Raw genomic sequence first — 72,089 nt, 5'->3', positions numbered from 1 at the left:
CAGCCATGAAGACCTTTCAGCGGCACGGTCGGAAGTAAAGGTGAAGTGCAACCGCTGGTGCTCCCACAAAGGGAGAGGGGCCACCAGCTCTGCCGTTTCCCCAACCTTGCAACACTAGTGAAAGCTGCGCCAACTTTATTTACAATTATTCAAATCTAAAGTTCTTGTTCAACGTAGTCAACCACGCCGACGCTTGCGCAGGACACGTCATCATCCGACGAGCTTACTGGTCAGCCCAATGAAGAGACGGCGGGCAACTCATACTCTTCATCCAACGAAGCGTCTCTTTCGCCACCCTCCTCCACAGACATCGGCACGGAAGAAAGTGGCTCAGCAGATTCTCGCAGTCAGCTCCCGTCGTCCCACCCAGTAGACCCTGCCCCTGTTCCAGCGACAAAGCCCCGAGGTGCCCGCAACCGCGGACTCCGTGGCTCCTTCATCGACGAAGACGCCAAACCAGTCCGCCGAGAGGCGTCCAAACCTTACCGGCGTGACGCGACCACGTCAGGCCCCCCTGGTGGGCCCTCACGACACCCGGACGACATCTCACTCCCGATCAACATACCAAACTCGAACGAACCCGCTTGTCCAACGCAAGCTAAAGATCCACGTCTGGTCAACCCGATCAACCAGGTTGAGGACTTGATGGACACCTCACGTGTGGAAAGCAAGCGCGTGTTATCGTCGTCAACGGACTCGGACGACGTAGCAGACGCAAGTAAGAAGTTGTGTCTGCCTGCCCCTAGCGCTAGTCCGGATTTGTGAAATTGAGTAGCACCTATGGGCTTCTCTGTCTTCATTACCTTCTTTATTTCCCTGATGCCGCCGTTATTCTCAGTCGCTGGTGGGTACTTTCATTGGTGGGTGAGACGGCAGAAGTTCTATCGAATGCCGACGCGAAAGCCCATTGAGGCTTATAATGTTGCTTCCTCCTATGTTAGCTTTCGTACTAGCATGGCAGCCATGGTGTGCTCCTTCCTGCTCATTTTTTTTCTGTCGAGGTCACGTGACAGCGTTCCACGCTGCACACGGCTCCGGTCTGCCTCCGTTGTTGCTGCGTTTCAGATGCGCGTGCCATTTCGCAGGGGATTCCTCTATTTTTTATTGTATTTTTGGAGGGCTGCGCGTGGTCTTGGCGTTCGCCCAACCTCCGCGTTCCAGGCCCGCGTGATATTTCAGGGCGTTTGTTGAAGCTCACGTATTTTTTTGAAAATTTTCATGGCTAGTCCAGTACGTGCTAGTGTTTTATTTTTTCTATTTATGCTACGAATATTAACCCTAAATGTCCAAGGGTTTAAAAACAGTGACAAACAAAGAGAGGTGATTCACTTTGCTAGAGAAAATATTGTAGATCTAGTCTTCCTCCAAGAAGTGAACTTTTTTTCTATTGAAGACGTCAGAACGTTTCAGCAGAACTTTATTATTCCGTCTTATTTTTCTTTGGCGTCTAACCACTGCTGTGGGGTGGGCGTCCTAATCTTCAACCACACCATCCGTTGCTCCAGTTTTAGTTCGACAGATAGTGAGGGAAGATTGCTAGTCTTGAAATTTTCTCTTTCTGGTGCCCGCTTTAAAATCATTAACGTGTATGCTCCTGCACGCGTCACAGCTACAAACAACTTCTTTCGTTGCCTAGGGGTTTATCTTTTGGAGCGCGTGCCCACAATTCTTTGCGGAGATTTCAACTGCGTCCTTGATAGTATGCGTGATGTACGAGGGCCGGGTCAGGGACGACCGACGTGGAACGCACGCGAACTCGGGTTCCTAGTGCAAGACTTTCACCTGGAGGATGTATGGCTGCTCCATTGCGGGAATTATTTCTCTCCCACGTCGTGGAAGCGTGGTTCCTCAATGTCCCGACTAGACAGGTTTTATATAACTCCAGACCTAATCCCGGCTGTGTCAAACATTGAAGTAAATCAATTCCCTAGTATGGCCGGTTACATCTCCGACCATTACCCAGTGCTCCTGTGCCTATTTACAGGTCACCGTAGACTGGATGGCGCCCGGCACTGGAAGCTTGATACTAGAATACTGCAAGATGACGTAGCTTTATTGTCCTTAAAAGCCGGTCGAAGTTAGCATACAGCAGTGGGACAGTTTAAAATCCATATGGAGGCAACAAGCTCAAACAGTTGGCCAACAAAAAAAGGTTCGTGACACAGCTGAGCTTAACAATACGCTCAAGCGTATCCGGATAACACCGCCCGCTGCCCGGATAACACCGTCTCCACAGACCCATCAGCTATAAAATCAGGGTTTCTTTCTTTCTTTTCTGAGGTCTTTGCGGGAGATTCGCTCGAGGTAGATGAAAGACACATGGTAGCACAACTATGTTCTGCTTCAAATTCCCTACCTCAGGTTCCACAAAGCATACACTCCCAAATACTGAAGAACGTAACCTGTTCCGAGCTATACGACATTTTAAGAGAAATGAAAACCGGATCGGCGCCTGGTCCGGACGGTTTGCCAACGGAATTCTACAAGCGTTGCTGGGCAGAATTAGGCTCTTCCTTAGTGCAACTTATAATTCAATCCTAGCAGATCAGCGGCTTCCAAACTCGTTTAAGAGAGGCCGTCTAATCTTACTTTTGAAAGAAGGAAAAGACCCCTCTCTCCCGAGTTCTTACAGACCAATAACCGTTTTGAATTCGGACTACAAGATTTTAACTTCCCTTTTGGTATCCAGAATTAAAGCTTTTTGGCCGGACCTCCTCTCACTCCAACAGGTTGGCTCGGTCCCATACAGAAATATTTTTTCGGCACTTAGCCTAACCCGAGACGTACTTGCCTATACGCACCAAACTGGTATTGCAGGCCTGTGTGTTTCTTTAGACCAAAAACAGGCATTTGATAGGGTCAATCATTCATACTTGCTTGCGATATTTCAGGCATATGGGTTTCCCTCTGAATTTGTTCAGCTTCTCCGAGAATTGTATGATAATTTATCCAGTGACCTGGTCATTAATGGTGTGGTACAGGGGGAAATTGCAATTCATAGAGGTGTCAAACAAGGATGCCCCTTGTCGCCGCTTGTGTTTGTCTTATGTCTGGACCCCTTCATCAGAAAAATCGTTGATAACCCCCAAATTAGGGGTCTCCCCCTGCCCGGACAAGGCTCGGGTAAAGTATCTGCGTACGCAGATGACGTCACTATTTTTATCCGGGACACTGATAGCCTCACGGCTGTTTTAGGGGACTTCGAGTCTTATGCTCGACTTTCAGGTGCCGAGTTAAATTTCACAAAAAGTGCTGTCCTCCCTCTGGGAAACGCTACACTCGCCCCCATTCATAACTTAAAAATAGTTCGAGACCTGATGATTCTCGGCATCAGATTTACCGAAGAAGGTGTTTCTCCAGACATGTGGCCCGAGTTAGTTGAGGATATTCAAAAGAATGTTGCCCGGGCTAGGTCTTTCAGCTTCTCTTTTTCGGAGAAATCGTATCTGATTAAATGCGTTTTTCTTGTTAAATTCTTTTTTGCTGCCTCCCAATCCTGTTACGCACAAAGTGTCCCGCGACATTTTTTCTTTCTTTTGGGATGGAAGCACGGAGCGTTTAGCGAGAGATGCCCTGCGCCTCCCACGCCGCTCTGGGGGTTATGGTCTCGCTTGCATCGACCTCATGAGCCAGTTGTTGGCCCTTAGAGTCGTCTCTTCACTTCTCAGTGAGGTAGAAGCTCCGGGCAGACCTTTGATTCTATACTTTCTCGGTCCTTCTAGACGGGTTCTTTGTCCAACTATGGCCAGAAACCTGCACCCCAGTGCAGCTTTTCCGCCAAGACTGTTCAAGGCCGTCATTACTTTAGCTAAGGAAATTCGTGCACTGGATGCTGATCTCGATTTTGTGAATGAACAACCTGCCAGGCTGTGTGAAAAAATAGTTACTGCGGGATCGGGCAGACGTGTGGATCCACCAGATTTCCCCTGGTTACGGCTGACTTCAGGTAGGCTGCCAGAGGACGCCAAAAACATCCAGTGGCAAAAAGCGTGGCGAATTCTTCCCACAAAAGATAGATTATTTCGCTGGGGAGTAACACAGAACTCTTCCTGTCCCAACTGCGGTCAACCAGAATCCACGGCTCACACGTTCTCAAGCTCCACTGTTGCGCGTTGCGTTTGGCGCATCATACACCGTGCCGCTCCAAGTTTGGGGCTTGCACGGTATCAACTGAGAGAACAGTGCCCTGGCACCCCCCTTGGCAAACTATTCGTAGTGATTGGCGATTATATACTATGGCGTAATCGCTGCAGGGCCGTAGCACAGAATCGCAGGCTACGTATGCAGTGGCCCTTGCTTTCCTTCTTCAGACAACACCTCGTGACCTTTTTGGAAGGCGAGTTGGCCTTTTTGGGTGAGGAAGAGTTTCTGCGACATTGGTCTACCCGGTTTATTGAGGTTTCGAACAAAAGGGTTATTATTCATGCCAGTTTTCCAGACTTGTGTCCTTAGGGATTTACGTTGTAACAATTGATTTTGGTGTTAGAATTGAGTGTTAGTGAGGTACAGTACCGTTGTGACATAAAACCAACCCTGTTTTGTATATTGCTGCATTCTTGAAGCGAATGTTTTTGTATAATTGTTTTCCTCGCATGTTAATCTTTTGGTTGTAAGCAACTCTAAATTGTTTGTATGTTAATCTTTTGTCTACAATCAACTTGAAACTGTTAATGTGTTTCTGTAAGTGTCTGTAACTGGCAGCTTTTGCGCTCTATTAGTTTTGTAGCAACTGGCGCTGCACTTGTTTAATTGTTTCTGGTTGTTACGTTGTATCATTGATACCAGGATTTTTTGATAATAAATTTATCTTTTCAAGTCAACTAACACATACAGTAGTTATATCAAGGGTTGCAAAGTACTCAGGAAACTTGGAAACTTGCTCAAAAAATTTTACTCTGTTTTCTGGTCTTGGCGTCCTTCAACCGCTGAAGCTATGTCATTACCGCAGTGTAGGGGCTGTCACCCGCCTTTCCTTCAATCGTAGCAATGAACGCATTTGATGGTCACGTTAACACGAAAGACCGAGAAGCAAAGCCGAAACTAAAGCGGTATCGGCAACGACGAGCAAATCACGCAGTACCGCTCCGTGCTGGCGGCAACTAAATCTTTCGCAGTGCTTCAAACAGTGAAAGCGTTTATTGGAAGGGTTGCAGAGTCCATTTATATGGCGGCATTTTGTCCGCGTCAAACATCCTACGTAATAAAATAATTAGTGCTAAATGTATTAGTTTGGGGTGTGACAATAGACGGTGAGGTGGCCGCTGGCTACGTGCACAGAAAATACAGCACACAGATATCTATACCCGTATGCCCTAGCACACCACATAAATAGTTAGGCGTTCACACGACACTACCGTTATCATGGGAATTCCACATCGACGCAGTCTCTTGCGAAGCATAAAGACCACTGGGTTACTTCCGACGAAATCCGACATCAGCGGTCATATAAATAAAGAAACTTGATTATGTCACAATCGCACCCCAAAACTTCAATACGCTTAATCAATCTGGCATCCATCCCAATCATATTTGAACACTAAATTAACGTCGGAAAGATACAAAATCGTTCAGCTCGCTTTTCCACCTCCCAATACTCCTCCAGTGCCTGCGTACCATCTTTAACACTGTTCATTTATTCTCCGTCACTTGTAACGCGCCGTCGTATCGCCCGTTCTTGCCTCCTTCAATGGGCGTACTATCGTCCGAAATCAAGACTCGAACCATTAAAACCATCCCACCGCATGTCAGCGTGCTAAATCACACCCACCATATAGCATACATACATGGTGGAACATCAGCATTCTCAAGTTCATTTTTTTCGCGATGACATAACCCTTTGGAATTCGCCACCCGACAATATAGTACTATGCAATGACCGCGCATGTTTTCGAAAAAAAAAATTTGATACCATTATCCAAACTTCGGACATCAATGCTGATTCACGAGCCTTACTAGTTTGAACCTGTGTAATCGTTTTTGCTTGTTCTTTGTTTTTCAGTGTTTTTTGTTTTGGTCTTGTAACTGAACTTGTGTATTCGTTATTGGTTCTCTCTTATCTGCCATATTTTTGTTGTGCTGACTCATACATATCAGTCACTGTTTTTTTTTTGATGACCAGTAATATATCTTATACTTATTCAGTGTCTCCTCCGTAACTATTTGGCGCCCCCCCCACCCTATGTAATGCCTTCGGAACCTTGAAGAACTGATAAATGAAATGAAATACCCCCCCCCCCCCCCCTGCGTCTGTACAAAGGCTGTATCTCCCAGAGACAGGCACATGATGACCTCCAGACGTCCCATAACCGGAAATCGGCAGACGGGCCCCTTTGTTCCATAACGAGCTCTGCTTTCCGCTCACGCAAAGACAGAGGATATAAAAAGGCCAGTGAACAAGTCCCCATGAGCCCCTCTCCACACGCCACCAAGCGACCCTCCCGGAGGAAGAAGCGGCCGTAGGAGCAATCCGATAGCGCGCTCCCGCATCCCAACCTTGGATTGAGATGACGGAATCACCCCCTACTGCACATACCACCTACGCGGGTCACCGGGCCCGCAGCTTTTCTTTGGGATCGCCTCCATGGTCCTCCAGAGTACCCGCACCTCGGAACCAGTGTTCTTGCCCCTGGCCTAGCAGCGTACGAGCGGCTCCCCGGAAATCTCGGCTCAGGAGTCCCTGCCCGAATGGGCCAGCCGTGTGCGTGCAGCCCGTGCACCCCTGCACGAGAACAAGAGATTCCACATGGGGCAGCCCCAGCCGCAAAGCTGGCCCACTCCTACGGTATAACAGCATATCATCCGGTGAGCGCATCGGCCCCAAACCAAATTGTTGGTTAATGAGATTCTTTATCCAATTCTGGGTTGCCTCTTTGCCCTCAACTCTGTCTGGACCCGCCTTTTTTGTAGCGAGAAGGTATCCATCTTTCGTAGAGGTCGCACGGAAGGTCATCGTAATGTGGTCCCTTGAAATTGATTTGGAAGCTCTTTCACTGGTTTTAAAATCGACGTCGTGAGTACAATTAGGCGAAGGAAATTAAATGAAATCATTTCTTTCTTTTGCAAAAACAGCAAAGCTAGGATTATAGTAATGTGGCCGTAGCAGATATCAGAAGAAAAGAAACAAAGTGAGGAGGAAATTAAACAACGATTAAATTTGGCAGACGGGGTGTGTCTTCTAGCAATATGAATCAGGTGTGATGAGCTTCGGGATTTGGACCATTGAAGCCAGTGGTGTTATTTTCATGACATGGATTGTCGAACCATTACAAGACCAGGACGGGCTCAAAGCCCTTGCCTTCCCCTCGCCAGATCCTGGTAGCCATGCATATGCAACATCTTTTTGCGATCCCAGAAGGGCGCAATTTTGCACATCACGCAGCAACGCCTGAGGGTTAATTTTGTGCCTAAAATAAAGCGGTGGCGCCCCGGCCAGGCCTGGCGGGTAACGCAATAGTTCCGCGCCGGGCGGTCCCCGGGTCCGGCCATAAAACGTTTATTTCCGCTCCGGTGGGCAGGTTAATCCTAAAACGGTCTGGCGCCTTGTCCTGGACGAAAAACTTCACCTGCAAAGTGCGCTAGAGCCTTCGTTTGGCTATTTGTACCAGTTTCTAGTTAGCCCTTCAAACTGCGTACGAGAGAAGGGGACCTAGCACCTCCGAGTTGCCTGCGAAGCAATCCTGGTTAATTCTGGTTTCCTTCCAAAAGACTTACTGCCCTGCGGGTAAAAGTGTCACTTGTGTTTGCAAGCATGTTCTTAGTACGATAATCTTCTGGACTGCCGCGATGAAGGCTGCATCCTTAGTGCGTCCGAAAATACAGGGAAGTATGAAGTCCTCCACAAAGTCTGCAATGTAGGCAAAAACTATATATCTTTAAAAAAATGTTTTTCAGTGTTGGCGTGGGCGTTATACAAGACTTCACCGCTTCAAATTTTTTGCAAAACGTTGCACCACCGACAGAAATATGCTAAAGCTAACTTTGTAAGTTCAAGTATATCAGGTTAAGTCGTGATAATTGGTGATGTTCGAGATAATTACCGTAGAGTAGAACCTCAATCGTAATATACAATCATAGCTGAATGGATCGATAGGGTAGAAAACTTTGAAAGGGAATAAAGTAAAATACATAACAAAGCCTGTTTTCTGTGGAACTGGGGCACTTCATAAAGACTTCTGCAAGAAAATGAAACCAGCCACAAACTGCCACCGACTACGGTCCGTCGTGTTGAGCAGCTCCCTAGTGACATTGCGAAATATTTTCGAATTGAACTTTTCGTTCCGATTGCAGGATGGCTGGTTTTCGGGAACAGCTCCGTATTTACGAAACTAAGTAATCAATCGGCCCATGCATACGGTTCTTCGAATTTTTTTCTGGCTCTGCCGAATGGCAGTCCCGACTAGTTTTTAAAGATATACTGAAACGGGTCAACTCTACGTGCTATCTCAGCCAGCGCAAAAGATACATACACATTCACCTTTACCCGCCGTGACGTGGGGCCTAACACAGGAGGCGTGAATTTTTCTGACAGATGACAACAGAGCCGTCATAAACACATGTACCATGAATCGCAGACAACCTTTGCTACTGCTTCGAAAAATAGCGCTTGGCAAGAGGGAGCGAGTAAGCTTTCAATATTTCTAGAGTGACGTCAAGACAGCAAAAAGGACAAAGACATTTCGCTGACAAGTACATTAGGCCATAGGGCAAGCTATTATCCTAGAGAAACCAAACACGACCGAACAATTTTGTTACAGTAACAATACCTACAAAACCCACAAAAACATGTTAATTCAATATACGGGTATCTTATTGTGCTTTTGCCTAGATAATTATATTATTTTGCCACAATTTGTTATTGCAGTAAGCGTAGTAGGCCGGCGCAGAAATTAAACGGATGGCCAGCACGAAGTAGAGGAAAATTGTGAGGAGGAAACACAAACAAAGTAAGTTTTGAAAAACGATTGTGTGCCAATGCACTCATTGCGTGAAGTTCAGTGTGCCATTGGTAGTAGTCACTGTAATTTCGTTCACAGGAAATATAACTTACATCTCTTAAGTCGTTACGCCACATGTTCGGGTATTCTCTCAAGAGCAGTTCCAAGCACGTATGAAATATCGACAGAGGCCCCAGTTGTGGCAGGTACTAAAGACTGAAATTAAGCCCCAAAACTTTGCAATATGGAGCGATGACACTGTAAACGTTTTTAATAAAGAATGAACTCTCCATGAAAATCCTCAACCATAAAATCGCGCCCGGGCTACCGTTGAGATTATTAGCAACACTTTAACGACAATTGCATCACATGGATAGAACTGCGGTGCGGTTGGCCTGAAACAGTGCTTTGTCAAAAGGGTTTATAAAATACCGAGTGTGCAAATTATCTGAATAGCTGCTTTTTATTATATGTAAAATGCGACGCATATTTATATACTCCGTACTAATGAATAACCAGCGAAATGTTATCGTGCTGCCGGTGTTTACTCATGGGTAATTAAAGTGAATATACGCTACAAGATTGTGGTCCTTTCTTACATTCTCGTTCTTGCTCGCGGTGTCGCTAATCCCAAACTGCCTGCTTCTCGGAAGTATAACGCGTGGCCGTTGGAAGTGAAAAGTAATCTGTGCTTGCCATTGGCATGTTGAAACTGCTCTGCCCGAACCGATCTGCTCTTGTCCGGTGTTACCCCTTGATCTGTGGTGCTCGCAGAAGCTCTCAGCGTTCCCACTTTCGTACAAGTGATATAAACCTAGCCACACTCTCTGTCCTTATTTCTAACTTGTGCCCAGCATGATTACCGGGTAGTGAAGCGTGCTTTGTGTGCGTACACAGGATCACTTCCGCGTCTTTACTTTGGCATAAATATGACCCCACTTCGCAGTATGGTTAGAAAATATAAAATACAAACTGCACCTCCGATTCCCTTTGTTTCGAACAACCATTCACAGCTAGAGCAAAATCTTGTAAAATGGAACTGCGCTATGATACATTGCGCGCTAAGCTGGAAGATTTTTCTCTAGACAAATCATATAACTGGCCCTCGTAAGAGAACCTTTGTGTTGCTCTGGATGTCTGAAATGGAAGGTCCACCTCGTGTGCCTAAATATAGATTAAGTTCGAGTCACTCCCGCCCCAACCTGAACGAGTGGCAAAATGTTACACAGCGGCCGTTGCAGGATATGACTCGGGCTCAGTGTTTCGTATTAACACAGTTAAATACGAAAGGAACCGAACGAATTGCAGCATCTCCACTTCATGGATGATGGCGAGGGTGCGGAGTACGGGGAACAGAAATGACATTGTGATGTTATGAGGTTTCGGAGACTCAAGACGAGGTACTCAGAGGTACAGATCAAAGACTGCAACTCCAGTTTTTGTAGTTATGCATAAAAAAACATCTATGGCAGATGATGAAGAATAAGACAGGCACAAGGAAAACGGACATACGAGACAGTTGAAATGTTCGGGTTACGGCAGTGTTGTGGATAACTCCTAAATATAGCAGAGTCCAAGTTCAATTCAATGATGCGAGTGAAAGCTGGTTCAGTCATACGGGTTAGAAGCCTGGCTCAGGGCGAAGAAGCAGAGGAGGGTATGCCGTTAAAGGCGCGATGGAGGCATCAACTTAGACAGGTCAATCAGCGCAGTAACAACAGTGACACGGTAGTATCGGTAGTATTTCGTTCCGTAGTACATGATGAGGACTTGGTGCCTGAATGTTCGGTTGACAGCCGCAGGACACCTTGGCCGTCTGGCCGTCTGGTCGACAGACCGCAGAACCTAACGACTTCTCATTAACTGCGAGTGCGCTGGGCTGCCCTCTGATTCTCAACGTATTCCTCATCCTCTTCTGCTCTCCTCGTGGTCATGACGATAAAGTTCAACCATCATTGCCTCTGTTGCGCCGCACACCTCTAGTGGTCTGTCTATAGTATTTTGATTTTTAACCCCATTACATCAGAGGCATACAAGTGGCGCACCGAGCGACATCCGATTTGTGCCCCGACCGTCATTCGATTTGATCCGTAAGTTCCACCTTGATTATTACTTAAATAAAACTGCAACTCATGGCTCAAATCAAATTTCGCTTGATTTTCGCTTGATGGTGGTGTGCGCCCGGATTTTTGCGGACGGACATTGGGAGGACATAATGTACTCCGCACCGTTACAGTCGAGGGAGTAAGCCGTTTGACTCTCGGCTACTAAATCGCAGTTGTAGCCCAATGGGTGAGACAACTGACATTAACTCTGCCTGGTCTACCGGACACAGGCTCGAATCCTGCTTGTGTCTGTGTGATTTTTTGCGATTGTAAATGCTATGCGCACGGACGCAGACGGACATTGTGTGGTCCTAAGGTACTCCGCATCTGAAATTCTTTGTTGATACGTACACTAAAATGAGAGAAGTAGGTTTTTCCCCCTGTTTTCGATTAGAGAAGGAGAGCACTTTGGCAACAGAGGGGGGTAATCTGGGTATCTGTTAGTGCTAGCCTTTCTTCGGATTTATAGTTAAATGACATTGCCATCTAGTGAGTGGTCCTTTTGTCTTCCTCGAAAAGCCGCTATGCCAAGAAAAAAACTAAGGGGGCTCAAAGCACTCGTCACATCTAATGAAAATTTGCAAGACTTCGTCATCAAGCTTGGGTTTCTTCCTACAAATTCAAGTCCTGCGCTCTGTATAATTGAGAAACTATGCCAGGTTCTTACCCAACTGCTTGTTTGCAGGCAGGCCTTAGTCCATTGGGCGACGCGCCTTAGGTTCCCGCAACAGATGCAGCAAGAGAGCCACAGAATATTTTGTTGACGGGAGTGACCGCCAATAAACTGCTGATACTTCACAATTGCCGTTGCAAAGTGAAATCTGGCAGTTCACAGGAACCTTTACGATGCGCTCTAAAACTCAAGTACATGTTCTAGTCCAATAACAAACAATATCGAATTCAGGTGCGGAGCTTGAACTATCCTGTTTGAAATCCAACCCTCTATGTTCTACTTTTCTTGAAACTGTCGTCATCCACAAGCTCAGTGTAGATTGGTGAGTAATCAGAACTGACATTGTTGAAACGTAATCGTTTAAGAGTCTTCGCACTGTCTAGTTGTGAGTGGTTACTCGCTGCGCGATGGTACTTTTTGCTGTCCTTGTTTTTAGCGGAAACAATTAAACGGCAATGCCAGTTCCCAGCGCGATCAATCGAAATGAGCGCGCTGACAACTTCTAAGCAAGCGTTACGGTTATAAAACGTATAATCGAGCCTACATATATTTCATAACTATGTATTTCTGCTTCTGTGTATACATTTTCATGCATTTAAGTCTTTTAGGTAGAAATGTGTGGTTACCGTGCTGTCCTTTGCTATTATGTATATCGTTTATTATAATTCATTAGAATGTAGGAAATACAGCAAAATCTAGACTCCTAATTTCGGGGAATTTGATATTTACTTGAAACAATGGGAATAAACACAAAATATTGCCTAAACAGCACAAAAAATTACTCCCCCCCATTTTACAACATATATACTGAGACAAGACGCATCCCAAGCTACGACGTAGCCTTAACACGGAGTGCATGAACTTTTTTTCAGTTGTCAACATTTATGAAATCCGTCAAGAAGAAAGTTAGGATCTTCCTGCGCACAAACCGTATTTTCTACTCGCAGAGAAGTTGGGCCAGTAAAAGCCTGGTAATATTAAAAAATATCAGAGCGGCGTCAAGGACTCACAAAAGGCTAAAGACGTTGTTTCTAGAACTGCATATTGTCGCGCAGTATTCTATGCTAAAAATATCAGCCAACCATGACTGAACCCTTTGGCCTAGTCGCATTCGCAATAACCACTAATCGAACATAACACTTCTGAACACATCTAACGCTTTCTCGTTTGCGTACTGTGTCGTACTATTTGGAAACTATTCTTTTTTACTTTATGCAAATTGTTGACGTAGAAACAAGTACGACGACAAAACCCTGCGACTTAATTCCAATACAGGAAGTGTAAGCATAATTTTTGTGGGATTATACTAATTATGAGGTTGCGGAGATTTAAGGCAGAAATATAAGTTGTCATTATTTCTACCTACACAAAAAGAGCAGGAAAATATCAATCAAGGCCGTTGCCGTTCGTTGTGATTTCCAATGAGGGTTCCCACAATAGAATGGGTCATCCAGAAACCCTGAAACTGCACCAAGCAATGAAGTGTAACGTTAAATAATGAAACGCAGCAACTCAAACCGGCTGTAGTGATAACGCTTACATATGCCAAGGAACGTGCGCTATGTGTTATCGCTGCACAAATATTGGGCAGTCCACCATCTTCGCTCAGTTTTGACACTTGCATGTGAATCTTAGTTTCATTTTGACAAAATCGTGGCCCTATAGTGTTCAGGAAGTGGTTTACCTCAAGAGCTGAGATTTTGCTGTGTTTAAAATGTCTTTACTAAAATTATGTAGCCTTTCATCTCGTATATACAAATGCTATCACTCAAACCAACGCACTTACAGCACATTTTTTGCGTTAATCTGAAGGTCCTTTTGCATTCCACAAAATGCAGCATTTTTTAAAAACGTTGCTAGTTTGTGCAATCAACTAAATATTTTATACCAGCAGGGTGTATCTTTATGAGCCCTCGGAGCAAATTCAAAAGGCGTTTTAACGGCACCACTTTGTTTCAGCGAACGGTGTATATCATTACAATTTGGGGAATGTCCTTGAATCCAGAGACATTTTTTCAGTCCGTGCAGAACAAAGAATAGTTATATTCCAGAGGGGTTGGAAAAAAGTTCTAAAATGGCTACTAAGAAATTTATCAAGAACTTAGTTCATTGTGCGTGCAAGTGTCTTCATCAGAAGGATTCCTTCTATAATTTCGACGTGGGCTTTCACCACGACCACTATTTACAAATTGTTGATAAGAGAAATCGCGCTGTGAAATAGAAAAACACTGCTCTACAATGTAACAGAAATTATCAATATCATGGTCTTCTAGCGCTGGCGTGCACTGCGGTGCTGCCATGTCTCTGTGTACTGAGGAGTACAGCAGTATTTGGAGGCGACTACTAAGTTTGCACCTTCATCATGTCAAAACGCATACATCATTGCTTTTGGTGTCTGCAGAATAAGTTTCTTGTGATATGAAAGTCTTTATCTAGGGTACACATTTATATTTCCTAGGTATACAAGATATCAATTACAGTACATTCGCAATAATTCAAACACAAGGGTGAACCAGAATTTTCTTTGAAATATCCTAAGTTTGAATTATCAAAAGTGTATAAATATGCCTCGGGGCAAGTTGCCAACTTGTCTTCTAATGAAACATTGACATATAGTAATTAGAACATTCACACAGAATACTGAAGTGCTATTTACACAGAAAAATTAGGAATAGATGACTGCTTTTTTTTGCATTTGAGTTCGAAACAAATGAAGTTTTTGACGCCAACATCTTGTTTTTTTCGCTTTTCCTTCCTTATTCCACACGCGGTTGCTAGCACGCGGGTCCACTTTGATGCGTGTATGCAGGTACTAATCCACTGCATATGCAAGTGTTACCGATATAAGGATGCAAATGCACAGCTAGGAGCGGCAAACTGAGCAGGTATTTTGTTGCTAGAACAAGCAATAAGTAACAATTAACCGAATTTACGAAATAAAGAAGTTTGAATTAGGCGGCTTTAAAATACACTGAAAACATCACTGGCGAACGGACATTTTTAAACCTGTTTGTGATAACCGAAAGTTTGATTTACCTGACTTTGATTTGTTGCGAGTATACAGTAGATCTCGGTGAGGCGGTGCTGTTGCGATGCCACTGTCGGCGGCTATGCTAGTCGCTTTATGCTATATTATATAGATCGCACAGCGGCGTTTGTGCAAAGGTCTACCGTACGTTGCGCAATCCAGCAAGCCCTGAACATGCCTAAGAGAGGCTGAAGACAGGGAGGTTAATTCCAAAACTTTTCTGGAGCCAGATATGAATTCGTAAGAAACAGTGGGAACACCCCGTTTGTGTGGTATCCAAATCGGTAACTGGGTGCAATCTACACGGGCAAATATACCCTAGAACAAGCCGCACTCCCCTATTTGAAAAAAGAAAGCACGTCTCATCAGCAGCAGATATATCAAGAAAAAAGCAGAAAACTACACAGCCTCGAATTTTTTTAGGCTCATCGGCTGCAATGTAAGGCGGCCACTTGGTCGCTAAATAACCTGTCTTATGAGCGTCGATCTTCACACGCAAGATCTGTCCAGTCACAACTTCAGACCAGGGGAGTCACGCGCCAACCGCTGCGTTGATATGTGTTTGCTAGAGACGCTTGTAGGAACTCTCCCACCCTATTTATATTATTCAAATAATTTTTAGCCGTTATTCTTCAACTGCAGCGGTACCGAACCCAGGTTAGCCTCAATACCAAACTTTCCTTCTTTACTCAATATTAAGAATAATGGCGGGCCAACTTTGAAATACCACGAAATGTAATTTTTGTTCGTAACAGTCAAAGCTGAAAAATATAAGGCAGCATGATAAACAAAGACGGACGTTGTCGATTTTATCAGTTACTTGCTTTCGTGCTGTAAACCGGCCACACTTTATAACAAGAAATTATTTTAGAGTTTTTTACCCTGGGCTTCAGGTTAAGCTCTTGACATGGTAATCAGGTTGCAGCTGAACGCCACTCCTGATTGGACGGCAAGAAACAGGCACATATACTGATACAAAAGTAGTGCCCTTCCACTCTGTGAAGAAGGATGACCTGCAAAGCTGGACGCAGTCCACGGATTGCAGGAAACAATACACGTTTATCGTAATTTGCGATACAGCATATTTCCTAACCAATTAGCTGAATGAAGCTCGGACGGATCCAAGCTTTGTTCATGCAGACAAACATTGAACTGTTTGTGTCCCTCCCGCGTCGTAAGCCTCTTAATGTTTGTGAAAAGCCAGGTTCAGACTGTTGCCGAAACTATTGTAATAACTTTGAAGAATGACATCATTTCACGTCTCAGCAAACCGAACTGCGTGACCTGGCGTTTTTACACAAACCCAATACCCCCTACCACTACGGACTCCGGATAGGGCCGTTGGGCCATTTAACGTCCGCGTTTGAATCTCGCACCTGCACAACAGACATGCCATCCATCAGTACGTACATGAAATCTGTAGCTGCTCGTGCACGCGTCGTCTCCTCCCTCCCACAATTCTCCTACACAAACCTGCGCACGCATAAACCGGCAACCGGTCATGTGCGCGTGCTTAGAAGTGACAGACGCGTCAAAAATATCGCCTGAAAGCTGTCTGAATAAGTGATATTAGATGCGACTGCATCTCATTCACTCGCCTTGTCCATGCAGCGTCGGCGTTGTTGTCGTCCGCCCCTCCCCCATTCTCCTCGCCGCGCGAGCTACGCTCTCCGCCGCTCACCCCCTCTCCTCTCCGATGCCCCTCTCTCGTCCACACCCCTCCCCCTACACTATATAAAAAAATAATAGTTATCGCCGCCCGGTTTTGATCCCATGACCGTGTGGGCGGAACCCGAGGTACATGGTGCTCTTCCCACTGCGCCGCAAAACCGAGACAGAATCAAATGCTACGAATACGCCTTATATCCTTGACTCATTCAAACTACGTCAAGAAGCTACTGATACAACGCATGATGGGGCAATGATTAACACTTGCAATAAAAGAAAAGAAGCTTTCACTTACAGCAACAATGATGGAATAAAGGTGGTTGCGACAGCGAAGCCCCAAGCATACCACTTAGAGAGATTGACCAAGATTGGCCAATAAAACATATTAATAATCATAAGACATAATAATCATACGCGTTCCCGACACATTTCACGCGATTTCAGAATGAATCCAACGAAACACCAAGTGAACCCCAGGATGCGTCGCATCTACACAGGGTTGCCCTCGCGGGGAGGTGGGCGCAATGTTTGGCTCACGCCGGCATTCTAAGCGAGCAATTTGCTGTTCATGCGGGAGGGATTCGCCGGTACTCCACTAGCTGAACTTGAGGCGGTAATGGTGGCGCCAGCAGCTTTCCGTTGTTTTTGCACCCATTTGCACTTGTGTTCGGGCCAAGGCTTCGATTCTTGCTCTTATCCCTCCAAATGAACGGCGTGCATCAGTCCCATTACGCTTTAAAACCAGGAAGCACTTGAGCACTATTCTTGCGTACAAATATGTGGCTGTCCATTTTCCTTCCCCTCGTAAGTATCTTACAGTGTGTGTGAGATGTCTGTGTAACAACAAAACAACCCACACACGAACCACTCGTTTGAAGAGGACAGCCGACTAACCACATTGAGCCATGTGATTTTGACATATAAATACCAGCACAACCGGATTTTTTATGGGTAGCGGAATGAAGCCTTGCTGTGCGTGCACGCACCCCTTTTTCTATCCGCAAACCGAGCACGCATAAACCAGCAACCGGTGATGGCACATCCTTAGGCGTGAAAGACACCGGAGAAAATGTCGCTCGGAAGGCCTTCCCAGCTGAAAAAGAAATATGGGCTCAAGCCGGCGTTCCAACTGGGGAGTTTCCCTTCTACCTTAAGGAATTCGTAGCTACTTCGCGAAGTGAATTTGAGTGTAAATGGTGACTGCGGGTTTCGGTCGTGTTAGCGGACAGCCCTTTGGCAGCCGTTCCTGGGCTTCGCGTCTGTTTATATTGCAGGAACTAGGCATTGGGTTTGTTTGTTTTCGTTTTGTTTTTACTGCCCGGCTGCGCCCGGCTATGTTATCTGTGTCCCAAGCGAGGCGCTTGTTTTGTTCTTTATTTTGATGCCGCACGGGTTATCTCATTCTGATGCGGACAGCGTTTCGCCCTAACCTCACCAGCCTCGAATAATCTTATTTGATCTACAGCATTCTAGATGCAAATCCACGGCTCTAAAAACCCTCGCGCCGAAAGATAGAAGCCTGTGAAGCAAACGCCGCGGTATTCCGATCGCCGACGCTTGCTTGCGCACGTCACTCGCCTGACTGCTGCTTCACTGCCTGTGCATTCTTTGAGTTGTTAGGGGATTACAAGTTCGTTCCAATAAACTTGTTTTCCTTGAAGACAACTGCGCCGTCTTTGGCATCGTGGCAATATCCGCGTAACCGAGTGAGCGAACGCGGCAGCGACAAAATAAAGAAAACGGAAAGGAGCGTCTAGCGAAGGCTGAAGTGGAGTGCAGCACGTGGGGCTACGGCGTCATCTCTCTCACTTCCTTTCACTCACTCATGTTTCCGTTGTCGCCAGCAAGGAGCGCTCTCCCCCTGACACTTTCCCCAGGCGCTGTTCCATTCTCCGCTAATCAAAAGACATGATGTTTGCGCGGGAGGTTCAAACACGAAATGCAACAACAGTCTCGCTGCTCCATCGTGCAGGGCTGATGCCAACCACGTGACATTTGCGTGTGAGGTTCAAACATGATTTGCAGCAGGCTGGCCGGCGGAGGCGCCTTTTGACTGCGAGGTAGCAGCACAGTAGCGCACGCCGCCGTACGTTCTCTGATCACGCGAACACTTCCCGAGGCGCAGCAGAAATGCGCTTTGACATTTAGCGCTGCGTTTCGCACTGCGCACAAATTTCGTGTTAGAGAGTGTAGCAATCGTCAGTGCATTTTTTTACACGCATCCGTGCTTCTGTTTGTTTTTCGCAATCATCTGGTAACCGCATGCCGCCGTAGGTGCCGACTGCGCAACTTGCCAAAGGGGCATCAGTGGAAGCGAGGGGAACATAGTTGTGAAGGGGGTGTCAGCAGTGGTGAGGAGGAGCCCCAGAGCGGCGCCCAGTAAATCGATGACACCGGAATTAAAAGTCGGAGTGTTAGACATATACTGCTTTGAAGTAAACGAAATACAATAAAGAACTTGTAAGGGAATTGCATGATGCAATGATTGCGGAAGCATTAGTTTTAGTTTAACGAATGCTTCATGCTAGTGCCACCATCGTCCGTTTGCTCATGCATCAGGCTCTTCTCATAGTATTTCACAGCCCCGCTGTAAGCAGCGTAAAGCGTGAAGACCGGCGGCATGGTGTGAAGGCCGGCGGTCTGCAATCCTGAACCCATTTCACCCGGGCTGCTGAAACTCACCGCCTACGCGAATGTGAATTTAAGATACAGATAAATGTTTTCCTGCAATACACATAACAGCAAGATTGCCGAAGCCTGCAGCAGCCACCACGGTGACGCGCGGACTACGGGTACAGAGCAAGTGACTAAGGGCAATCTCAGTTACGAGGCGGGCGTCACATATCGTGCCGACTGTACCCCGAACGCACGGATGAACGCCAGCTACGTTGGCCACACAGAAGCTTCGTACTCTCGAGTGCTGAACTTCCGCTGACGTAATGTGAAGCTGGGAGTGGGCTACGTCGATCGCGCACTACAGGCAGCTTCAAACGCCTCTGCGAGCAGCTGTTGTTAGGCATATATCTGCGCTTAACGCCTCCATAACGCTTTCCCTCATGATGGGCCGAGCTAACCTAAACTAAATGAACGTCAATAAGGAAGTAGGGTTGGTTACCGTAAAGCTCAGAGCACATACGTTATAGGGGCACACACCGGCGTTCGCGAGGCCAGTGCGCACCCTGTTCCGGACGCGCCGTGTAATAGCCGCTTTCAGAGGATGCTGCTTGATGGCGCTACGGTGCTATGCAAATCAAACAAGTCATTTGAGGGCATCTTTGCTCCTCGAATGAAGGATGCTTAGAACATTCCTTCTTCATCTGATTGATCAGGACTATCTGATGTCAGCAAAAAACGCAAAGCCGTCGTCCCGTAGAAGGTGCTTTCTCGTATACCGTATCGCGTCGCGGATGATCTCAGATCGGTTGCCTCCCTAATGCAAACTTTGCAGATTTTCGTTTCTAGTCAAATATTTTATTTTGCTTCAACCAGCTCCTAGAAGAAGTTTGGCATAAATTTCAACAGTATCGACGTGCTCTTGTTCTTTGAACTGTTCAACTTTTTGCGCGCACTTTGCCAGTCGTGCGCCGTCTTTTAACCGCGGTGATACCAAATTTTTGAACTACGGATTTAATGACGTGAAGGACAATTTGGCATCCACATTCAATGCAGCCACACGGCTACAAAGGAAGGATATACAGATTTGTCGGAAACTTCGCAGTTAAAGAAAATAGTCATCCTGCTCCGAGATTGGAACCCGGGACCAGCGCCTAACCGGACCAATCGCTCTACCAACTTACGTAACCATGAGGCTCGTAGTTCGTAGCGCATGAGTGAATTGATCGACGACTTGAATTGAAGGGCAGGTGTTGATTGACCAGATTTAAGGGAAATCACCAAGATGGAGTAACTTTCTGTGAAGGAAACTTTTGTGAAGAAAAATTTCTGAAGGAAAATTTCTGAAGGAAAATTCAACACCTGTACTTCCCTTTGAGTTGTCGATCAATTTGCTATCGCGCAACAAACTCCTGGTTAGCTCAGTGGGTAGAGCGAATGTTCTGGTTAAGCGGTGATTTTGGGTTCTTATCTTGGAACAGGACGAATTTTTCTTCAACTGCTAAGTTTCCGAGAAACTTGTTAGCTTTCCTATGTAGCCGTAAGGCTGCATTGAGGAGGATGTGAAAGTTTCCTTCAGAGAAACTTACTCTAGCTTGGGGTTTTCCATATTTAAAAACGATTTAGGAGAAAATCAAGGAAGTCAATTTGGTTAAACGAATAATGCATCACTCCAATATTATCGACGTGCTCAGAGTGAGTTAATAAATTTTTTTACAGCATAACCGACTAAGTGAATGCTGAACAGCGCGGATTTTAATGAGACACTGAAGTGAACTCGGCAAACCTCTGTTTTGCATATCGCAAAAACTGGCTGAAATAAACTTACTGATCATCGTTTATCGAGTCCATACTTCCGTACTTCATTATAAAGTCTAAAGAAAGAATACCACGCGATGCCTGCGGCCCCACAACAACTACATAGTGACACAAAGTGATACGAACTCTTTTTGTTAAGTGATTAGACGATTTCAATGGTAGTGAACATCGTCTACACGGACTTGCGTATGCGGCAATATCATTTTATTACTTCTTTCTTTAAAAATACTGTATCACTATGGGTGGTTTATTTTTTACAGTTGTTCCAACCATTTTCAATTTGACCTCTAGCTTCGGTTCAAACCAGCCTCACAACAAGGTTTTCTTCAAACCAGTTCCGGGAAACACCTACATGGCTTCCGACGCCATCTATGATCGCGCATTAGCGATAGCTCAGGAATCGCCATGTCCCGCTATAGAAATATTGGCGTTAGCAGCAACGCGCCCGGTAATCCTGCGCGCTTCTCTCTGGACGACGAAACGGCAAAGCCTGAGCGGATGCGTACGCACTGGTTGAATGCACTCTTGGCATCAGAGAGGCTCAATGTGCAGATTTGATTGATTGATTGATTGTGGGGTTTAACGCGCCGACGCAACGCAGGCGATGAGGCGCGCCTTAGTGGAGGGCTCCGAATTAATTTTGACCACCTGGGGATCTTTATCGGGCGCCGAAATCTCGTACACACGGGCGTTTTTGCTCTTCGCCTCCATCAGAAAAGCGGCCGCCGTGCAGATTTTTCTCTTGCACCTTTGGAGCACGTTTTTTTTTTGTAGTACCCCACGAATCATGAAAAGCTGTCCAATCGGAAGAACAAAATCTTTTCTGTGAATTTGAACTCACACGCTGATGTACTATTCACCTAGAACTTCATGGCAGTTAGCCACACAAACAGACATGACTTTTCACAAATGACGGCTACCCGATACCTGCCCCTCCATACACATTGCTGTTCATTTGTAGCATTGAAGCGGTCCGAGTTACAAAGCATAGCATTTCTTGAATAACGCGTCTGCCGTAAGCTTCCTCCAGCCCCCAGAAATATCTCATCACAAGCGCGTACGTTGTTGCAGGTTCAAAAGCGATCGCAAATATAGTCGTGCTGCAGAGCAGTCTGCTTGCTCACACTAGTAAAAAGTGCTTCTCGTACCTTCATTTTGCGCTTTAAGATCCAAGCTTCGTTTGATTTTGTTTCCTGATTACTTAGGTTACCTTCGCTAATTCTTCTCCTTCGGTTATTTGACCTCTTAATTACTACAAGCGTCCATTAGCACAGGCGTACGGAGCTTACAACTTCAGTGAATCACCTTAAGCCAATATAGCTATTCTATATGCGCTAGTAGGAGCTCTTTTTGCTTAATTGATTTAACGAAGCTTAATTAAACCTACGAACTACCACAATAAAGCCCTATTTTTGCGGGGACATGTCCACCCGGTAACGGTATTCAATGCGTGATGGCAATGCGACTACTCGCTGGTAGCTGGTCTACTAATATTGCTTGCGTTGTGGCCGGCAGGTCGACGAGTACCCCACCCGGTGCAGTCAAGACAATCCAAAAGGGTACGCATGACTTAAAGTGTCATAGAAAATCGGCAAAGGGCATGCAGAACACAGTATTTTTGTGTTTATTTTCCTTCTAAATATTTTCACCTAAACGCGCCCACAGTTGTGTAGACTAAAATCTGCACAATACATCTCGCCATCTTTACACATTACTTCAGCGTACCTTTAGGTATTGTCAAACAAAAAAACTCCCACCACCCCTCGCGGGAACCCCTGTGTAGATGCGACGCATAGGGGGTTCACGTTGCAGCGTTGGACAGCGGAGGAACGGCGCTGGAACGACGGAGCGGAGCGGCGCAGGCACCGCGTTTTATTGCGCGCATAACGGTGGGGGGACGCGCCGGCGCCAGTGCGTCTGCCGCGGCTATGACGCAACACAATCCAGAACAATCCACTTTAATCCAATCCAATCCAAATACAATCCAATCCAAGCCAAGCCAAGTCACGCCAAGCCAAGCCAAGCCAAGCCAATCCAATCGAATCCAATCCAATGCCCCTCGTGAGATAGTGTTCGCTATCGGAGAGGAGAGGGGGTGAGCGGCGGAGAGCGCAGCTGGCGCGGTGAGGAGAATGGGGAATGGGTGGACGGCGACAACGCCGGATGGATGCAGGGACAAGGCGATTGAATGAGATGCGTTCCCATCTAAAAAGGCATTACCAATTTAACATTGATTCGGATCATACCGCAAAATAGAAAGTTGTGGGGATGTCTTCGAGGCCCGGGCTCGCCACCAGTGCTCCCCAACCTGCATCCATAACCGGCCTCCCACCTTATGGTGGAATAATGATGATGTCGGTGTTTAGTGGAGCATGGCCAACTAGGGCAAAGGGCACCAAAAAATGGTAAACTAAGAGACGCAAATGTAAATACTAAATTGTGGAACAAGAGTGAACGTAAAATCAAATATATGCAATGCATATAGCTGGTGTAGAGGGCCAGGTTAATACTATTGGTGACTGGATATGGGTGAAAAATTGAATGTTGACCAAAAAATAGAAAGACATGCCTAACAGAAAATCGGAAACTAACATGTATGATGCCCCATGAAATGCTGTAACTGCACAGCTCTCGAACGTTTTTATGTCGTGTTGTGACAAAAGTGTGCATTGAATGACGATGTAGATTGCGGATAGACCTCTCCACACCTGCTGGCGTTCTCCGAAAGATGTCGCCGGAAGTTCGAGGGTGCGCAGAAACAGTAAGGGCGTGGGACGGGATTAGGGTAGTGTTCAATGGGCGGTGACTGGGAAGGCGAACTGGCCAGTTCGATCGTTTTTTTTCGTGTGCGCTCAGAAGGGCAACGAAGGAGTCAGCCACTGTTGTCTCTTCTCATGTTTATTCAAGTAAAGGACTTAGTCGCAAAATCTCTGTGCGAATAAATCCTTGGAATGCTGAAGGTACAAAACCTAAACCCACTGCCCGAACGTGGGTAATTGGAAGCCCACCCTTTCTGTGTATCTGCGGGTGCCGACGCGACTGTCGCTGCGGTTTGGGTTGGTGCCTGTTTGAGTAAAGAAGCTTCATTTGGAAGTAAGGTTATCCAAAGTATCCGCCGGTATAGATGCGGGCTCGTGAAACACCATTTTTGCCTCTGCTTAAGTTTGTTGAACTCTTTGGATGAACGCATTTCTTTTTTTTTTTTCAGTTGCGGAGTTGACTTTTTGGGCAGCAGCGGGGACACTACGAAAATCAAGCTGTGTTTTGTGCTCCCACTTTGCAGTTACTGCCCGCTTCAAGTGCACCAGTCTGCTTAAGTCATTTCATCTGGCGCTAAGCGAACGCGGGAGGCTCGGCGACACCACCACAGGCTTCAAAATGAAGATGCGGCTTTAGTATTCAACTACAGCATCACCGGACGAACAGCCAGGCTTACGCCACACCGTCTGATCGTCTGGCGCCTTTGAAAGGGGCGTAGGCGGCTGGATCCGGTTTTTGGGGCAGCAGCGGGGAAGCGACAACAACGCGGCTGAGTTTTGTGCTCAAACTTTGCACGTTGGTCTTGTATGACTCGCAACTTATGGGTTGTCTTTTCAATTCTTTTGTGTCCTGCTGTTGCCAAGTGCTTCTGTGAAAGATGTCAGAGACGGAACGCTTGCAATGACTTGTTTGTTGCCAGTAGATCAAAAGTTGTGACTTGTTTCTCGAGTACAGGCATTAAAATCACGTGTACCACGAAGGAGCATGTTCCGGTATTACTAAGCCACAGTTGTCGTCCATGCGGAAAAACTAGAGAGGCGTGGCTGTGTCAGACTTGTCGCGTTGGTCGAACCCGAAGTGGCTTATAGAATAACGCTTAGTCTGACACTGCTGAAGTAGATGACGTGGACCACGAAATTCAAATTAGGCACGTTCTCCTTGAAATTCAGGCTAAGTTAAGCACCCTATTGATCTGAAAAGCACTGTACAGAACAGAACAGTCAGTGGACCTCATGTCTGCTGAATACGATGAGGTGCGTGCCACTATGCCATGAAAACAGCCTTAAGAAAATGAACAACAGAATCCAGGCTCTTGAGTCGATAGACCACCCCGAAACCATCATCATTATCATCACCAGCCTCTCTACGCCCAATGAAGGGCAGAGGCATCTCCAATTATTCTCGAATTACCCCGGTCTTGTGCTAACTGCAACAAATATATCCCTGCAAACTTCTTGACCTCATCTGCCCATCTAACTTTGTGCTGCCTCCTGCTACGCTTGCCTTACCTAGGGATCCACTCTGTTACCCTTAATCACCAGCGGTTATCTTGCCTTCGCATTACATGCCCTGCCTACGTCCATTTCTTCTTCTTAATTTCTACTAATATGTCTTTAACACGTGTTTGTTCTCTCACCCATCCCACTCTATTATTTTCCCATAATGTTACCTCTATGATCTTCCCTTCCATTGCTGGCGGTTTAGTCCTGAATTGAAGTTGAACCCTCTACGTCAGCCTCGAATATACTGCCCTGTAGGTGAGTACCGTAAGATGTAGCTGTCATAACACTTTCTTCTTCGGGGAGATCGGTAGGCTGGCATTCAATCTCTAAGTATGCCTGCCGGATGCACTCCACCCCATTCTTATCCTTCTCATTACCTCTGCCTCATCTTTGGGATCCGGGGTCACAACTTGGCCTAAGTAGGTATATTCGCTTGCCACTTCCACTGCTTCGCCTCCTATCTCAAATCGCTCTGCTGACCCAAGGTTGTTGATCAATATTTTAGTTTTCTGAATATTAATTATCAGGCCCACGGTGCTACTCTGTTTGGGCAGTACGGTAAGCATGCTTTGAAAGTCGTCCCTGGAGTTACTAGCAAGGCAACGTCATCAGGAAATCTGAGGTTACTGAGGTATTCTCCATTACCCCTTACTCCCCACCCTGGAATACTTTCTAAGAAAGAACTACTTCAGGAACTAGAATGGGGTAACCTGAAGCTTAACCTTGAGTTCCATGCAATTATCCGACCAAAGACGGAGACTTTTTTGCCAAAGTCAATGATGTTGTTGAGAAGTTAAATGAACCCGTATTGTCTAGACATGACATCGTTGCTGCCCATCGACTGCCCGCTAAGCCAGACAAAACACTAGGTATCATAGTTCAGTTTGCTATCCAAGAAACGAGAGACAAACTGCTGGAGAAGAGGCACAGAGTAAAAAAAGCAGCACCCCAAGTGTTTGTGCAGGAAAGCCTAACAAAATACGCTCGGGCACCCCTCTTTGAGGCAAAGCGCTGGGCTAAGGACCACAATTTTTAATACGCGTGGCACAGACATGGTAGGATTCTCGTTCGAAGAAAGGATAGCGAGAAGGCTTGGTTCATTTGGAGCACTGGTGACCTTGAAGAAATTCCTGTATAAGCTTTATACATACCATTATGCTAATTGTTCTGTTGTAACAAGACATGTACCGTCAAATAAGGCATTATTGGCGTTGCTCGAACGATCCTTATGGAGTGGTCTATCCTGGTTTTGTAACAGTGAACCGATGAGTAAAGAAATCGTATAGCACTCAGAGTGTTGTAATACTAACAAATCAACGGCGTTTTGTTAAAAGCAAGCTAGATATCACTGCACGGTATAAACCTTGCCACTTCAATAAAACTAGAACTCTAGCGAACCAATTGTTGATACTGCTCGACGAAGGTCACCAAATCTCAGCGCCTATGCGAGCAGTTTTATCTTTTATATGATGATGCCTATCGCGATGATACTCACCAAGAGAAAAGCAGACGCGACCGGTTGTTGTTTAAGTTCTTCTACTAGTAAATCTGTGTCCCGTTATCGCAGACGGAATATCGTGGAAGCCCGCGTTGCTTGCGTTCATTTATTGGTGTGGAAGACTTACGCTATTATTCTTTTTTACGCTGAACTCATCCTTTGTTGCCCTTCCTCTTTCACGGCACGGTATTGTGTTAATTTGTGAATGTTTTTATGGCGTTTTCGTCCTCTGATGTAACCTAGATTGCCGAGATTATAAAGGGTGACTACCAGATCTCAGTGTTTTACTTATATGCCCATTAGGTTGAAAAATAGGTTTGATTGTGTACACTTGTTTCTAATGAACACAACACTAAAATTTGAGTTACGTTATTTCAGTAAAACGTGTTTTACCCCGATTACGATTTTTTCCTATTACCGGATACGATTGCATATCGATTTGCCGTTCCAATGCACATGGGGCAGGGGGGGGCATTGCTATTTACATACGGGGTGATCTCTCGTATGATGTGCTTGCCGATTTCAAGGTCATTAACGATGACAATGACTGTGTTGCGGTGAAATGTTACGGCATTTTTTCACTACTTCATTGCCCTCTATCTGGCGTATTGAGCAACTTTTTTGATTAAAAAAAATGTGTTGCCGCTGAGCATTGAGTCAAATTTAGAAAGTTTTCTTGCGGCTGATTTTACCATAACTGCCTCATCGGAAAACCAATCTTATTGCGTTTTCAAGAAATATCCCAGTCTAATGTGTGTTTTAATGCGATTCATAAGACAACCTCAATTATGCCTGTCTCACACAGTACTGGATCTTTTTTGGCAAGTTTACCGCCTGATGACGTGAGGGCTGACGCTATTCTATGTGATTTAGGTGATCTCCTGCCTATATACCTTCTAATACCTTGCAGCTTACCATGTGTATAGAAACACGACAACTTGATGTGACATTACTCGGTGAAAAATACAGCTAAATTCGAAAGTATTGCATCGGCAGAACAATAAATTTTGGTTTGAAATAAGACAGGTGCGAATAGTGCATACAATGCTATGCTATACAATGCTATACAATACATACATACAAAGCACATAAACCCCGAATAACCCGTGTACAATATGAACGAATAAGGCATTGAAATAAGCTCTTCCAGGTGTTTTTCAAAACCAAGAAAGAAAGTGATTGCAAATTGTGTAAATTCATAAGAAAAAATGTTACCACAGATGTGAAAAAAAGCAAATGCCAATATTATATGCATAGGCTCCTTGAAACTGCCGGAAACACCCGCCTTGTGTGGCAAACAGTCAAAGTAATAGTCTCTAAATCTCCCCAAGCCAAAAAAGTTTCATTTCGGTCTGACAATTTAACTGAACTTGAAGTTTCCGATCTGTTTACTGAACACTTTATGAATGTTGGTGTGCCTACAAAGGACATTGTCGAAGTCACGTGCGAGCAGTTTATGGCACAATGTTGCCCAAAAACCATGTTTGGACAAAATGTGGACTACGAGCCAATTAACTACCGACTAATCCGAAACCCTTGAGATGATCCTTTCGTTGAAGGACAGCTGTGCCGTAGGTGCAGTCGGTGTTAAAACTAAACCACTATAGGGTGTTGCTGTGGGAATACGTATTGCCCTGGTGCATATATGCAACGTTATTCCTTTTCAAAGAGTGTTTCCGGAGAAAAGAAAACTTGCTCGTGTGACAGCTATACATAAAAAGGCCCAATAACCAATTTAAATAACTATCGACAGATTTCCGTGGTCTCGGTGCTTGCCAAAATTGTACTACGTCGTTTAAACAAAAGACTAACATTACTTTTGTCAGTAAACAATATTTTAATTGCTGAGCAATTTGGTTTTCAAAGTAAAATCCACTGAGGCGGCACATCTAGGAATAACAAAGCAAATTCTAGAAAACATTGAGCTGAAAGTACTCACACTGGGCGTATTTCTTGATTTAATAAAAGCATTTGATAGCATTCAACATGATGTGATTTTAGGAAACTTTCGTATTACGGATATAAAGGTGTCCCATGGTCGCTCATAAAAAGTTACGTACCGTACAGGTCCTAGTATACAGAAATAAATTGCAATAAATCGGGCACCAAGTACATTCAGTACGGGGTAACCCAACGATGGATCTCGATTCAGTTCTTTTTCTGCTGTATATTAATGACATTTCCAATCTGCTGGGCACGGAAAAGCTTTTATTGTACGCAGACAACACAAACGGGTTCTTCTCTGGCATAAATTTTTAAGACCTCTACAAAAGAGCGAATCATTTGTTCGTTAATTTACGTGTTTGACTCATATCAAATAGGCTACAATTAAATGTAGATAAACAAGAATACCTCTTATTTAGGCCAAAAGAGACAGAAATGACTGCAAACCTGATTTTAAACTTTAATCACAAGATTATCTTAGTTTAAAACAATCCGTTTCCTTGGTGTAATATTTCATGAAAACCTTTCTTGGACACCACGCATTGCTTCCAATAAAAAGTTTTTGTCGAGCTGCGGGTGCATTAAACCGGCTGAGATACTACCTGCCTATGAGTGTAAAAGGTGAAGTTTATAGCGCGCTTTTTGCATTCGCGATTAAAATATTGCTTTTTAGTATGGTCTACAACAAGGCAAACAAACCTAAATAACCTTAGTATACTACAAAAACGAGCCATACGATCTATTGCAAACCTAAAGTATTCTGAAAGCTGTACAGCATACTTTAACAAATATGAAATATCACCAGTACGGCAACTTTATACCAAAAATTATCTTTAGAAGTACTGTGCCAGTGTAAGGCCAATCAAAGATTGTTTCATTTGAATTATCATGTTTATAGAAGCGTGTATAAACTGAGAATGTGCTTGGTTGAAAAGAGCTGTTGTCGAACAGGCTATGGTGATCAAAGGTTAAAATGGCCAATTTCTCACCTCCTCAATCAGTACCCTAATATTCGGGATCTCATTCGATGTCGTAGCTCAAAGTATCTAAAGTTATGAAAAACAATGTTGAGGGAAATAAAATTACCGCTGACAGCAGTCGTTAGCACTCTAATTTTTGTCACTGTTTATCGCTAAAAGGAACGGTGCTTGAGATTTCTTTGTTTCTGTTTTCTTCGTTCTGATATCAGATGTGTGCTCATACTTTTGTTCTGGTGTGATTGCACCAGTGTGGAGTTTTTATTTTTGCGAAAGTATGTAACTCGCTCCTTGCATTTTTGATTTTTCGTTTCTTTTATTTATACCTTCTTCGTCTAGTTGATCCTTGTGATCCCGCTGCTCCCCTGACTGTTACGGGTGGCAGGGCGCCGCCAGGCAGTTTTGTTTGCCTTTATCTATGCCATCCAAGACAGTTTGCATCTGATAGTGTAAAATCAACAGATACAACAGCACAAGCGTCTTGTTTTTGCGATTTTCACTCCTGTATCTAATGGCTTATGCGTTTTCAGAACGTGGGTATGCAGCATTTTACTTCGAAGCAGTATATATCCGATATCCCCCCTTCGATTTCATTGCCGAGAGCTGAAATTCTCTCTATTAACTCCAGTCTCACGGCCGCTCGTGAAAGTTACGCAATATAATTAGATTAAACTAAGGGCAAAGCAAGCATGGCCTTGTCGGTTCGCCCCCTGTAGAAGCCCGGGCAAATAACTGCGAGGGGGAATCCCCAACCATAGCAAATACTCTGTGATACAATTATCACACGTATATGAAATTCGGAGACAGGATTTTTTGGCGGCTCCTATTGACACATGCTTTGTCGCAGAATTGGGCCCGTATACAATAGTTAGAGTGACATGTCTGCAGCCATGCTTCGGCCTTACGGGTGTATGCACATTCAGCGGACGGGTATCTTCCAACATTTCAAACTTTACTGTGAAAGAATTAATTGAGAGAAGTGAATGAAATTTAGTGTAAAGGCCCAGTTTTCTGAACGGCTAATTGCCTTATAATTTTCGTTGCGAAAGGTTTCAAAAAACAAGTGTTACAGCCAAACTCCTTATCGAACTGTTATCAAACTCTTATCAAACTCCTTCTGTAAATACCCATGTATTGACACTAGACGCGACTTCTCTTAAGTTTACAAGTTCACTGTGAACTCACTGGTTATGATTATAATATTAATGATAATAATTATATTACCTTCAGTTTCAATCTGAGAGCAGAGGCTACCGGGGAGAAAAAACTACAAGATTGACTAGTTTCCCGGCCCTTGATGGCTTGACCGCCGAATCGGCAAAAAAGGAAAGGCAATTGCAACTTCACTGCTTACAGATGAACAAAACCGTTATTTACAGATCAAAGCAATTCAAAATAAGGTACAAGAATAAACCAAAAGTACTGCCGCATCTACAAAGGAGCTAGTTGAGACAATACAGAAAAAAATACCGAAATGAAAACGGTTCGCCTTAGCGCTATAAACTCAGTCACCAGAAAATACACAGCGCAAACAACATCGAAAGCAAAGTCGTTGTAGTGCAACAGAAATGTGTGGAATAGTAACGAAAAAAGAAGGGAAAGTGCTGAGTCACTATGTTAATCATCGCCACCAGCAGTAGCAGCACCATCAGCATCAGCCTATCTACACCCACTGCAGGGTAAAGGCCTTTGCCATAGATGTACACTGATCTTGGTCCTGTGCTAACTGTGATTTATCCCCGCACAATTCTTGATCTCATCTGCTCATCTAACTTTCTGCCGGCCCTTGGCACACTTGTCTTTTTTAGGGGTCCACTCGGTTACCCTTAATAAACAACGGTTATATTGACTGCCCATTAACTGCCCTTCCCGCACTCATTTCGTCTTCCTAATTTACACTAATACTATGCTTTAACACCGGTTTGTTCTTTGACCAACTCCGCTACCGTTTTGTCCTATAACGTTACATCATCTATCATGTTGTGCGTAAGACAAGTTTATCCCCATGTTTATCAGTTTGGGTTAAATAATTTAAATAGTTGCATTCTAGGAAGTGTTTAGATATTTGGACCCTCCTTAGATATGTAGCTGAGTAAGCTGGGAAGATTATGTCGCAACAGTATTAGTCCTTAATTTGTGTGTGGTGTAGGAATGGAAAACGTATGGATGTAGCGCAGCAGGTGGGTAGGCATAGTCTTTGTCAAAAGGTTCTGGATCAGTCAAAAAGTTGCTAGGCTCAAAAGAATTCCAAATCAAGGTCATCTCAGCGGGAGTGTTAAATATTTTACCTAAGGAAAACTCTGCCAAATTTTAAAGATTAGTCTTTACTTTGAATTCTTTGTGACCCAGAAGCGTTTAGAGGGGTCTAGAAATGTTTGACAAAGACTGTACATATATGTTGTGAAACCGGCTATTTACGAAAGCGTTGAATTGCTGTGCGTGACTTCTGTTTTGTAACATAACGCCACGCGTTTATGTTAAAAGGATCTGAAATAATAAAAATCATCTTAGCAGCCAATTGCACCATATGTGTTTTGATAAAGGTTTTGAAAACAACTGCTGCCGTTCTGTGGTTATCATCTCCGTTAGAGCTGTCGTGGCTGCAAGGGGTTATTGCTTGTGCACGTTAAAATTTCATGAAATACTAAACGTAACCTTTATTTAAATTTTTGGTATAGACAGGAACGCACAAGGTTTAAAAATTTGGGTGCATTTCACTCTCTGCTGGCGGATGTCCAGCACGACTGCGTAAATTACACATCACACACATGGTTAGAGAAGGCACATGTATTCATTTGTGATTATGGCTTTGTTGTTAACTAATAAAACTTTGTTAGGCTATATTTTTAAGAACGCAGTTTAGCAGTAGTGGAGGAGCGCACAACGTTAAAGTTTTACTGTCTGCCGTTCTAGCCACCTGCCCGTCCGTGCAGGTGGCGGGCGTCATCGGGGAGCGGCTCGATCAAGAAATAATACGGCGGAAAGGACTGCCAAGGACACCTGACAACGTGTGCGTGGGCATTGTGGACATCTTAGAAATTGACGCTGCTGTTGTTGAGCGTGCGTTACAATAGAAAAATGCTAGGTACTGCCCGTGATAATAAATCGTTTTGTGAGAAGCAGCTGCAAGTGCCTAAGCTTCAATGTAGCAGCTTTATAAAGCAACTGGCTATTAGTTGAGTGTTACGTCCTCCTAATTAATTGGTCGAGCAGAGCAAGTACCGCGGGAAACCGGATCAAAGTGGAAAGATTTGAGGACATGTACAGAACAAATCAGCTCTTAAAGGATACTCTGCAGCTAACGCGTTGAATCAGCAAAGGCAAAGGGGGTACGTATAAAAATTAAAAACCGAATTGTGCAGTTGGAGGCAGCTATGGTAGCGTAATCTTAGAAGCAAATCAGAGTGGCTGGGTTTCTTCTTGCTGCTTTAAAAGAGAGGATGTGACGGTGTCACACGACTAGAGACGGACAATGACTTCTAGCGATGACCTCTTCACACTGGCGCTCCTGCCTCTGACGTGAAGACGGTTGTTTTAAAATTCGACATTGTCTTGTTTTAGCGATTGATTAGGATGAGGACTAAAATTCAACGAAATGCTCCCTTTGGACTGAGGAGCGAACGACGTAAATAGAACAGCGAAAACATTTCAAGATATGAAACCTCGGAGTAATGTTCTTAGCTTTGAATTCGGAGAGCGATAGCCGGTCTGCTTGTGTTCTTTATACCGAAGGTAAGGCCATGGGGTGTAGTATTTCCCGGTGTTTGCATTTTCGTAGTACGGGAGGTAAGTATATATAATAATTGCTAGACAGAAGAACGACGTCTTTTCTGGAGTGCTACGCGACTAGTAAGTATTCCGGTGTTTTGATTGTGCTTCAAAATTGCTTGCTAACTAGCCACGAATGATTTCGGAGTACATGAACTAAGCTTTTACGGTGGTAGCGGGTGGCTAACGTTATGTCAAACACTGAGAAATATTGATGCCTGCGTGCATGCGTGTGTGCGTGCACGCGTGCGTGCGGGAGTGAGTGCGGGAGTGCTGGAGTGACAGATTGGGTGACTGTGTGGGCGAGTGATTGTGTGAGTTTTGTAGTGAATAAGTGAGTGAATTATGGAAGAAGGGAGTGAGTGAGTAACGACACAGCGACTGAACCGATTGATCCGAGGAGTCAGTGCCTCAGTGACTCAGCCGCTCTGCTGCAGTGAAATGTTATGGGCTCACGTCGAATAACCGAATGCCATTTCGCAAGATGTAAAAGTTGCTAAACCTGTATTGTGATCAAAGTTTATTCGTTACAGTCAAGTGGTCGACAAAATAAGAAGAAAACGACATCACCTATGGTCTAACGTCATAACAATGGGTTTTCATATTAACCGATAACTCGCAAAGGAAATCAGCTTAAGCTGAAGTAAACTTAAGTTCACAATATACTATAAAGGCTATACGGCAAAAAACCTTTACGTATGCAATTTTCCCAGGGTTTACGCAGACAGTTTCAGTTACCACAGGTTGGTTGCCTAGGCGTTTTGATAAAGCTAAGCAGCAACTAATGCTGATACGTAACTTCTGGAGGTTTAACTCACTGTGTTATCAATACAAAACAGTACAACCACAAAAATCTTTGAAATGAATCAAGGCATTACCATTTCTTGAAAGCGAGACCTACATAACAGAAATTGAGATCCTAGCTTTGTACATGTCTTTAGTGAAGGCTTGTAGATAAAACACACCTAAGAACCATAAACATTCGTTTAATTATTTGAAGTAGAGGTATATATCTTGAAACTTAAGTGCAAAAAGAAATGAAAACATAAAAAGTTCTTTTAAAATATCCGTTGCTGGTACTTACAAGCTCACTAACAAAACCCGAACACGTTTCCTGCTGGCTCTCTTTCACCGAGTGCTTAAAGAGAAGAACAGAGCTGAATACAGGACAAAGAAAGACGAGACGCACGCAGAGCTGCGTGTGTCTAGTCTTCACTTTGTCAGTCTTTAGCGCTGTGTTTCTATTTCGGCGTTACGTATCAACTGGCCGGCGTTACCCCCTTTTTACAGTCTATGTACCAACTGGACGGCGTTATCCCCTTCTACAGTCCCTTACCGAGTGATTGGCAACGAAAGTCCAATCGAGTATGGAAACCTCAGTCGTACTTTGAGCTCATTTCTCGCCCTGATTTTTTGTTGGGGCTGGTGCACGAGCAGCCAGTGAAAGCAACGTTAAGGCCGCTGTTTGTATTGGATGCCTGAGATCAACAAGAAAGTGACCCAACCCCGATAATGTACATAACAGAGTGCTAGACGGGCGCGAGAACCTTTTCAACTTAGGCAACCCGCAGGTTTATATTGCCGACCTTTTATGGATATGCCTTAGATAGCAGTCTGGTATCGCTATCTCACCTTAAAGTTAAGCCGTGCTCATATATAATTTCGGATAATATTACAACAAGCGCTCTCTACCAATAGCATGTCTCGCAAATTATTGAATGTGGACACTGGTACAAAATTCAAAAATCCTTGCCCTAAATAACACCAATATGGAAATTCGCGGTGAATTTACGCCTTTTGGTGTATGCGCTTACACAACGCACACCTCTCTTTCCCACTCCCTCCGACTGTCAATCCGCAATTCCATTCTCCCTATATATATATAGCTGGTACTCAATAGCGTGGAAATCATGCAGACAACCGTACGAGTGCGCCGCCACATCCGTGGCCAAGCGTTCTTTGCCAAGTCGACGTTGTGCGCCCGGCCCTCAGATGAGGCACCCCTCTTCTCCTCCTTGCCTTCATGGCGGCCAGGCGGGCCGCCGGCTGCGAGTGACCTTGGGTTCCCTTGCAACGCGTGTGCCAGTGTTTTCATAGTCAGTTGTGCCGTGATAGCGTTGGTTACGCTAAAAGTTACGATTCCGCTCATGAGTGTGACAACCTTGTCTGCAATTAAACCCCAGCCTCCGCCTTTTTGGGGCTTTCTTCGAACCTCTTTTATCACCGCATTCCCCCGCTGCGGTTATCGCACCCCTCCCGCTAATAACCCCCCTTTATTGTGTCGATCCCCCTCTTCCTTCCTTCCTCTTTCTTTCTTTCTTTCTTTTTTTTGTAAGTGTGTGAGCGTGTGTTAACGCTTGCACCAGGCGTCGGTAATTAAATCTGGTCTCCCCCAGCCTTTTCTTCTAACCAGTCAATTTCCAGTCAAGAATCGATGAAGAACCGAGCCCCTCCTTAGTGCTCACTTTCTTGCTTTCCTGTGGTGACTTCAGCGCCATGCAACGCCTTCCTCTTATCCTATAGACTCGCCTGCCTTGATTACGCCCCCATTTCCCCTCTCTTTCCCGGCCCCACTCCAATGCTCCCCCCCCCCCGTTGCGTTCTGGGGCTTCGCATACTTCTGTGTCGCGTAGAGCCTACGTGTTGCTTGATACATCTTCTTGCTCCGCCCACAACTGCATTGTATTTAAACCCAACTGATCTGCACTATTTGTATCTGAAAAGGATAGGTCCCCTGTCGAAACGTTAGAATAAATGTTATTATGTATTTCAGTTTGACCTCTCTATCGTATATATATATATATATATATATATATATATATATATATATATATATATACGGTCGAACAAAAGAAGTTTCCAATGGTCCAGAAAAAATATCAAAAAGTAGAGTCCGACGCAAGTCTCAAAAAACAAAAACAAACATGTTTACTAACGTTTCGACTGGTGGTCCAGTCTTCATCGGAGTAACATTTACAGTACACTGCAGAACGCTTTTATAGGTGCGTGTGGAGAGAGGAGGAAGTTGCGCTACAGTGCGCCCTCTTTGAAAGAAATCGTACGTCATCATTCAGCAAAACAAGAAAAAACGCAAGACATACACATGAGAGGGAATGCACTGCCCTCCCTCTTTTTTGGGAGAAAAGGTGCGCTACAATGCGCCCTGTTTAAAAGTAGTTATTGGCAAGTGGTACAACAAAGAGAAAAGAAAAATGCAAAGGGGCGTCTAGGAAGGAGGTAAATTGGCGCCTCTCCTCATAGGAATTAACAGAAGAAGCGGGGGCGGGGAAGAGAAAGGAGTAAAGGTGGCAGAACAAGATAAGGAAGTGGGAAGGCGCGTCAGCACGTCATCGCTTTTCGTCTTAGGAGTGTGTCAACAGAAGAAGCGGGGTGAAAGCGGCAGAACGAGATAAGGAACTGGGGAGCACGCGTCAGCGCGCCTTCGCTTTTCGTCTTAGGAATGTGTCACGTGAAGCCGGCGCTATGTGGCTAAGCCGGCGCTAAGAGGCTAATTGAGTGAACCTGGAGGGATAAAGCCGGCGCTGGTATGCCTAAAAAGAGGATTGGTCACGCAAGAAGCGAACGGAAGAAAGGCGAGTAATTATTGTGGCAAACATGTCAACGCGCCTACGCCTTCGTTCAGCCCAGAGGATGCGGTTTTGAACTTAAATATGAGATATGATTCGCGAACTTCGCGTGCGTGGTTGCTGTTGAAATTGGATTCAATTATTGTTACCTTCAAATTATTAAATGAATGACCCGGGATTCCGACGTGACGGGACAAAGGAAGGTTAGGAAGAGACTTGGCGTGTGCCCTATGATTGTTGAACCTTAATCTAAAAGCGTTCGCCGTCTGGCCAATATATTGCAGGTGGCAGGTATTGCACTCGAGCAGGTAAACTACGTTGGCGCTGTCACAGTTAAAATTTCCCTTCAGTTTTACAGAGAAGTGCGAGGCGGTGCTAGAGGCGGTTTTTGTTTTCGTCATGTGGGGGCATACCTGACAACGAGGCTTGTTGCAGGGCCCACAACCGGTCACTGGTGAATGGCTGAGCCTCGAAGATGTCAGAATGTCGCGCAGGTTTTTGTTTCGCCTATAGACAACACGTGGTGGTTCGGAAAATATAGATGCTAGTCGAGGACTTTGATTTAATATGTTGTGATGCTTTCGAAGTATGCCAGAAACATTCGGCACAGATGCGGAGTGAGTGAGAACTAGGTTACTTGAAGGGCGTCGGTCGGCTGGCTTCCTGGAGTTAAGGAGTTCATTGCGGCTCAGCGCTCCTGCTCGGCGAATGGAATCGTCAAATAATTGGAGCGGGTACTTTTGTTTGAGCAGATCGTTTTTTAGTCCCTCACAGTTGGAAATAAAATCTGTTTCCTTGGAGCATATCCGGCGGAAGCGGTGCGCTTGACTGTAGGGTATGCCCGTTTTCCAGTGCTTAATGTGACTACTTTGAAAATGCAAATATTGATGGGAGTCCGTCGGTTTTCGGTAAAGGGTGGTCTCTAATTTGTTCTGCGAGACAGATACCGTCACGTCGAGGAAGTTGATGCTGGTAGCGGAAAACTGGTGTGAGAAAGAAATGTTAGGGTGGACCGCGTTAAACTCGGCTATAAATCTTAGGAGATTGGATTCTCCGTGTGGCCAAATCAGAAAGACATCATCGATGAAGCGCTTGTAAAAAAATGGCTTCAAGTCGATGCTTGCAAGAAACTCCTCCTCGAGGACTGCCATGAAAATATTTGCATAATTTGGCCCTATCCTTGTGCCCATGGATGTACCACTGACTTGAACATAGTGTTTGCCATTGAACTCGAAATTGTTTAGCTCAAGAATCAATCTCAGTAATAAGGCCAATGTGGAATTCTCGACGGGCTTAGGCTCCCGTGATTCACTGTAAGCGTGGATCACCGCTTGTATTCCATCAGAGTGGGGAATATTGGTATATAGTGACGTGTCGTCCATGGTGACAAGCAGACAGCCACTGGGAATCTCAAGGTCTAATATTTCAGAGAGAAAGTGGTTGGTATCTCGTATGTATGAAGGAAAGTTAGGGGGAATTTTGTTGATGAAGTTGTAGACATAGAGGGAAATATTTTCGGTAACCGTGCCTATGCCAGATACGATTGGGCGACCAGGGACATGTGCCTTGTGAATTTTGGGCAAAAGGTAGAACCTGCCTGCTATTGGGCTGAGTGGTATCAGAGAACGCACCGTCGTTTTGTCTATTTCTTTGGCCTCCAGTAGTGCTTCGAGGTTTTCCTTGACAATTTCTTTATATTCAAAAGTTGGATCAGATTGAAAAAAAAAATTTTGTAAAAGGATGTGTCGGATAATTGTCGGTCTGCTTCTTTGATGTAATCATCTCGATTCATTATCACTATTGCTCCACCTTTATCAGCGGGCTTGATTACAATTTCGTGGCGACATGCCAACTTCTCAAGTGATTCTTTCTCTTTAATTGAAAGGTTGGGTCTAAAAGGCGTCTGCTTTTTATAGGCTTCAAGCACGTCATGGTGTACTGCTCTAATATATAGATCTAGACATTTATCGCGCTGAGTCGGTGGCGTCCAGTGCTTGGGGCTGGGTAAAGAGCCGGCATTGTCCGTGTTAGGGCGCCCATGAAAGAATTCACGCAATCTCATGTTGCGAGTGAAATTGTCTAAATCTTTAAGAAGCTGGAATTCGCTGAAACCTCCCGTTGCTGGACAAAAACTTAGGCCTTTGGATAGTGTGCGAACTTCGATCTCTGTCAGCACAACACTGGACAAGTTCACTAAATTACTGGTGGGGAAGTCACTCTTCTCGGTCATTTTAGAGGATGATGGCATAGGAGGGGGTAATTCAAATTGCTTCGGAGGAGGGACCATGTCGCGAGACATTTTTTTAGACTTCATCGTGGCTATTGAAGACTTTTTCTTGAGTTCAAAGACAGCTAGAGAATCAGATTCATGTTTGGTGAGAAGAGGCACCAAAGTCGATTCTTGCTCACGCACAGATTTAGCTTCCGATTTGTAGTGATCTAAAACAATACTGGTTAATTCTAGAGATGCAGAAGTTAGGACATTTTTCCATCTAGCTTGGTTATGAGGGGACAATTCAGACGTAGCGGGTTCTAATTTCAACATGAGACCTTTCGGAACAGCAGATTCATTCAAATAGTGGGTGAGTGAGGTTACGTGCAATTCAAAGCGAATGCGTTTTTCTGCCAATTTTCTAGCATTTTGGAAGTTCCTAGACACGGTTAAAGGAGCAGATTTACCAGTGTCTAAGGTGGGAAGTCAATTTTGGCGGTTGCTTGTTGAGGGCTCAGCATCGCTGCTCCGAAGGTTGTAGCGGCGGGGCTTGGCTGGGGTTTGTGCGGAGCCGACGGCTGGGGTAGACGGCCCACGGCTGGAGCCGATGGCGTGTGTCTCTGTGGAACCGATGGCGTCCTATTATGTCGGGGGGAGTCCTGGGTTGTCTGGCTCCGTGGATCAGCTGAAGCGAAGCTGCACCACGTAGTATCATTGCTGGGTCTTCGAAGACACAGGCGCCGGATATGACTGGCCATGATGGCGACTCCCTCAAAACTGACGTGAAGTCCGTCGGCAGCTAGTACCCGTGCCGCCGGGAGCCACTCCAAGCCATGGTCCAGGTAGAATGTAGTCCGGTAACGGCGGCAGAAGTTACGGAGCAGTTGATTGAAGCGGCAAGCTTCCTGATTGCAGCGGGTCACCAGGGAACGGTTTCGGCCGCCACGACGGCGATCAGTGCTCCTAGGGAGAATTAGGCTGGCGTACACGCGCGACACTTGGGGCCGCTTCCTGGTGATCGCGTCAAGCAGGGAGCGGTATTCTTCGAACACGGCCGTCGCCTTTTTTGAAGGAAGGTCATTGGTGCCCACATTTAGAATAACAGTCTTGGCACTGTCTGGGATGGAGTCTAGAAGGTCGTGCACATCGCTGACGCATGCACCACACTGTGTCACGAAGGCAGGGGTTCCTATGCGGTTGGGATCAAAATGCTGGAAGAGGTGCTTCGTTTGCGAGTCGCCGATGATTACTGTTGAAGTCGTGGTCTTGGGGTATCTCCACACAATGCTTTTGGACGTCGTCGGTGCTGGTGCCATGGTGAGTATACGGTCGAACAAAAGAAGTTTCCAATGGTCCAGAAAAAATATCAAAAAGTAGAGTCGGACGCAAGTCTCAAAAAACAAAAACAAACATGTTTACTAACGTTTCGACTGGTGGTCCAGTCTTCATCGGAGTAACATTTACAGTACACTGCAGAACGCTTTTATAGGTGCGTGTGGAGAGAGGAGGAAGTTGCGCTACAGTGCGCCCTCTTTGAAAGAAATCGTACGTCATCATTCAGCAAAACAAGAAAAAACGCAAGACATACACATGAGAGGGAATGCACTGACCTCACTCTTTTTTGGGAGAAAAGGTGCGCTACAATGCGCCCTGTTTAAAAGTAGTTATTGGCAAGTGGTACAACAAAGAGAAAAGAAAAATGCAAAGGGGCGTCTAGGAAGGAGGTAAATTGGCGCCTCTCCTCATAGGAATTAACAGAAGAAGCGGGGGCGGGGAAGAGAAAGGAGTAAAGGCAGCAGAACGAGATAAGGAAGTGGGGAAGGCGCGTCAGCACGTCATCGCTTTTCGTCTTAGGAATGTGTCAACAGAAGAAGCGGGGTGAAAGCGGCAGAACGAGATAAGGAACTGGGGAGCACGCGTCAGCGCGCCTTCGCTTTTCGTCTTAGGAATGTGTCACGTGAAGCCGGCGCTATGTGGCTAAGCCGGCGCTAAGAGGCTAATTGAGTGAACCTGGAGGGATAAAGCCGGCGCTGGTATGCCTAAAAAGAGGATTGGTCACGCAAGAAGCGAACGGAAGAAAGACGAGTAATTATTGTGGCAAACATGTCAACGCGCCTACGCCTTCGTTCAGCCCAGAGGATGCGGTTTTGAACTTAAATATGAGATATGATTCGCGAACTTCGCGGGCGTGGTTGCTGTTGAAATTGGATTCAATTATTGTTACCTTCAAATTATTAAATGAATGACCCGGGATTCCGACGTGACGGGACAAAGGAAGGTTAGGAAGAGACTTGGCGTGTGCCTTATGATTGTTGAACCTTAATCTAAAAGCGTTCGCCGTCTGGCCAATATATTGCAGGTGGCAGGTATTGCACTCGAGCAGGTAAACTACGTTGGCGCTGTGACAGTTAAAATTTCCCTTCAGTTTTACAGAGAAGTGCGAGGCGCTGCTCCTTTAACCGTGTCTAGGAACTTCCAAAATGCTAGAAAATTGGCAGAAAAACGCATTCGCTTTGAATTGCACGTAACCTCACTCACCCACTATTTGAATGAATCTGCTGTTCCGAAAGGTCTCATGTTGAAATTAGAACCCGCTACGTCTGAATTGTCCCCTCATAACCAAGCTAGATGGAAAAATGTCCTAACTTCTGCATCTCTAGAATTAACCAGTATTGTTTTAGATCACTACAAATCGGAAGTTAAATCTGTGCATGAGCAAGAATCGACTTTGGTGCCTCTTCTCACCAAACATGAATCTGATTCTCTAGCTGTCTTTGAACTCAAGAAAAAGTCTTCAATAGCCACGATGAAGTCTAAAAAAATGTCTCGCGACATGGTCCCTCCTCCGAAGCAATTTGAATTACCCCCTCCTATGCCATCATCCTCTAAAATGACCGAGAAGAGTGACTTCCCCACCAGTAATTTAGTGAACTTGTCCAGTGTTGTGCTGACAGAGATCGAAGTTCGCACACTATCCAAAGGCCTAAGTTTTTGTCCAGCAACGGGAGGTTTCAGCGAATTCCAGCTTCTTAAAGATTTAGACAATTTCACTCGCAACATGAGATTGCGTGAATTCTTTCATGGGCGCCCTAACACGGACAATGCCGGCTCTTTACCCAGCCCCAAGCACTGGACGCCACCGACTCAGCGCGATAAATGTCTAGATCTATATATTAGAGCAGTACAACATGACGTGCTTGAAGCCTATAAAAAGCAGACGCCTTTTAGACCCAACCTTTCAATTAAAGAGAAAGAATCACTTGAGAAGTTGGCATGTCGCCACGAAATTGTAATCAAGCCCGCTGATAAAGGTGGAGCAATAGTCATAATGAATCGAGATGATTACATCAAAGAAGCAGACCGACAATTATCCGACACATCCTTTTACAAAATTCTTCAATCTGATCCAACTTTTGAATATAAAGAAATTGTCAAGGAAAACCTCGAAGCACTACTGGAGGCCAAAGAAATAGACAAAACGACGGTGCGTTCTCTGATACCACTCAGCCCAATAGCAGGCAGGTTCTACCTTTTGCCCAAAATTCACAAGGCACATGTCCGTGGTCGCCCAATCGTATCTGGCATAGGCACGGTTACCGAAAATATTTCCCTCTATGTCGACAACTTAATCAACAAAATTCCCCCTAACTTTCCTTCATACATACGAGATACCAACCACTTTCTCTCTGAAATATTAGGCCTTGAGATTCCCAGTGGCTGTCTGCTTGTCACCATGGACGACACGTCACTATATACCAATATTCCCCACTCTGATGGAATACAAGCGGTGATCCACGCTTACAGTGAATCACGGGAGCCTAAGCCCGTCGAGAATTCCACATTGGCCTTATTACTGAGATTGATTCTTGAGCTAAACAATTTCGAGTTCAATGGCAAACACTATGTTCAAGTCAGTGGTACCTCCATGGGCACAAGGATAGGGCCAAATTATGCAAATATTTTCATGGCAGTCTTCGAGGAGGAGTTTCTTGCAAGCATCGACTTGAAGCCATTTTTTTACAAGCGCTTCATCGATGATGTCTTTCTGATTTGGCCACACGGAGAATCCAATCTCCTAAGATTTATAGCCGAGTTTAACGCGGTCCACCCTAAGATTTCTTTCTCACACCAGTTTTCCGCTACCAGCATCAACTTCCTCGACGTGACGGTATCTGTCTCGCAGAACAAATTAGCGACCACCCTTTACCGAAAACCGACGGACTCCCATCAATATTTGCATTTTCAAAGTAGTCACATTAAGCACTGGAAAACGGGCATACCCTACAGTCAAGCGCACCGCTTCCGCCGGATATGCTCCAAGGAAACAGATTTTATTTCAACTGTGAGGGACTAAAAAACGATCTGCTCAAACAAAAGTACCCGCTTCAATTAATTGACGATTCCATTCGCCGAGCAGCAGCGCTGAGCCGCAATGAACTCCTTAACTCCAGGAAGCCAGCCGACCGACGCCCTTCAAGTAACCTAGTTCTCACTCACTCCGCATCTGTGCCGAATGTTTCTGGCATACTTCGAAAGCATCACAACATATTAAATCAAAGTCCTCGACTAGCATCTATATTTTCCGAACCACCACGTGTTGTCTATAGGCGAAACAAAAACCTGCGCGACATTCTGACATCTTCGAGGCTCAGCCATTACCCAGTGACCGGTTGTGGGCCCTGCAACAAGCCTTGTTGTCAGGTATGCCCCCACATGACGAAAACAAAAACCGCCTCTAGCACCGCCTCGCACTTCTCTGTAAAACTGAAGGGAAATTTTAACTGTGACAGCGCCAACGTAGTTTACCTGCTCGAGTGCAATACCTGCCACCTGCAATATATTGGCCAGACGGCGAACGCTTTTAGATTAAGGTTCAACAATCATAGGGCACACGCCAAGTCTCTTCCTAACCTTCCTTTGTCCCGTCACGTCGGAATCCCGGGTCATTCATTTAATAATTTGAAGGTAACAATAATTGAATCCAATTTCAACAGCAACCACGCACGCGAAGTTCGCGAATCATATCTCATATTTAAGTTCAAAACCGCATCCTCTGGGCTGAACGAAGGCGTAGGCGCGTTGACATGTTTGCCACAATAATTACTCGCCTTTCTTCCGTTCGCTTCTTGCGTGACCAATCCTCTTTTTAGGCATACCAGCGCCGGCTTTATCCCTCCAGGTTCACTCAATTAGCCTCTAAGCGCCGGCTTAGCCACATAGCGCCGGCTTCACGTGACACATTCCTAAGACGAAAAGCGAAGGCGCGCTGACGCGTGCTCCCCAGTTCCTTATCTCGTTCTGCCGCTTTCACCCCGCTTCTTCTGTTGACACATTCCTAAGACGAAAAGCGATGACGTGCTGACGCGCCTTCCCCACTTCCTTATCTCGTTCTGCCGCCTTTACTCCTTTCTCTTCCCCGCCCCCGCTTCTTCTGTTAATTCCTATGAGGAGAGGCGCCAATTTACCTCCTTCCTAGACGCCCCTTTGCATTTTTCTTTTCTCTTTGTTGTACCACTTGCCAATAACTACTTTTAAACAGGGCGCATTGTAGCGCACCTTTTCTCCCAAAAAAGAGGGAGGGCAGTGCATTCCCTCTCATGTGTATGTCTTGCGTTTTTTCTTGTTTTGCTGAATGATGACTTACGATTTCTTTCAAAGAGGGCGCACTGTAGCGCAACTTCCTCCTCTCTCCACACGCACCTATAAAAGCGTTCTGCAGTGTACTGTAAATGTTACTCCGATGAAGACTGGACCACCAGTCGAAACGTTAGTAAACATGTTTGTTTTTGTTTTTTGAGACTTGCGTCGGACTCTACTTTTTGATATATATATATATATATACATATATATATATATATATATAGGTCAGGTAAAAGATAAGAACAACTTTGCGGTTAACTTGTTTATTATAAATTAGTCCGACAGTTTCGGAAGTGGAACTTCCTTCCTCAGGGACAGTCCCACAATGAACACCGAATCCTTCGGTGTTCATTCGGTGTTCATTGTGGGATTGTCCCTGAGGAAGGAAGTTCCACTTCCGAAACTTTCGGACTAATTTATAATAAACCGCAAAGTTTTTCATATCGTTTACCTGACCGTTTCTTCTGGCCCGTTGCAAAACTCATCGAAATATATATATATATATATATATATATATATATATATATATATACAGCGAATCAGAATAGGAATTGAGGGGCTCATAGAAATAACACAGAAATAAGGGTTGGCAGTCAAGAAAACCTCGGAAAGCAACGGGGAGGTTGTGGTAGGTCATTGAAACAGATAAAGAATTTGGAAAGAAAGAAAGAAAGCGGAGAAAAAATGCCCGCCAGGTGGGATCCGAACCCACGACCGTGGGTTTGGTAGCAGTAGAAGTTATATAGCGAGTGGGGCAGTCAATGAAAGTGCGCCTTCGAAAAAAAAGCAGATCGGAAATAGACAAAACTGCAGAACAAGTAGAAAAGACGATTGCTGGGCGAATGGGACAGTGTGAGGTACCGGCCTGCCTTGCTGCACGTGTCATCTTCTTTATTACTGTTTCTGCTTCCAAGACAAGGCCGAAGGCTGCAGTTTCTTGGCAAGGGATTAAGTGTGCATATTAATAGTTTTCCCTGATATATTTGTTATTATTTGTATTGTAAAAAATGTAACTTGTCCAATGTAGTGACCTCAAACACAGACCATGGAACTCACTTCCTTCGGATTGATGACCTCAAACACAGACCATGGAACTCACTTCCTTCGGATTGATGACACGTTGATACACGGACGTTCTCGATTTCCATCTACTTCAAAAATGGTCATGGGGGAGGGATATTGAGGCCACCTGTGGTCAGCAGCAAACGGCTTAGCCAATGAGCAGCTCCTTCGGTCACACTTACAAAGTATTACAATTTGCAGGTGTCGTACCTTTTAAACAAATTCTGAAATGCAAATCGTTTGCACACATCGGGTGTGGGCTTTCAATGTTCAGCAGTAGAACCCTCCTGCAGCCTGATTGCTCCAATAAAGTCGCAGCTAGGGAAGGGCAAAGTCGTTTTATATCCCCTGAAAGCTGCCAGGAATGACATTTCGTTTGGTCACCGTGCACAACCCCGCGCTTCCAACAGCAACAAACCATTGCTACATAGGTGCTCATTCATTTCCCCGGTTGTTACATAGAGCGTGATGAGGGGAATGTGCGAGAGCGGGTACGAAGTTGATGGGACGTGAAAGAAAAAAAGGCCTTACATGCATTCAGTGAGCAATATTGTTACAAGTCATGGTTATGTTGTTGGCGAGCAGGACCCATGGTACAAGGTAGACAATATACGTGACTAACTGCGATCATCCTCATTTGACCCTGTCATTATGATCACGGCTCTCTCTCGCACTCAGCCTTTTTACTCTTGCCCGGTGCTTGCATCCTGCTGTACCAAGCCTCAAAATATAGTCTCTTCCCCGTAACAATATCAAAAACGGAGGGTCGAGCTATTTCAGCATGAAACGGAGGGTCGAGCTATTTCAGTCGAGCTATTTCAGCATATATATATATATATATATATATATATATATATATATATATATATATAAGGGTTGGCAGTCAAGAGAGCGAGGCGAGAAAGGAAAGACAGGAAGGCCGGGAGGTTAACCAGGTGTACAGCCCAGTTTGCTACCCTGCACTAAGGGAATGGGGTTAAGGCGATAAAACAGGGGACAAAGAAAAGTAGGAGGTAGGAGTGGGAAGGGCGCACGGCAGTCCCGTTTTGGGCGCTACAGTCTTTCCTGAAAATTCGTTTCGCTCAGGAAACGTAGAAGGGTTTTCGCCGCCTTCCATGAACTCGATGGGGGAGACCGAGGACCTGGATAGTCTCTATTGTAAGTTGTCGACTGTCCACTTTTCTGAGCGCGGTGGAAAGCACGTTCCTCTCCGAATAGTATTCGGGGCAGCGACACAGCACATGCTCTGTCGTCTCTTCCGCCCCACAGGCGTCACATTGGGCGCTGGTGGCCATCCCGATGAGGAAGGAGTAGGCTTTCGTGAAGGCTACTCCCAACCACAGTCTACAAAGTAAAGTCGACCGGGGTCGAGACAACCCATACGGAAGACGGCGTTGAAGAAGGGATTCTTTAACATAGAGACGGTCATTCGAAAAGTCCGGTGTGTACCATTGCTTCATGGTGATTCTGCGACCAAAGGAGCGAAGCGACCTCGCAGCATCGGTTTGAAAGCGGAAACAGGATCGTGCGTTCGCTGTGGTGACCTGTTCGAGCAGCTTCATCCGCCAAGACGTTGCCGATGTTTCGCCAGTGGCCTGGAAGCCACTAGAATATTATGTCATGGCTGTTTGTGACGGCTTGATGGTATTTTTCTCTAACCTCTGTCACCAATTGGTGGAGGGGCCGTTGCGCAGGGCTGCGCGTAAGCTTTGTAAAGCAGCGCGAGAAAACACCCCAGTTTCGAGGAGTACCTCGGATAAAGTGATGAAGAGCCTCACGAATGGCTGCGAGTTCTCTGGCTGTCGAGGTCGTAATATGGGCCACACAGAATCTAGTTGTGGCACAATCTGCTCGAACAAGCACCGCACCTGCCGAGCTGGATGATGTTACTGACCCATCCGTGTATACATGCTTCCGGTCGTTGTACCACTCATGAAGCAACCGCATTGTAAGCTGTTGAAGGGCCAAGGATGGCAAGGCGTCCTTTTTGCTGATTCCCGGAACGGTGTGACGGATCTCAGGCTGTGCCAGACACCACAACGGGAGGATTATGTAACCGCAGGAACGTACCTCGGTGGGAATTCAGCTCTGTGAATTGTGACAATGGCTGAAAACGTAGATCGTGGTCGGTTACGAGGGAGCTGCGCCAGATGGTCAGATGGCAGCCTCGTGAGAAGCTGATGTGCAGGCGTAGTGTCTCAGTAGCCACGTACGTTGTTATTGGGTATTCCTGAGCGGTGCAAATGGTGCCCACTGTTGATGCACAACGCGGTAAACTAAGACACGTACGCAGAACGTGTGCTTAGATGCTCTGTATTACCCGAAGGTTTGTGGAGCAGGTATTGAAAATTGTGGGCAAGCTGCAACACAAGACTCTTAAAAATAGGGCGGAGTACAGCTGCATCTTTCCCCTTACCGATGTTCCCCATGTCTTTCCAGCAAGAAATCTGAATATATGGGCAATAGCGGTGAGTTTCTTCTTAAGGACAGTCGCATGTGCGCTCCATGAAATGTCTCAGTCGATGATAATGCCGAGGAGTTTATGATGCCTGGAGTAGGGAACCAACCTTCCATTGATCTTGGTGCAATATCGGGAAATGGGCTTGTGGGTAACTGCGACAAGCGCGCACTTGTCACCCGAGTTGCACAGACCTTGCCTTTGTAGGTAAGATCCCTTGACATTGGCCACCTTTTAAAGTCGTGCCCGTAGCAGTGGTCGGTTGACACCCGAAGCCCACAGGTAAATGTCATCGGAATAAATGGAGACGCAGACATTTTTGGGGAGAGCGTGGACAAGTCCGACGATCAATAGATTGAAAAGCGTTCGGCTTAGCACTCCACTTTGAGGAACACCACGTTGAATAAGGTGCTGTGATGTTGGGCCGTTCTCTCTCATAACACAAAAATATCTTCCGGACAAGGAGCTATCTACCATCGGTAAAGTCGCCTACCAAGTCCGAAATACCCTAGGGCATCTAGAATGGCCTCATGAACGACATTGTCGTAGGCGCTCTTAACGTCAAGCACAAGGGTTGCGGATAGGCGTTTGCGACTTTTTTCTTGCTGTGCAAACGTTACCAGGTCCACCATGCAGTCTATGGAGGAACGCCCACTTCGGAAACCGGCCATAGCTTCAGGGTATATGTTGTTGTATTCAAGGCACCACTGCAGCCACGTGAGTATCATTCTTTCCATGACCTTACAGAGGCAACTTGCCAAGGCAATTGGACGGTATGATGGAAGGTCAAGCGGAGATTTGCCAGTCTGGAGTAAAGGGACCAGGCGGCTTATTTTCCACTCCGGTGGAACGACGCCATCCGTCCACGTCCCGTTAAAGATGTCCAAAAGCGTTTGACGTGCTTGAGGGCCAAGGTGGCATAACCCATCGGGACCTGGTGATGAGCTACGCCTGCAGGAGGCCAGAGCTGCTTCTAACTCTTCCATGGAAAAAAGTACGTCCATGCATTGATCGCGTGGGGTGGGGGCTTCACGGGTCCTTGAAGGTCGGATGCCATCAGCTCAAGCGGCAACCCTGGCGCAGAAATCTTCTGCGACCTCCATCAGCGCCTCAACTTCATCTGTAAAGGTCAACGAAGCCGAAAAGTCATTGACACCAGTAGACCCGTGGCCAAGGCTGCCGTCTCTCACTGCGGTAGAGCCTCGACGGGTGGATGCCAAGTCTAAACAGACCCCTACTGCTTTGTCGAAAGATGACGTAGTAATCATCGCTGTTCTCACGGCACTGTTCAACGCCATACGTAAGCTAGTACATACGTTGAAAACGCCGACCGCGTCGCGCGCCCTCGAAGTCCTGGATGCTGTGGGTCCACTACTGGTCAGCCTCGCGTGATATCATGGCCCGGGTTACCGTGTCATTCAGTCAGGAAGTCCGTAAAGCGTTTTTTTTCAGTGGAACGCAAGAGGTCTCAAACCCAGAATTTCCGACATTCGCCAGTTTGTATTTAATAATCCGTTCCCGATTCTTGTTATCTGGGAAAAAAAACCTAACCACTGAAATTAGACTGTCCGTCTATGAAGGCATCGAGTCATCTACTTGTTGGACAACCAGCAAAGTCATAGTATTTATTCGCCGAGAACTCACCTATACTGTTCATTCGATATACCCTCACGACACTAACCAATACCTATGCTTAACCTTTAAAAACGAAAGCTTTCTTTTACGCTCCTCGGTGCCTACATATCCTCATCAGCTATCATTGACCGATAGAGAATGAAGCATATCTTCCTAACAATACCGGGCCCTTGGATTCTCACCGGAGATTTTAATGCCCACCACCCGCTTTGGGGAAGCTCCAAGATGCACCCTAGGGTTCGACGTCTTGCATCAATCGCATGTGAATTAGGCTTTGGTACTACATGATGGCAGTCCTACATTTCTCCGCGGCCCGACATATGGGAGCTGCCTGGATCTCACCTTCGCTTCAAGGCACTTCGCTGCACATCTCGAATAGTTTACTGATATCGAAACCCACGGCAGTCAACACATTCCAACATATATCAAAATTCAAAGATTCCAGAACCATTTTTCACCCAATGTGACCAAACATACTGACTGGCCAAAATTTCAATCCCTTATGGAGGACGCCTGCTGTGCGGGTCTTTCCACAAGCTTAGAAACAGCGATCTGAGGTGCAACACAGGCTTGTACGCGTACATTCAAATAGCCGCCGAAAGTAACAAAAGTTGACATTGAACTTGAACGCCTCCGCGCAATTCGACGGCGTGCGGATCGACGGTACAGGCGTACAAAAGCCGTACACGAACTAAGGGTAACCAGAAGCATACCGAAGAAAATACAGCGCCGCATCGCCCAGGTCCACGCGTGGCAGTGGACATCATTCTGCAAGTCAGTCGACCCTCGTAAACCTTTGTCTTCTATATGGAGGGTAGTGCGTGGCCTTGTAACACCTGTGCAGCAGCGCTACCCATTCAAGCCTTTGGCACTTCGTGGCAGTGCAGAAAATTTTGGAAAGCAAAGGAGAGAATGGGGTAGGTCATAGAAACAGATGAAGAATTGTTTGAGTCAGTGAGAAAGTGGTTAAGAAATTAAAAAAAAAAAGTTGAAGGGCTCTGTTAGACTTCCCAACCTTAGGCTATTCTGGTTGAAGTGCGCGGGCGTCGTGATGTCCGGAAAGAGGTGCCGTCCTTACTTCGTTTGCTCGGCGGGATAGGTGTGAGCAACAGCTCAGGGGCGTGCTGGTCCGCCAGACCCCTGGATTCCGAAAAGGAGAGCGCTGAAATTCGGCGGGTGCTCCTCACGTTGACGTCGTCAACCTGTACATAAGTCTCTGCGTGACATTCCCGATGGATGTCTTCGTTGACGAAACTCTTGGGCGTTTGCTGCTCGGTCCTCCATTAGTTCTCGTTGGCCTTCCAATGGAACGCTGTTAAACGACGGTGGTGGGCGGCTATCCGGAAAAGCTAACTACTTCGAACCTGCGTGAGTCGACACTGCCTCGCCTACAAATGAAGTCCGTGTCACCATGGAGGAAACCTTCGGCCGGTTACGGGTCTTGTATAAGGCTCGGTCTTCAACAGCTGTCGGTGCCGTGTCGCCGGTTGCCTCCTCATCCCTCAGCGGCACATTACTCAATTCGGGACGATGGTCACGTGATTCCCCAGAGTCTGCACAGTACCTTGCAGGTGAGGCTCCTGCCCCTGCCGGGTTGCACCTTGCTGCAATTCTGAAGCGAGACGAAGAAGTCATGCCGGCTTAAACGCAGCGACTGCCCGCCAAGATTTCAGCATGAAAGGAGTCAGCCAGGCCATCGACGACGTACGTTCTCGCGACAGGAGACGGCCAGTCAAAGTTGCAGCATTTGAGCAGGTATAGCTTTTCGTAGACGTAGGTAATGACGTTTTCGCCAGGGCCCTGGCGTCGGGCACACCTCTGCATGAGGCGGTCACGATAAGTTCCCGGCAAGTCACCAAATACCACAAATAACGGCCCGCTCCAGCTTGCCCAGGTCGAATGTGAGTGACCTTCGCACATGTGCCACGATCTCGCTGCATCACGTAGGCGTTCTTGTGCAACTAACAACTTGGTGTGGTCGGGCTAGCGTGTTGGGCGGCAAGGGCGTCGATCAGCTTTACCCAACAAAGAGCGTTTTCCTAGAAACCTGTGATGAAGGGGACGACAGTTTCGGCGGGCGATGGAAACGGGGTGGGAATGACATCGCGAAGCCGCTGAGACATCTTTATGAGGGCCTGGCTAGCCCAAGAAGGGTGTCCGGCATTCAAATCAGCGGTCGTCAATAGGAGAGGCGGTCGCTTTTGGCGGAATATCTAAAGGTGACAGAAATCATGGCGTGAACAGTGGAAGCCGTGGCGAGTCCAGAAGACGTCGTCCGCTTCAAAAGCCGCGCCCAAGGCTGGAACGCTTGGGTGTTGTGTGTTACCTCCGTTCGGCGCTCGTGCTGAGACGGTGGCCCCACCGATGAACTCGGGCAGCAGGGCTGGAAGGCGTGGTAGGCATTGGCCGCTGCTGAGGGTCGTCCCTGCGACTGGATCGCCGCGAGGGAGAGCAGGACCGGAGGCTGGGTCGCTTCGCGACTTGAAGGCGTGCCGGCTGCGACACTTCTAATGAAATGACGTCTGTCTCTCAAGCTTCCATGTTTGTTCTTTCCCAGAACGAGCTCCGCGCTTCTCCTTTCTCCTTTACCAATCAGAGGCCGTCCTGTTTGGTTTAATGGGGAGTTGCCGCTGACCTCGCTGTCTCGCTGTCAGCTTTTCTTTTGCAATGCTTCGCCTCTCTACAATATATATATATATATATATATATATAATATATATATATATATATATATATATATATATATATATATATATATATATATATATATATATATATATATCTCTATTAAATTAGAGGCACCACGAAAAACATAACAATATTTATTACGACGTTTCGGCTGGGAGCCAGCCTTTTTCCAGTGAAGTACATAGGTCGAATACAGGGTACACGTAGGCTCGCAGGGACCGCTGTAAGCACGTGGACACATTATTTCAAAAGTGTACAAGAAGGAACTACACAGTGTACAAGAGTGTACAAAAGTGTACAAGAAGGAACTACACTTTCTGTATTTCGTCAACGAGCCCCTCATTTCCTTACTATATTATTCTGCGAAAGCCTAGCGAGGGTCTCGGTTCTGGCAGCCTTGATGCCTAGGTAGCATAAGAGGGCTTCCCGCCAGTAACCCGCTCATGACAGGTTGTAGACGTTCGAGTCACGCCCCGGAGGTTAAAAAGAAGGTCCCCTTCTCCCCGCGTAGTCAGACTGGCGCTGGCTACCACCCTCAAGCGTCAGATACACTTCTAGTAAATATAAATAGCCCAGAAAGTGAAGGAGAACACATTCGCCCAGATAGCCGAATTGGTAAGGCATTCGACATGTAATCGAAAGGCGTGGGTTCTGTCCCCACTCTGGGCGCGTGTTTTTCTTTCTTTCTTTCTTCTGTATAATTAAAAAAAATGTTTACTTAATTAACCGTAGTGAAAAATAAAGAGAGCCTAACCATACCCCTATGCCTCCTTTGGCGTTGTAGACTGCTGACCTATCTTTCTGTATTTCGTCAACGAGCCCCTCATTTCCTTACTATATTATTCTGCGAAAGCCTAGCGAGGGTCTCGGTTCTGGCAGCCTTGATGCCTAGGTAGCATAAGAGGGCTTCCCGCCAGTAACCCGCTCATGACAGGCTGTAGACGTTCGAGTCACGCCCCTGGGGTTAAAAAGAAGGTCCCCTTCTCCCCGCGTAGTCAGAGTGGCGCTGGCTACCACCCTCAAGCGTCAGATACACTTCTAGTAAATATAAAGTGCCCAGAAAGTGAAGGAGAACACAGTCGCCCAGATAGCCGAATTGGTAAGGCATTCGACATGTAATCGAAAGGCGTGGGTTCGGTCCCCCCTCTGGGCGCGTGTTTTTCTTTCTTTCTTTCTTCTGTATAATTAAAAAAAATGTTTACTTAATTACCCGAAGTGAAAAAGAAAAAGAGCCTAACCATACCCCTATGCCTCCTTTGGCGTTGTAGACTGCTGACCTATCTTTCTGTATTTCGTCAACGAGCCCCTCATTTCCTTACTATATTATTCTGCGAAAGCCTAGCGAGGGTCTCGGTTCTGGCAGCCTTGATGCCTAGGTAGCATAAGAGGGCTTCCCGCCAGTAACCCGCTCATGACAGGCTGTAGACGTTCGAGTCACGCCCCGGGGGTTAAAAAGATGGTCCCCTTCTCCCCGCGTAGTCAGAGTGGCGCTGGCTACCACCCTCAAGCGTCAGATACACTTCTAGTAAATATAAATAGCCCAGAAAGTGAAGGAGAACACAGTCGCCCAGATAGCCGAATTGGTAAGGCATGCGACATGTAATCGAAAGGCGTGGGTTCGGTCCCCACTCTGGGCGCGTGTTTTTCTTTCTTTCTTCTGTATAATTAAAAAAAAATGTTTACTTAATTAACCGTAGTGAAAAAGAAAAAGAGCCTAACCATACCCCTATGCCTCCTTTGGCGTTGTAGACTGCTGACCTATCTTTCTTTATTTTGTCAACGAGCCCCTCATTTCCTTACTATATATATATATATATATATATATATATATATATATATATATATATATATATATATATATATTGTGATCACTGTCTTTGCACTGATTGCTTGAGTGGTCATTCTCTCTATTGTGTCCGAACACACTATCATCAGCATCCTCTCACCCATGCACAGTTTGGTGTCATCATCGTATCCCTGGCCTCGCACAATCCTAATCATCATCGGAGTCCGTTGGTTCTGCTGCCTGCTTGGAGACCACCGGAATAAACGCCGCCCTGCCTTAGGCCTGCTGCCCTGCTTTCCTCTCTCATGTGGTGGAGTTGCTTCTCGGCCCCGTCCTCTGCCGCTCCCAGCTACACCCCTGGAGCTCCGTTCCGGTCGACGTCTCCCGCTGTCCGAGCCAACGATGCAACGAGAAAGCGCGTCGGAACGCAGCGCTCCACCGCCATCGGCGTGTGTGATCACAGGCCACCAGCGCGACCCTCCCTCCTTCGGTGGTCTTCAGTGTGAAGACGTCGAAGATTGGCTGGACCAGTATAATCGCGTCAACAATTTAACCGGTGGTATGATGCGTTTAAACTGCGTGATGTTCCATTCCACCTAGACCTAGTAGCAAAGACATGGTACTTCAACAACGAGGCAACCATCGAGAACTGAACCGATTTCACTGAGCGTCTGCGCAAAGCATTCGGCACCCCGTCAGCTCGCGTCAATTGCGCGAAGAAAAATCTGGGTTCTCGCGTCCAACATCCCGACGAAACATATGCGGCTGACATCGAGGACGTCCTCGCCCTCTGCCGCCGGGTGGACGAAAGCATGCCAGAGGCCGGTAAGGTGCGGCACATCTTGAAGGGCATTGCTTCATTTGCATTTAACGCCCTCGCTATTCAGAATTCCCTGACAGTCAGCGATGTGCGGGAGACCTGCCAACGCCTCGATCAGTTGCAGTCTCTTCGCCTTCAGCCAGAGCCGGTTCGTCTGGATGGGAACAGAAATCTGCGTACTCTGATACGTGCATTCATTCGTGAGGAGCTAGGCAACCGTAACTCATCGTGTCTCCCACACGATCCCTACCACCAAGCCCATCTTCGCTACGGCATATAATCAAGGAAGAACTGGCATCCATGACGGCGTATCCACCGGCAAATTCGACTCCTCCTGCCTCTTACGTGACGACATACGCAGAGGCCGCTTCAAAACACCCCTTGTTCGTGGAATCACCTCCGGTTTCGACTGCTCCCGGACATTTGACGGTCATTGCCCCCTCTCGGGGTGCCCAGGCGTAGTACGCGCACGTGCGCCCCGACCGCCAGCTTTTCCCTCGGGACCGCCCGGTTTGCTACTACTGTGAAATTCGGGGCCACATTTCCCGCTTTTGACGAAGACGCCAGCAGGATGAACGCCGAGGGTACGCTCCTGATGAGCGGGATAACGCCCGCTTTGCTTATGGCACTCGTAGAAGCACATACGTCCCTCCTATTCGCCGTTCTTCCCCGCCTCGCGATTCTCCTGAGTTTTCTCGGCGTGATACTCCAAGACGACGCCGATCGCCTTCGCCCTACCGCCGCTCGGTGTCCCCTCTTCGTCCTGGCTCACTTCCCAATAACCACACTTCGGAAAACTAGCGCATGCAGTTTTTGGAGGGGAAACTGCATTGCTCGAAGACACCAGAACTCCTCCTGAACGTCCGTGGAAATTATTATTGGTGGAAGTGGAAGGTTTGCGTGTTGAGGCGCTCGTTGATAGTGGGGCCAGTGTGTCAGTTATTAGTGCACAGTTTGTTTCCCGTCTGAGGAAGGTGAGAACTCCTTACGCCGGACCATCCTTGTGTGGGGCTAATATTGTACAGTGCGGGTTAGCATAGACGGGCTCCTACATTACATTCAGTGTGCGGTGCTGACTCTGTGTTCTCATGAAATTATTTTGGGCTGGGACTTTTTATCAGCGTCGTCTGCGGTAATTTGCTGCCGCCAGCCTGCGATTCAGCTCACCGAGACAGGAATGGCGTGTGCGTCAGATGCTACCGTACCGCGGGTGGTCTCTGCCGAAGATTGTGTCTTGTGCCCCGGCCAAGAAACGGTGTTTTCCGTAACGTGTCACAGTATCGCGGATGGAGATTTGTTTGCCATACCAGCTGGGAACTTTGCTTGCAAAGGAGTTATAATACCGCCCTCCGTCGTTCGCTTTTCGCAGAGGCCAGCTTTCATCGCCGCACTAAACATTTCCTTTGAGCCGATTCTGCTTCCTAAAGGCACGACGGTTGCTTCTATTCTAACCGAGGAAGTTGGCCGTCTTTCGCTTTGCCCTATAGCATCACCCCAGCATGCCTGTAGGCAAGCGATTACGCCCTCGAGCCATACATCCACCATCAGCACTGAGCTAAGCGAGGAAAATCAAAAATCACTACTCGCCCTTCTTAACAAGCACAAGGCATTTGACAGCCATTCTCTCACTCTTGAACGAACATCAGCAGCGACTCATCGCATAGAAACCGATGGTTCTTGTATCGTCCGCCGTCGTCCCTATCGCATTTCATCCGCAGTACGCAAAATCATTCAAGAAAATGTGGACGACGTGCTTCTGCGGGACATTGTTCGCCCGTCGGGCAGTTCCTGGTCTTCGCCGGTTGTTCTGGTCCGGAAGAAAGATGGCTCAGTGCGCTTTTGCGTGGACTACCGAGCGCTAAACAAAATAACACGGAAAGACGTCTATCCTATGCCTCGAATGGACGACGCTCTCGACACGTTACACGGCGCAGAATACATCTCGAGTCTCAATCTTCGGTCAGGATATTGGCAGATCCCCATGGCCGAAGCCGATAAAGAAAAAACAGCCTTCGCCACACCAGACGGCCTCTACGAGTTTAACGTGATGCCGTTTGGACTTTGCAACGCTCCGGCCACCTTTGAGTGCAATATCGATACTGTACTTCGTGGCCTGAAGTGGAAGACTTGCCTATGCTACCTAGATGATATTCTCATTTTTTCGTCGACTTTCGCTGAACACTTTCAACGTGTGGATGAAGTCCTCACCTGTCTTGGCAATGCTGGTTTACAGCTGAACACCAAGAAATGTCGCTTTGCCAGTACCTCAATCAAAGTCTTGGGCCACGTTGAAAGCAAGGAAGGTATACGCCCGGATCCAGACAAGATCAATGCGGTCCTCAATTTTTCCCAACCTCTTCGTCAGAAAGAGCTACGAAGTTTCCTGGCTTGGCTTCTTATTTTCGCTGCTTCATCCGAAATTTTGCAGCAATAGCCTCACCCATTCACAAATTACTCACATCCGGAACTCCATTCGTCTGGACCCAAGACTGCGAAAAAGCTTTCCAAACCCTGAAACAAGCCTTAACTTCTGGACCAGTGCTCTGCCACTTCGATGAGTTGGCACCCACTATTCTTCACACCGATGCCAATGGACACGGTCTTCGTGCTGTCCTTCTTCAGCGTACGGATTCCTCGTCGGAGCGAGTAGTTGCCTAGGCAAGCCGCACTTTGACTCCCGCTGAGAAGAACTACACCATAACTGAGAAAGAGGGCCTCGCCGTTGCTTGGGCGTGCAAAAATTTCGTCCTTATTTGTATGGCCGCCATTTCTCAGTGATAACAGACCATCACGCCCTGTGTTGGTTATCCTCCCTGAAAAACCTCTCCGGGCGCCTTGGCTGTTGGGTACTCCGTCTACAGAATATGACGTCACAGTGACTTACACGTCGGGGAGAAAGCACAACGATGCCGACGCTCTTTCCCGTTGCCCACAGCCGACCGCCCACTGCCCACAGCCATCGTCCCAAAGTAACTCATCGCCTTCTATGACTTCGCTCGCGTTGCCCATGGCCCCTTTGCAAACCGCCAATCAAGATATCCTACCAAACCTTGTTTCTCTCCAACGAGCCGACCCGTACTGCCGACGGCTACTGGACCTTCTCGATGGTTCAACATCCCCACCTAACTGCCGAACGCGTCGCAAAATAAGTAAATTTCGCCTTCTCCATTGCGGAGCCCTTTACCTCCACAATTATCACCCTACCGGAGACAGATGGGTTCCAGTAGTCCTTCGCTGTCTTCGAGCCCACATCTTGGAAGATTTTCATGATGACGCCCCATCTTGCTTTCTACAAGACCTACGACCGCATCAAAAGCAGATTATTTTGGCCAGGCCTTTCCTCAAGCGTCGCTAAATATGTTGCGCCCTGCCCTTCATGCCAGCGTCGTAAACGCTCGGCCTCGGCTCCTGCCGGTATGCTACAGCCGCTGCCTGGTCCTTCTGCCCCATTCGAAGTTGTGGGCATCGATTTGTATGGACCGTTGCCTTTCACTTCGACTGGTCATCGATGGATTGTTACCGCTGTCGATCTCTTGACGCGGTATGCTGAAACTGCCCCTCTACGTACCGGCTGCGCTTCTGAGGTCGCAGATTTCTCTCTGCAAGCCATCTTCTTACGGCATGGACCACCTAGTTCTCGTTTAAGTGATCGCGGCCGAACCTTTCTGTCAGCAGTCCTTGAGGAAGTTCTCCAAGATGCTGGTACGGCCCACAAAACCATGTCGAGCTACCATCCACAGACAAATGGGCTAACAGAACGGTTCCATCGTACACTTTCGGATATGATTTCTCTCTATATCAACCCCGACCACAGGAACTGGAACGTCATTCTTCCCTTTGTCACATACGCCTATAATACCGCCGTTCAAAGCACCACTGGATTTTCACCGTTCTTTATGGTCTACGGCCGCCACCCACCGTCCATTCTAGACGCATCTTTCTTTTCCTGTCCCGTGGATACCACAACCAACATCACCGAGCAATTTGTTTCTCAACTAGCGCATTGCCGGAACCTCGCACGATTGAACACCGAGATTGAACACCAAATTGACCGCAAGTCTCGCTATGACGCAGACCGCCGGGAAGTTAGATTCAACCCTGGGGATGAGGTACTGCTTTCGACACCACTCCGCGCGCCAGGACTCTGTGAAAAGTTTATGCCACGCTTCAGTGGTCCGTATACCGTACTGCAGCGAAAATCTCCCGTCAACTACGTCGTTGCTCCCACTTTTGGAGTCGCTGACCGACGGTGCCGTGGCATCGAAACTTCATGTTTCGCGCCTAAAGCCCTTTCGGCGCAGATCATCCTCCCGTTGACGGCCAGTATGGCCGCTTCAGCCACCGGGGAAACTAGTGTGAGGACTGTCTTGGCACTGATTGCTTCAGTGGTCATTCTCTCTATTGTGTCCGAACACACTATCATCAGCATCGTCTCACCCACGCACAGTTTTGTGTCGTCATCGTATCCCTGGCCATGCACCATCCTAATCATCATCGGAGTACGTTGGCTCTGCTGCCTGCTTCCAGAAGACCATCACATATATATATATATATATATATATATATATATATATATATATATATATATATATATATATATATATATATATATATAATAATTTGGAGAAGGTAGCGGCTTCAGACCTCTGTCCACGTTTCGACAAGAGGACTTGTTGTCTTTTTCAAGGCCCCAGGGTTCATCTCTGGCAAACTGTTTTTTAGATCAAGATTAAATTGGAGAAGGGAAAAGGTTGTTACGAGCGGGGCTTGAAGGAAGAAATCAGAGTGGGTCAATGGTCGGTTGAAAGGAGCGAAATATTGAGAGACAAATGGAGGTGTGGTTTTTGCGACGGGGCCCTGCAAGAGAGAAAGCGGGAAGACTACGAGAGGGTCGGGGGAAACAGGAGGGAATGGTTTAAGCTGGGCTGCGATGGGGCCGGGTGACCTCAAAGGAGGATTAAGGGAATTTTGGGGCCCAGAGGGGCGTCTTGGAGGTGCAATTGCAAGGTTACTGAACTGTGTGTAAGAGAGAAAACTCGTAAACAACAACAGCAAAGTGGGTCAACGGTCGGTCGAAAAGAGCGAAATAGTGACAGAGAAACGGAGGTGTGGCCAATACGACAGGACCTTGCAAGAGAGAAAGCGAGAAGACTACGAGAGGGTCGGGGAAAACAAGGGGGGTGGGAGGGAATGGTTCAAGCTGGGCTGGGTGCCAGGTGACCTCAAAGGAGGCTTCCGGGAGTTTTTGGGGAGGGGGTGTCTTGGCGGTACAATAACAAGGTTACTGCACTGTGTGAAAGAGAAAACTCGTAAACAACAACAGCCCGTATAGTCCGAAATAATTCGGGTTGGGGAGGCCAGTGTTCGCAGAAGAATAGAAGGGGTAGCGCAGGTACAATCAGGAAGCTTTGCGTCAGGTTCAAGGGCTTCTTTTCTGTTTTCTTTTTTTACTTTTTTCTTTGTGTGTGTGTGTGTGTGTAAAGCAGGTAGTAAGACGAAATGCCGAAAGTAGAGCGAGGCGAGTGCACGAGGTATGTCGAAATCGGCTAGGAGCAAGACAGGAGGGAACAAAAAGGAAAAAGAACGCACTGAGATTGTATTCAAGTAACAGCTTTGGGGATAAGCAGGCAGGGTGGTTGCAAATGGAGATGCCCACTTTTTTTAATACCTATATTTTTCTATTTGAATCAGATACTGAAAGTTTTCTCAGCTGCATTACGAAGCATTCATTCTAGCCTGCTCCAGGCAGTTGAATTGATGGATTAAGTACAACTCTTTATTTCTGTTCCGCTGGAGACTTAAAGTTTGACTGCAGAATATAGAGGTTGAAATCATAGAAATTGTGGTTCGGTTGGTTGAAGAGCGGGGCGACTGCTATGGAGGCACTGTGATGAGTGTCGGCCGATGTCCATTCAGGCGTGAGGTCATAGGTTGACTCGTTTCTCTAATGTACTGTTTTTGACAGAATGAGCATGCAATGCTAGAAGAATTGCACGTGAAGCTTGAATTATTCTTGTGAACGTATTGGCTGGCAGTGCTATTGACAATGAAATCCGCGTGCAGATGTTTGCATATCTTGCATCTAGGGTGGAGGCAAGAGCTGATGACTGGTTCCTGGGAGGCGCCATTTTTGGCATGCACTAAAATGTCTATTAGGTTCTTATTTCTTCTGTGGTAACTTCTGGAGCTTCCGGGAACGACTTTTTAAGTCGCTCATTACTGGGTAGTATTTCCGCAGGATGTTGTTTATGTTAGGGAGCGCGTTTGAGAATTTGATTATTAAGGCTGGCGGTCTGGCGCTTTCGTTGCGACGTTTGCTTCAGCACTTTGTCCTTTATAGCTTGGATGCTCTTTCGTAAGCCATATCCAGCGAGCTGACCAGGTGATTCCCGGTCATTTTTATTATAATATTGTGCGCCGCACGGAGGAATCTGTACTAATTAGGCCCACGTGAACCCGACATATACTCAGAACATTGCCTATAAATAGAGACATCTGGATTTTTTATTGAACAGTAAACGTTTATTTTGCCAATCCTTGTATTGCCCAAACCTTTAGCATGTAATATGGACATGCCCTCACTTTGATCTGAGTTGAGGTCAACTAGTCGCATTCCACGTCCTCTCCAAAATGTCTCAAGAACACTAACAACATTCTTTAAGTCAAACATCACTGCTTGAAAGAATGAAGCAGTTTTCGCTACAAACTGGTATCTGTCGGTTTGTCTGATACGTGAACGATGGAAACTTCTCCAGTGCGCCCTCTGAAACAACTGTGGGGGAACCTGCCCAAGCTGAGCAAAAGTTATTGTGTCCATCAGTGATTCCTCAACAATCCGCCCGCTACAGAAGGACTAAATAGTACTATTCAGTATTTCTTTGGTTTTGTTCCGACCCATATAATTCCGTTTCACCACGAGGGCTTCTCGTTCCTTAGTAAAGGCTGGCTATAAAGCAGTGATGGTACCCAGATAAATAAAAAAAGCCTAAACAAACATCGGGGAAACGTCCGCGGAAGAAAGAAACCACAGGGTAATATAATTACAACTAAATCAACATTAGAGTCTATGCCTCCTGCTTGCCAGTGAAAGAGAGATTAGCAAGAGGCCGAAAAATGAGTAAGAACGCTCTGTTGGAAAGAAAATGCACCCATTCATAAACACCTGTTTACCCTCAAAGTCATCAACGTACATACAAATATGGGAAACATGAATTTCGATTTTCCCAATCGCTAGTTCCCGCAATTACTGAATCAAATCATTTCTATAGACATGATTGTATGTCTAACACAACCCGCCTGGTCAAAACCAAAACACACTCGAAATGTCCGCCTTTGTTCGCCGTAATACATATGAATGCTCGGTGGTGTTAACGCTTACAATTTCACATCGAGGGACACCGTGTCTAAATAGCGGGCTCGAATTTAACCAGGTTTCAATCAGCTGTGTTGGTTTATTATTTAAAACTTTCCAGTGGCGTGCATGGCGCATTCTTTACGCTTTAGTTTATTTAGCCCGTGGGCCACTTTATTGGCATCCTTTGGTCATGACTTCATATTTTATACCTAGCAATTTATAGAATCTTTCCTTTTGTTAACGCGAAAAAGCGTATCAGAATAAGGCAATAAAGTATAGTGAACCCAATCCCTCTCACCAGAGGTTCCGTAAATATTTTTTAAAACGCTGCGCTTATATCGTTTTGCCTGCCTTCTTCATACGAAATATGTAGCGAAAGGTTTATGTAACATGTCAGGTACTGTACCTCTTGGGTCTGCCATGCATATTGAGCTGCCCCTGTTCTTGAAAGAAGAAGGACCCACAGTGTTTTTGCGTTGCTCAAAAAGAAACCATGTTCAAAGCATACAGTTCTGTATAATTTTGTTGACAGAACTAAACATAAAACGTATTTTTTCCTTTTTTTAGGTTAAATGATACTCCTGACAGTCGCTCCATTTCTTTGGGTTCTTTTTTTAGCAAGTGAGTATTTTCCTAACAAGGCTAATCTTTTATGCCTCTTCCCCCGGAAAGCGCGATTAACGACATAAAGTTGGTTAAACATCTGAAACAGCAGCCATGCCTCAGGGCTGATAACTCAAAATCACCCCAGAAACGTTGAAAGTTGAAACACCAAAATTATGGTAACAGCTGAAGATTTCCCTTCGTCAGCTCTTAAAAAAAGGCAGGGCAAAGGCGAAGTGTCTGGAAAAGTCACGCTAGCTGCGCACTCTCGCTCGACCAAGGTGAAGGATCAGCATAGAAAACCTTGACGATGTCTTTCGAAGCACGAAAGCCGTGTAAAATGGCATTAACAATTTGTTAGAGAGTTTTCTCCAGGGGAAGAAATAGAATAAACCCCGTGATTGACAATGCCAGAGATGAAGGAAGGTTAAGCACACGCATACAAACTGGCTCTTCTACCGCTATACGGGGCGTGTGTTTTTATCCTTTGTAGCTCATGGTTTAAACAATCAAACATAAAACGCAGTACTTCAGACCTTTAAATTTTTCTTTGACTCACGGTGACACCGAATAACACATAAGTGCCTCCCAGCAGTTACCCTGATAAATAAAGCTTTATAGCTCGCATTTTTTGTAGAAAACAGATGGCTGGAAGGTTCCCAATGCCAAGGGTAGTTTGCGTGACCAGAAACGTCGTTCGACATCTCTTCAGCAATGGTCTGCGAAGTGGCGTTGCCGGTTTCAGTCGTGGAAAGACAAACCAACCGCAGATACTAAAAGCTTCGTTTGTCTTGCTCATTTTTATCTTCTGGTGTCCGCGTTTTTTCTTGCGCCTTTAAACCCTGTGATTGTTTCTGTAATCGTTTATGAGATATTTAACGCACGAAAGCAGCAACTGGGGTCGGAGGCGCACCGATGTCGAAGGCTCCAGATTAATTTCGACCATCTGGTCGTCGAATATTACCGCAGTAAACTCTCAATTGGAGCATTTTAAACAAAGATTTGCCGTGTCACGCATTGGTAGGAGGCTGCAATGCCTCATTTTGGTGCACCGGACTATTGTTCGCAGCGGCACAATGAGATTGGGACGCTGACTGCTTTACGTAGCTACGCTGGAAATAATAAATACCTGGGCGCTCATATTAGGCTTTGCTTGATTAGTTCTATTAAGGGGGTTTTTGCTGTTTCTTCAGTTTTTTTTAATAGTGAAGTCCGGGTTGAGCTTAAGCATTTGTAGAATAACTGTTTCTGATGTGGGTAATTTTGTTGCTGAATTGACTGGTGTTTAACTATGTCGCTAGGATTTGTTCAGTCAAGAAAACACTGCGTGGAAAAGTAAGTGAAACGGCGTCTACAAAAACGCTTTCACAAAAACGGAAGTAATATGGGAGATATACGTTGCCCGCCTTCTTTGTTTCATAGCAATTCTCGGAGAAATCAAATTTATGATAGATTTTTGGTCTCATAAAAATTTGCTGCGACGCAGCTGAAAATGTGGCCACAAGGACAATTCTAGGTGCGTTTATAACAATTGTCTTAGGCCTTATGGACCATATTTTCTTGTTGGAATTTCCTGTGCGAAGGCATTCGTAATCAGATATGCACATATCTCACACGTGCTTAATTTATTTCGGCCCTATGCTTGGTCATCTGACATTTTGATATCTTGAGTGGGGCCTACAAGAAAGCCATACAGGTCACATCATATGGAATCATAAATTCGTGATGGTTTAAAGAATCCTCCGTAAACACAGTTTTGATGTGCAGATGTCACTGAAACTTTCTCGTTGAAACAAACCCCTTCATCAGACAACGTACTTATAGACGCCGCACAAGAATAGTTTATTGATGTTGCAAGGCCAGTGTGCTCTAACTCAGGCGAGTTCGCTCGTTCTTGATTGGGAGAACAATGGGAACAGTAAGTGAAAGCACACAACACCGAAAGCGTTGTACACGATGGAGGCGATGCATTCTGTTGTCCGAGGGCATCAACTTTTGATCCAGTTTTAAGTGTTGGCTGCTTTTGATGTCACGTAATAAAAAATGCCAACTCTCCCTTCAAGGGTTCTACTCTTGGTGCAACTGAAGTGAATATGCGATTTCTGCAGTCAATTTCACTTATATCTAAAATGCAATCTAGGTTGAGTAATTATGCAATAAATAGCGCTAAATTCCGGAGTGAGTAGTCATTTCCGAAGCGGAAAGTATTTGTCTACGCCGTTTTGGCATGGCATAAAAAGTGCACCTCGTCTATTCTTGTCTGCTTTGAGCTTGTTCCCATAGGTGCTATAAAAGATTTAGGTTCGGGTTTCCCTCATCAAAGCTACATACTGAGCATAGGTTTTTGCAGCTAAGAGCTTTTGATATGAAAAACTGCTTGCGGTGTTTTAAATATTGGGCCAAACCGTAACAGAATTGTCTCGACTAAGCACCGCTGATCAAAACTAGCATATGAAAAAACTGATAATAAAAAACTAACCTGGGGCAGCGAAAAATGTGTCAGAGAGTTTATAGAAAAATACAAAGAAGAACCAGCAGATGCCGCGCTGGGCTGCCATTTTTTACAATAATTTCTCTGTCGTAGTTAATTTTTAGGGTGTTGAATTTATTCGGTCAAACAAGTAAATCACAAACGTGTAGTGCCGAATAATTGAAATGGAACACAGGCGAGTTCTTTTTTTGCAAGAACCTATGGAGAAATATCAACAGACAGCAGAGCATATTCATTACTATTATTCTGAGTGATTATTTTGCGAGATGATGAGGTCAAGAAACAACTACAACGATAGTTTCTGTGGCTTCCCTTCCGACATTGCGGTGAGGACATGTATTCTGCTTTCAATGTACCATATATACGCGTGAAGTGTCTACGTTTCGGTCATGATACCACATAGCGGCTCATGAGCAGCGTGACATACCTATTTACTTGAAAGAAACTGGCGTAATTTTGAAACTATTCCATCATCCTTATTTGATAAAAACCATTCGTATAGGCTTGCTGCAATTTCATAGTTCAATCTTTCACAACCCAACAAATAACACATTACTTTCTATCGCAGAATGCAGCTGAAAAAAAAACGTCTTGGTAGGCAAAGTATTTCAACTCCAATAAAGGAATATGTCCACTGCCATTGCTGCTAACCTGGAAAAGCTTGCTCCACGTGCTCGACAAGTCGAAGTTCTAATTAATATAAAAATAATCGGCATTGTTTTATTACTATGGAAATAACTCCCTAAAAATATAAAAACTGCGCGTCATGGAAATGTCGTTATGCTATAACACGCTTCCTGTAAAACACACTGTTTAAAACAGTTTCTTGTTTTTCAAACGGTCTTCGAAAATTGGTCATTTTACCCACCACCTACACAGGCGAACACGTACGTTGGACATATTTGGTAACAGGCACTTAAATTAGTTGTCATGGCAAGATTCTCATTCACCATCCCTCACGCAGCTATCTATGTAAAGGCTCTGGCCTCCTCAATGGATGCGTGACTGGCCTTCTGTGCGCGGGGACCGCAACCCGCGCCAGGGAAAGAGCAGTCCATTTTTACCCGCCCTTTTTCCGCCGCTATTTGGTCGATTTCGCCCGATCCAATGCTGCGTTACCCCTTACAGTATGAGTACATAGAAGAGAATAGCCACGTCACATATAAAGCCGCCCACTCTCTATCTCCTGATTTCTAGCTCCTCTCCAACGCGGGTTTTCACGCAAGCCCATGGGATTACACACTGGGAGGTTTCTGCTTGCACGGCACGCCGGATTTTTCTTTCCTCCAACAATATGAAGCTTCACTTTAAAAGTAAAATTAATAAAGGGGAAGTTACGAAATCAAAATATGCTGCTTACACGTCGTCCTAAGATACGCACACAAAATTAAAGAAACATGGAAAGAGCGACGCAGTTAGGACAAAATCGCAAATTCAGACCGAACGTGTAACGCCCTGCATAATGCATGACGCATGATTGCATCATGCACGATACATGATGCAAATGCATGATTGACGGAGTTAATACACCTAATCGCTCTGATACCGTAAATGCGGTAATTTCCAAAAGGAACTAGGTTCCTCTATATTTCACTAAACGTTTCAAAGCAGAAATCCAGAAAGTGTAAAAAATATTGAGATCTAAACAGCGCAATCAAACAAATCCCTCGCATGCGCCCCTCCAATAAACGAAGACGAGAAGAAAAAGCCAGAAAAAGAATAAAGAAAACACAAATAAATGGGCCGTAAGGAAGAAAACACCAATTGGGCTAAAAAAGGTTGTTCGTCCCGATAAAAAAACAATAACAATTTCATCGCGAACGTCAAGAAATAATAGCGATATGAAAGAATAATATTCAACACTGGAGACTCCCTAGCTACTTTCCGGCCGTTTTTCTATTAGGTCACCGAACCTCGTTGGTTCGATTGGCGGTCGCCGTTTTTAAGCCACCGCCAAAAACTTGACTGGGAAATTGTAGCGCGACGTCGATTTCTGTTTGATCGCGTAACCTCAAGGCTAAAACGCCGTTCACGCACTCATAAAGATACGTTTAGTGGTTTTTCATAAGACGTGCCGTGTGCCCATATTCTGTCACTATGGCACAAAATTTTAAAGTTCTTCAATAGCTCTTGCGTTTCTTGGATATAAACATCGTTCGTAGCTGGGATGGAGCTGAGTGCGTTACCAAAGTTTCGCTCTTTTAAATAGGACAAGCGCGTGTTTTTGCGGAAATGTATACAATTGCGGAAATGAATATAAATGATAAAGTCACTACTACTAAATCTTGAAATTGTGCAAATTAAGACATTTGGTGGAGCGTACATTCGAAGAATACAAGGGGAATAAATATATAATTTGAAACTAGTCCCCTAGAGCATGCAGTAAACCACATGCGCACAAAACGAATACAAAAGTAAAACAGCCATATTGAGAATTCATATATAAAGCAGTCACAGTGAAGACGAGTGGTGTAAGAATTTCGCACACTAGTTAAAAATTTTGTGAGCTCCGGCACAGCTTTTATTCATTTTTTTCGCGCGTCTTAACTTAATTCACAAATACTGAAAACTGTTTTACTGTAGCCGTTTCACGGGTTTAAAAATCGCTGCATTTGCCAACATTTCCGTCATTTTTCTTTAGGCCTGAAATTGCCAGAAGCTTCACATGGTTTGGAGGGTAAACATGATCCACAGTATTGTCCCAACAAAACGACCAATGGAGTAAGTGCACAACAAGTTTGAGATATTGTGAAGCACTTTTTGCTGCATGGGTCATTGTCCAACCCAAAATCAGATGAATTTATTAGCATCCTCTAGTACCTTGGAATTATATTTACCACGGTAACATGTAGTGCTGAAACTGCTCTCGGTTAACTTGGCGGGCCGTCGGTGACAAGTACATGTTATTGCTGTAACATACGCCGACCAAAACATTGTGTGAGGCCACCGCAAGTGTCTGCAAACAAATATTTCGAATGGCGTGAACAATACACATTTAACTCAGCATCACTGTTTTGCTATTCAATATAGACTTGAATTTCTTGCTGATCCTTGCATTATCAAAGCAGGTTCTACATACCTAAGGCCTGTTTTTTCATTTTGTGCTATTGTTAACTGTGTCTACCATGCAAAGATTATTTCTACAACATGGCAAGCCTTGCACAGAGTTTTAATTTTTTCCTTTAAAATGTAGTCCCTAAGGTACCGGTCTACGACGTTTCAAATTTGTCGATGTGTACGGATCAAGAGTGAAGAACAGCTACCGATGCCACCAAGTAAAATTTCGCAAATACGGCGACCCAGATCATTTTTGGCGCCGTGTAAATGCTTTTTTTAACTTTTCAATTCAGAGCTGTTATCGCAGCGTTAGCTGTTGCTGGGACCATAACCACAATACACGTGAAATATTTAACTAAATCGTCATGACTTCATCGTCGAAGGCTTTACAGTATCTTTTTCAGTCATCGAAGGCGATTATGCCTTTACTTCGTGTTACAGAGCCTGCTGAATATGACGGGCCACATGGCTATTTTACAACAAAAACATGCTCCTGGCTACCAAAAGCACCGTTTAAATATTAGAAAAGAAACTAATGACGGTATGACTCAGAAGATGATCGGTAATACAAGCGTTGTTTCTTGTTTGAACAAATGAGGCCTCAGAATTTCTTCTCTCAGTCGTACGAACTCCAGCGACGAACGTTTTCTTAATCATTACTTTCGGGAGGTACTGAAGCCATGGTAAAACGTCCACCTGTCTGTGCTTGAACACGCAGCTACATGTAAATGGCCGGTCACTCTTTTGGACGGAGAGGAACTTGTGGGGAAGCACCTTGCTGCTATAAACTCGTGTACGCAGACGCTACTGAAGCAAAAAGCGGAATACTCCAACTTTGTTTAAACTCTCCGCTCTTCGTACCAACTTTGAGGAATTACGCACGGAACTACACAATTGCGTGAGGGACGTTTTCGCCAATATTAATGCTTCTACGGCCCCTCCTGCGGTGAACTAGGCCCCCTATGACCTCCCGCATGAGCAACAATACGAAGATGCTTCAAATCTGGCAGTGAAATTGCAGAGGATACCACAGAAAACGCCCCAATCTCTAGATGCTCATTCAGTGAACGGAGTTCCCCCTGTGATGCCTTATAGGGAACAGGCATTCCAGTTAAGGTCCAGGGTTGCAAGGCGTTCCAGTGTACAACCAATCTCAAAAAAGTTGTGTAGGTTCAACGGAAGGTTCCAGCTCAAAGAGCTCCATCCCATAGCGTTGATATCGCACATGATCTTGTACTATTTACCGCATAACGAGATGCACTTCAAATATACGTACCTAACGTATATAGTAGGGAAAAAAATCACATCTTGTACTATTTACCGCATAACAAGATGCACTTAGGTTATACGTACTTAACGTATATAGTAGGAAAAAAATCACCTCGCTTTTACAGAAATCCATTTGTCCAAATTTAGCTCACCAAAATACTGTTTTATACCATTATTACTACAAAATCTGCTTCTCTGAAACATTTCCTGAAACGTTTATGTCAAGCCAAAAAATTTATCCTAACCTTTTTCTACTGCAAAGCGGTACTGACGATATACACATCGAAAAAATTCTTTTTGCAAGCACTCTTTCCGGAAATATTTACCGAAAGATTTTTTCCGGTCGTCATAGCGTAGGATCTTCGTGTACAACTGCACGTGTGACAACGGTACCAGGATGTACAAAAATGGAACAACCTGCATGGTAAGAAGAGTTAACATTTTTCGTAAGGCATAATAATAAAGTTTAGCGCAAATTCAGATTTGTACTTCATTTAGTTTATTGACCTATACGCCCGCGAGAAATAAATCAGATTTTTCACGCTACTTTGAGTACGGGCACCATGCGTGCACATAAATCACTGTTTAAGCTGGTCTCTCACAGAAAACTGTTGGGATATAAAATCTACAACCTGAGTAACACTTATCAGTTCAGAAAAAGAGAATATTCAGCTACATAAATGTAGTAACCGAAACGAGGACAGCACCAACGCCAAATTTACACATAGAAGGTATCTCGCACCTCCAGTGCTTTCCAGTGATTCTGCGGTTATCTCCGAAAATATTCGCACAAAAACCAGTATAGGGCTGGTGTTGTGTTCTAGTGTTTATTGTTGTTGGTGCCAACTTAGCTTCTTAATAATGCAAAAACCTCCGTGCGTCCCCAGATGTAAAGTGTCCAAAGCATGTGTAAAAGTTTTTCGGGTTAATTGAAATGCAGAGTGGTTATTGTGCAGAGTGCAGACTTAAAAGTACCGAAGCTGCACGAAGCCTTCACGACCATCACGACAGTTTAAGTCCAAGATTGCAGCCGCTTTGCTTCTTCTTCACTGCCGTAACGTTCTTTAACCCATGATTGTGGCTGTAACTGCATGGTTCTTTTCTTTTTTGGTAGGATAATCATTAGGTATCACTTTGGTAGGCCGTAGGCTAGGACGTGTCCTTCTCGCTCCCAGCTAGTTCCGCCACGATTACGGTGAACGCAGGAAATTGTTTGGGCAAGTGGGTATGCTTGCCTTGACAAACGTACTTCGTGGATTGTGGGCGGTCGCCGAAGCAAAAAAATAAAGGAATGTCACGCTTGTAGCAAAAATGATTGAGTAAAGGCAGTTGCGGCTGCGAAGAAGCAAATCTGCTGCAATCGCGGACTGAACCTGTCGGGATGGCCGTGAAGGTTGCGTGCAGCTTCGCTACCTTCTTGTCCTACGCGTTAAAGTGAGGTTTATTTTTTGGGTTTCATACCGCAATTTATTAATGCGCTGTACTGGTAGCCCAGGAGACGAAATCATATAAAGGGGAGAAAATACAGCCCTCTGAAAAGTTTGGGGGGTGTTCCTACGTCCTTGCCCAAATCGTTATCATAATTTAAGATGTGGCTTAAGCTATAATTATAAGTAAGCAGCACTCATGTATACCTTCCCTCTGTGCTGTTAAAAGGTTTGTTATAACAATTTTATATGTTATAACCGCCCGTATTATCTCTTATATGCTATATGCCCGTAATGTGTTATATGCCCGTATTATACGTTATAACAATGTTATAACCGCCCGTATGTTATAGCCCTTCAGGAGACTCATCGACAGGCGGAGCTTCGGGCAATACAGTTCTACCCTTTCTGCGGCGCACAGAAGAAAACGATATGCAAGTTACAGCCCGTATTCGATGTAATCCAGTCATCCAGCATTCCACGGGCATCGACGAACCAGAGAATGTTAACTTAAATTATTTCTGGGCGGAACCAAGAAGTAGGTAATCCATTCGTGCCTAATGTATACAGGAGCACTAGTATGAAACACTCCTTTGCCGAGATCCTCAGGTAAACTATGGACCTAGTGTCACGTGAACCGATGGTGAGGTTGTCTTTACCAGCTCAGAGCAATGAACACAGGGAAGCCGTTGACGGGTTTAACAACATACATT

The 72,089-nt window shown here is 45.6% G+C and overlaps 1 long non-coding RNA gene across 1 annotated transcript; it reads left to right on the top strand.

Annotated features, from left to right (window-relative positions):
• Nucleotides 1-33,180: 33,180 nt before the first annotated feature.
• Nucleotides 33,181-70,373, top strand: LOC144173444 (uncharacterized). The gene is made up of 4 exons (XR_013323274.1): nt 33,181-33,251; nt 63,097-63,150; nt 68,265-68,344; nt 70,302-70,373. It is a non-coding gene; the product is annotated as an uncharacterized LOC144173444 (long non-coding RNA).
• The last annotated feature ends 1,716 nt before the right edge of the window (nt 70,374-72,089 follow it).

Source organism: Haemaphysalis longicornis, unplaced genomic scaffold, assembly GCF_048455015.1.
Source record: "Haemaphysalis longicornis isolate Haplotype H1 unplaced genomic scaffold, Haemaphysalis longicornis Haplotype H1 scaffold_3, whole genome shotgun sequence".
NCBI lineage: Eukaryota > Metazoa > Arthropoda > Arachnida > Ixodida > Ixodidae > Haemaphysalis > Haemaphysalis longicornis.
This window is presented reverse-complemented; position numbering and strand designations above follow the sequence as displayed.